This window comes from Cibotium barometz, chromosome 25 (genome assembly GCF_041138505.1).
Source record: "Cibotium barometz isolate CiBa-2024 chromosome 25, ASM4113850v1, whole genome shotgun sequence".
Classification (NCBI taxonomy): Eukaryota; Viridiplantae; Streptophyta; class Polypodiopsida; order Cyatheales; family Cibotiaceae; genus Cibotium; species Cibotium barometz.
Window position 1 is genome coordinate 55394938 of NC_141070.1, and position 72089 is coordinate 55467026.

General features: G+C 41.5%; 1 protein-coding gene across 4 annotated transcripts; it reads left to right on the top strand.

Annotated features, from left to right (window-relative positions):
• The first annotated feature begins 23537 nt into the window (after positions 1-23537).
• Positions 23538-39346, top strand: LOC147624758 (gamma-glutamylcyclotransferase 2-3-like). Of its 4 annotated transcripts, none has more exons than XM_086819794.1 (8): positions 23538-23755; positions 23845-23921; positions 24026-24079; positions 38074-38130; positions 38396-38436; positions 38528-38599; positions 38689-38813; positions 38920-39346. In XM_086819794.1, exons 1-7 carry the CDS (start codon positions 23647-23649, stop codon positions 38768-38770), a joined length of 492 nt encoding a protein of 163 aa, XP_086675920.1. In that variant the 5' UTR covers positions 23538-23646; the 3' UTR covers positions 38771-38813; positions 38920-39346. The 4 variants fall into 4 exon arrangements, with proteins under 4 accessions (XP_086675920.1, XP_086675919.1, XP_086675918.1 ...); XM_086819793.1 differs by having other exon boundaries at positions 23540-23755; positions 38689-38787; XM_086819792.1 differs by having other exon boundaries at positions 23543-23755; positions 38708-38813.
• The last annotated feature ends 32743 nt before the right edge of the window (positions 39347-72089 follow it).

Genomic DNA, 72089 nt, shown 5'->3' on the forward strand with positions numbered 1-72089 from the left:
TTGAGGAAGGTGTTTGAGAGATGTTGATTATATCGTATATCTTTAAACCCTTTAAAGTGCCAATTTTGGGTCAAGCATAGTGTAATCTTAGGTCACATTGTGTCTAAGAATGGTATTTCCACTGATGAGAGTAAAGTAAAATTGATTTTGGAATTACTGCCATCAACAAACTACAAAGGTGTACATCGGTTTATGGAACACGTTGGGTATTATCGATGCTTCATCATATTCTATGCTAAAATTGCCAAGCCATTGTATAGTCTACTCATTATCTCTTTGAATGGACTGAGGAATGCCAAAAGGCATTGATAAGTTGAAGAACACACTGGCTAGTGCACCAATCCTAAGACCACCCAACTGGGATCTTGTATTCCATGTGCACAACAATGCATCAAACTTTGCTATAGGATGCATATTGGTGCAACCTCTGGGGAATTCAACTTGGAATACCCAGTTTGCTTTGCCATCACAACTAATTGATGCAGAGATAAACTACACCACCACTGAGCGTGAAGGGTTGGCCATGGTTTATGCTGTAAAGAAATACTAACATTACCTGCTGGCCAACAAATTTGTATTCTTTGTGGACCATCAGGCCCTATTATATCTGGTGAACAAGCCTTGCACCACAAATTTGTATTCTTTGTGGACCATCATGCCCTATTATATCTGGTGAACAAGCCTTGCACCACAGGAAGGATTACATGCTAGTTGCTTCTACTCCTAGAATTTGACTTTACGGTCATGGAGAGAAAAGGAACACAACATGTTTTGGCGGACCATATGTCTAGAATTCCAAATGGAGAACCTGCAAAATCGGCATTAACGATGACCTCCCAGATGCTTGTTTGTTAAAACTTGACATGGTGCCTGACTGGAGTGAGGAAATATCCGACTATCTAGCTCATGGGTTCCCACAAGATCGACCTTTGAACAAAGATAAGATGCATCAGCTTATTAAGCAGGCCACACCTTATCAATTGATTGTTGGATAATTATATAAGTTATGCAAGGACGATATCCTCAGGAGATGTGTGCAAGAAGATGAGTTTGTCAATATTAGAAGAAGCACACTCAAGAATAGCCGGAGGACATTTTGCTAATGAATGACTCCTCACAAAGTGCTTCAAGCAGGACTGTGGTGGCCTATGTTATTCAAAGATGCCATTGAATTTGTAAAGAGATGTGAGGAATGTAAACGATTTGCTATTCCACAACAAAAGGATAGGATGCCACTCACCCCTTCATTATGAGACAACCCTTTGAGAAATTGGGTATTGATTTTGTTGGACCCATTAGTCCAGCAGCGCATCTGTTCACAAGACCATTATATGATCATGGCCACATATTATTTCACTAAGTGGGCAGAGGTGAGAGCCTCAAAGAAACCATTGTTGTTCCATTATGGAGTCCATTGAATAAGGGAAAATAGGCAATGACATGTAACATGGAACTGCTAATGCCAAAAGAAGCAAAGGACTTAACCGAACAAGCATCCACGTCAAAACCTCATCCCCATTCCAGAGAACCATAGAAAAGGCAGCAAAAGTACCCATGTAAAAAATAGTGGGTTCCAAAAGCCTAGCTTCAAGCACAAGGATACTATGATATAGACAAAACCTAATGGGTATCAAGGCAAAAAAGCCATGCTACAAACAAGAGACAAGGAAATCCAACCAAGGACAGGAAGCTGTATTATTCTAAGCAAGCCCGCACACACCTCAACATTCAATAGTAGTGAGTCCGAAAAGACTTACTAGTAGCACATGGCTATTATCAAGGAAATGAAATGGTATGGGTACCAAAAACCAATCCAAAACCAATTCCACATGTACCTCTAGAAGAACAGAAGAGAGCCATAAGCACAGACAAGACCAAGTCCTAGCTAGATCAAGTGCTAAGGAAGTACCAAAGTTGGTATGGAGAAAGAAACTAGTTCAACCAAGTAAACAAGGGAGTGCGACACCGCCAATCTCATCCACCAATGAGGAAAAGCTAAAGCAAGCCATGGACTAGGGTAAAGAAGACGTGCACTCACATGCACATGAAGCAAAACAGGTTCACCAAGATTCGCGGTGGATGTACTCCTCCACTCGATGGAAGGAAAAATCAAAAGTTCTCACTCAAAACTCGATCGGTTACAACACATACCCACAGGCTCCAAAGTACAACATTGGTTCCTGTGGCAATAAAAGGACGGAGGATGACGAGGGGAACCCAGCTCTAAGCACTGCGGTACTATACTGCACCCAAACTATCACAACCAGTGACCTTAATTTGCGTAGATACACCTGTTGAGATTCAAGCTCGATGTCAACTTGTGCTAGTTGCATTATGTGCTGGCATGTTAGGTAGCAACATGTGTGAGACATAAATGACTGCATCCAGCTGGTCATAACGTGTGGACATTAGCTAGGGTTAGTAGTGTGTGGACACAACACATAGTGTGAGTTGTGTATTATGGATTATGGCTTTATGCATTGTGTGAGAAGGGAGATGGCTTCCCTCTATGGTTAGGGTTTGTAATATACATTAGGGTTTGCTCCTGTGTGTGTGTCTCCTCTCCCTCTACCTGTTTTTCATCATGGTATCAGAGCCTGGTGCTCTCTATTAGGGTTTATGAGTGATTCAGAGAAGAGGGAGAAGAAGCTATGAAGAAAAGCTATGAAGCTTGCCATTGATGCTGTGAAGCTTGGAGCACACCGATTTCTATCAGATGTGAGAGCTTGGCCTACCGGGTAAGGTCTACTAAACACCCTTGAGCTTGGCCTACCGGGTAAGGTCTACTAAACACCCTTGAGCGGATTGCAGGTGATTCAGGCACAAACAAACCAAATTAGGGTTGCCCAAAGTAAAAGATAATTCTGGTTTTTTGGAAGCTTTCCATTGGAGCTTGGAAGCGGTGATGTATGGTGAAAATAGATGCAATCTGGCAAAGAAACATGTATGTGACAAGGATGAATGTATTGGCAACTCATGTGCAAGCCCTACACTGAATTTGGAGCAAATATGATGCATTTGAGAGATTGAAAATCACTGTTTTTGAAGCTCTCACAAAACAGAGAAAAAGAGGTCAACTTTTGATGAAATTAAACCTAGTTTTTTGCAAAAATCAGACATTTGATGGATTGTACACTTGCCTTGGAGTGTTAGGCAACATTATATGCTATCAATTGACACTTTAATTAGCCCAAAAATCCCTCAAGAGCAGGCGGCGCAGCTCCTATAGCAGAAACAGAGCATTTTCACATAATGTTGATGCGAGGAGGCCAAATACTACTTGTGTGGTTGATTAATTCCAAAATTGGCTTAGCAAATTTGTGATTCACACACCCAAGCAGGTTTCTACATGATTGGTTGGAGCAATTATGCCTTATGGAGCTGGAAATGAGCTGATTAAACAGGATGTTCTACTGTGTTCAATGAAACAGAGTGTGATTAATCGACTAATTACTTGTTGAGATTCAAGCTGGATGTCAGTGTGAGCCAGCTATGCTATGTGCTGGCATGTTAGGTAGGAACATGTGTGAGACATAAATGACCGCGTGTCTAGCTGGTCATAGTGTGTGGACATTAGCTAGGGTTAGATGTGTGTGGACACAACTCATAGTGTGTTGTGTGTATTATGGATTATGGCTTTATGCATTGTGTGAGAAGGGAGATGACTTCCCTCTATGGTTAGGGTTAGATGTGTGTGGACACAACTCATAGTGTGTTGTGTGTATTATGGATTATGGCTTTATGCATTGTGTGAGAAGGGAGATGACTTCCCTCTGTGTGTGTCTCCTCCCCCTCTACCATTCTTTCAACATGGTATCAGAGCCTTGTGCTGTCTATTAGGGTTTATGAGTGAGTGAGTGAGAGAAGAGGGAGAAGAAGCTGTGAAGAGAAGCTGTGAAGCTTGCCATTGAAGCTGTGAAGCTTGGAGCACACCGATTACTATCAGATCTGAGAGCTTGGCCTACCGGGTAAGGTCTTCTAAATATCCTTGAGCGGATTGCACGTGATTCAGGCAGAAACAAAGCAAATTAGAGCAACTCAAAGCAAAGAGAAATTCTGGTTTTTGGAAGCTTTCCATTAAAGCTTGGAAGCACTAATGTATGGTGGAAATACATGTAAATCTGGAAAAAACAAACATGTATCTGACAAGGAGGAATATATTGGCAACTCCTATGCAAGCCTTAAACTAATTTTGGAGCAATTTGGATGCATTTGAATGTGTGAAAAATTTTGGTTTTTGAGCTCTCACAAAACAGAGAAAAGCAACTCAAAATTTGATGCATTTGGAGCATGTTTTTGGCAAAAATCAAGGCATTGACTGGTTTCACACATACCTAAGTGTGTTGGGCACTTGTATACCTCTTCAATTAACACTTTAAACACTCCCAAACCCTCCTACAGCAGGCAGTGCAGAATCAACAGAGAAACAGGGTAGTTTTTTGAATATTTTGCAAAAGAGGAGATCGATTACAACTTCTGTGCTTGATATATTTCAAAATTGCTTTAGCAATTGGTTAATACACACATTTACTGGTTGCAGAGAAACAGAGTGATTTTAATCGGATAATTACTCTTTGGTCTTAAACAATTGGACAAATTCCTCTTACATGGAGTTAGTGGACATCATTGCTAAGCTAATGAGTGCCTGGTTGCTCAATTTGGACAAATATTGAAGAATTTAGAGCAAAATTACTACTGGTTTTTCTGGTTTTTCCCAAAACAGAGAAAGGGGTTTTCAAAAATTGATGTACACATGTCAAATGGTGTTGATATTCAACATTGAGGTTGTTTAGGTGTCAACGCAAGTTACCCATACTTGATTGAACCACTAAATTGTGATTTGGAGCCTTGGAAGGCGCATCAAAACAGGGTATCTCGGACTGCGTGAGCCAGTTTATTTTGGATGCATACAGGTTGATTTTCTACATCAAATTTGAAGATTGTTGGATACTTTGGAGTATCTGGAACACTCATTGGAGTGTGGTTGAGCTGAGGAAGGCTCGGTTACAAATTTGGACGAGTGCAAAAGGTGCACATTAAGCGAACATGTCGAATAATCCAGTACAGATTGTTGGTGAAAAGCTGGATAGGAAGAACTTCCAGGCATGGAAGTACAGGATCAAAAGTTTCTTGAAAGAAAAAGGTTTTTGGAATCTCATTAGCCTGAGCCTGAGCTACCCCAACAACCTACACAGCAGTAGGTTATAGCTCACAAGCAGTAGGTTATAGCTCACAAGCAATGGTCAGAAAGAGCATTCAAAGTGTTGCATTATCTGTCTATATGTATTTCGGATGCTATGCTCATACACATACAGGATGCTGAGAATCCCAAAGATGCATGGGATACTTTGGTAAAGATGTTTGATACAGACACGAGTGCTCGCAAGTCTCAATTACGACAATAGATACATAATGTGAAGCGGAATAAAAGGAGCATCCATGATTATGTGCAAGAAATAAAGAAGTTTGCAGATGCATTGGCAACAATAAATGCCCCCATGCTTGATGATGATTTGGTACCTTGCGTGGTCTTGGCAAGGAATATAAATCTTTTGATACATCTATCTCGGTTCGGAGTACAGGTTTACCAGACTTTGATGAGTTGGTTTCCCTCTTGCTTGTTGAGGAAATCAAACTCAGTGATTCATTTCTGGATGCATCTACTAGCCATGATGATAATGGCAGAAATCAGGCTTTCTATTCTCAGAGAGGTTTTAGAGGCAGGGGGAGATTCGCATCACGTGGCCGTGGTGGTAATGGTCCTGGATGGTAGGACAAGTCACCACAACAGAATTTTCAGCCTTCATATGGTGCTAGAGGTGGTCATGGATACACACCTCAAAGAGGCAGAGGTAATCCTCGTGGTAGAGGACGTTGGCAAGGTCAACAAACATCTATGCAAGATGTGGAATGCCATTACTGTGGGAAATTTGGTCATATGGCACGTGATTGTTTCCGCAAACAGAATGATTTGAGAGGGGGTAGAGCACAACGTGGTGGTCATTATGGTGGACATTATGCACAACATGGTGGAAATTATGCATCAAGCAGTAATGATGGCACTGCAAATCACTTGTTTACCATGAAACATGTTGTGGGATCTATGATGACAAATGCTGAGAATGATGATACATGGTATATGGACTCTAGAGCATCAAACCATATGACTTGTCATGGTGAATGGTTTGAGCATATGAAGCCTATGGATGTGAAAGGCTATGTGGAAACTGGAGATGATAGTCAGCATGCCATTACACATGTTGGAAGTGTATCATTGGTTATGCACAATGGTCAAACAAAGTCTATGTCAGATGTATTGTATGTGCCTTCTATCACAAAAAGCTTGGCCTCAGTTGGTCAAATGGTGGAACAGGGATTACAGGCTCATTTCAACGAGCATGGTTGCTTCGTTGAGGATTTCAAACATGGATGTAGAGTCATTTGCTAAAGGCAAGAAAGAAGGCAGGTTGTTTAAGCTGGATGCTGGAATTCCTGAGTTAAAATCAGCCATATTCTCTAAAAGCAGAAATGTGGTACAGGACATTGATATGTGGCATAAGAGGATTGGACATGTCAATATACAAAGGTTAAAGAACATGCAGACAAGAGGCATTGTCAGTGGGCTGCCAAGATTCAAGTATAATGGGAATATGCATGTTTGTGAAGCCTGTCAGTTTGGAAAGCAGGTAAGGTTGCGGTTTCCTAGAGAAGGCAACATGAGTAGCAGGCCACTTGAGATAGTACATAGCGATGTATGGGGTCCTGCACAAAACCCATCTATCAAAGGCAGTTTATACTATGTGACATTCATTGATGATTTCAGCAGGATGACATAGATATACTCTCTCAGAGAGAAAAGTGAAGTGTCGAAAAAGTTTATGGATTTCAAAGCTTTTGCAGAGAAGCAATATGGTTCATGGATTAAATGTTTGAGGACAGATGGAGGTGGCTTTTGAGCATTTCTTGAGAAAGCATGGTATAAGAAGACAATTGACTTGCAGGTATACACCTCAGTAAAATGGTGTGGCTGAGAGGAAGAATAGAGTCATATGTGAAGTGGCTAGGGCAATGCTCAATGAAAAGAGCATGCCAGATTATTATTGGGTAGAAGCAGGTGCTACTGCAGTGTATATACTGAATAAAACACCCACAGCAGCCATACATGGAAGCACGCCAGAGATGCGGCTTACAGGTTTTAGGCCAGACATTGGACACCGTGCACAAGATCGAAAGGCATACAAATGTTACAATCCACAAACTAGGCAAGTTGTTATCTCACGAGATGTGGTGTTTGATGAGCTTGCTAGTTGGTACAAAGCAAAGGATGAGGGTGTCATTGAGTCACTTGAGGCTGATGTGCCTATGAACTTGCCACAAGCAAGTTCTAGTTCTACTTCTATGTCTGGGCCAGCAGCAGCAGCAGAGGCTGAGAGTAGTACTGTACGTCCATGGTCAGGACGTTTGAGGCATGAGAGTGTGAGCACTGGGAGTAGTGCTATGGATAAAGGAAAGAAGAAGGTTAAAGGAATTGGAATTACAGGTTATGAGTCATCTAGTTCATAGAGTTTGGATGAAGAGCTTGGCATACCTGTTTTACGCACACCTGGTGCTAGGCAGGATATATATGTGCCACCACATGCTAGAGTGACAGGTGTTTAGAGTGACCCACATGCATTGCAGAGATCCCAGAGAGTCAGATATCCAGTTGACAGATCGACATATCGAGATTTTGCTATGCATTATGCATATATGACATCTATGGTGGTGAAACATGAGGAACCTACATGCTATACAGAAGCTATTGGAAAGCATATATGACATCTATGGTGGTGAAACATGAGGAACCTACATGCTATACAGAAGCTATTGGAAAGCATGTATGGGAGAAAGCAATGGATGTTGAGATGGACGCATTAGTTCATAATGGTACATGGGACTTGGTTGCATTACCACAGGACAAGAATGTCATTGGTTGTAAATGGGTTTACAAAGTGAAGTGCAAGTCTGATGGTTCCATTGAGAGACATAAAGCAAGATTGGTAGCTAAGGGTTATGCACAAGCCCAAGGTTTGGACTGTGATGAAACCTTTAGTCTAGTGGCAAAGATGGGAACAGTGAGAGTAGTCATTGCTATGGCTACAGCTAATGGTTGGAAAATGCATCAAATGGATGTCAAAAATACATTTCTAAATGGTGATCTACAAGAAGAAGTATATATGGCACAGCCAGAAGGTTATGTACACCCAAGGTATCCCACTCATGTATGCAAATTGAAAAAGGCATTATATGGTTTGAAGCAAGCACCTCGTGCTTGGAGTGATAAGATGAGCAGATATCTTATCTCTCTTGGATTTCAGGTTTCTACAGCAGATTCTTCACTCTATGTGAAGAAGACAGATCATGGGATTGTTTTACTTGTCATCTATGTGGATGACTTGATTATCACAGGTGATCATGGTACAGATGTGATGCATGTCAAGAAAGCTTTGAGTGGGCAATTTGACATGAAAGATTTGGGTGAGTTGAGATACTTTCTTGGAATTGAAGTGATCAAAGACCATGCAGGTACATGGTTAGTGCAACGCCAATATGCATTGGATATGTTGGCAAAATATAGCATGACAGGGTGTAAGCCTATGAGTACACCTTTGGAGCAGAATGTGAAGTTGCGGGCTGATTATGGTGAGGAGTTGGATGATCCATCTATGTACAGAAAGATGGTTGGTAGTCTCATTTACATGACTATCACACGCTCGAATTTGAGTTATGATGTGGTTCTAGTAAGCCAATTTATACAGAGCCCCAGAAAACCTCATTTGGATGCAGTGAGATGCATCATGCGATATGTAAAGACCACTGCACATTATGGTCTACTTTATGAGAGTGGTAAAGGCTTGGATATACATGGCTACACAGATGCTGATTGGGCAAGTAGCTCATATGATAGGAGGTCTACTAGTGGATATGCTTTTACACTTGGAAGTGCCGTGGTGAGTTGGAGTAGCAAGAAGCAACCTATAGTTGCTTTATCTAGTACAGAGGCTGAATACAGAGGTGCAGCCATTGCTACTTGTGAGGCAGTATGGTTAAAGAATCTCTTGGTAGATTTGGGTGAGCCTATTGATGGCAAAGTTATCATTCATTGTGACAACATGAGCAGTATACAGTTGGCCAAGAATCCAGTATTTCATGCGAGGACCAAACACATAGAGGTCCATTATCACTTTGTCAGAGAGAAGGTGCTGGATGGTACAGTTGATCTATAGTATGTGAAGACTGACGAGCAGGTGGCAGACATCTTTACAAAGCCACTTAGCAGGGAAAAGTTTGAGTACTTCCGTACTATGTTGGGAGTACATGGGATGAGCTTGAGGGGGAGTGTTGAGAGTCTTGATATCCCAAGCTCATCTACATCTTCATCGGCAGTACATCATGAGCTTGAGAGGGGCTGTTGAGATTCAAGCTCGATGTCAGTGTGAGCCAGCTATGCTATGTGCTGGCATGTTAGGTAGGAACATGTGTGAGACATAAATGGCCGCGTGTCCAGCTGGTCATAGTGTGTGGACATTAGTTAGGGTTAGATGTGTGTGGACACAACTCATAGTGTGTTGTGTGTATTATGGATTATGGCTTTATGCATTGTGTGAGAAGGGAGATGACTTCCCTCTATGGTTAGGGTTTGCAATATACATTAGGGTTTGCTCCTGTGTGTGTGTCTCCTCCCCCTTTACCGTTCTTTCAACATTACTCTCTCATCTTAAACAATTGGTCTAATTCCTTTCACATGGAGTTAGTGGACATCATTGCTAAGCTAATGAATGCGTGGTCTCTCAATTTGGACAAATATTGAAGAAATTAGAGCCATTTTACTACTGGTTTTTTTGGTTTTTCTCAAAACAGAGAAGGGAGTTTGACAAAATTGGTATGTACGCACCTTGGTTGGTGTTTATATGCAACATTGAGCTTGTTTAGGTGTCAATGCAAGTTATCCACACTTGATTGAACCAATACATTGCAATTTGAAGCCTTAGAAAGCACGCCAAAATAGGGTATCTTGGACTGCGTATGCCAGTTCATTTTGGATGCATACAGTTTGATTTTCTACATCAAAATTGAAGTTTGTTGACTACTTTGGAGTATCTGGAACACTCATTAGAGTGTGGTTAAGCTGAGGAAGGCTCGTTTATAGATTTGGACGTGTGCGGAAGGTGCATTTGCATTGAGCAAATATGTCGGATAATCAAGTACAATTGTGGGTGAAAAATTGGATAGGAAGAACTTCCAGGCATGGAAGTACAAGATTAAAAGTTTTCTGAAGGGAAAAGGTTTTTGGAACCTTATTACAGGTACAGAGCCAGAGCCGGAACTACCCCGACAACCTACAAAGCAGCAGGTTATAGCTCATAAGCAATGGTCAGAAAGAGCATACAAAGTTTTGCATTACCTGTCTATATGTATTTCGGATGCTATACTCATACATATACATGATGTTGAGAATCCCAAGGATGCATGAGATACATTGGTAAAGCTGTTTGATACAGACACTAGTGCTCGCAAGTCTCAGTTGTTGCGACAACAGATTCATAATGTGAAACGGAAAGGAAGAAGCATCTATGATTATGTACAAGAGATAAAGAAGTATGCAGATGCATTGGCAATAATCAATGCCCCCATGCCTGATGATGATTTGGTAGACATTACCTTGCGTGGTCTTGGCAAGGAGTATAAGTCTTTTGATACATCCATCTTGGTTCGGAGTACAGGTTTACTAGATTTTGATGAGTTGGTTTCACTCTTGCTTGTTGAGGAAATCAAAGTCAGTGACTCCTTTCATGATGCATCTACTAGCCATGATGATAATGGCAGAAATCAGGCTTTCTATTCACAAAGAGGATTTAGAGGCAGGGGGAGATTTGCATCATGTGGCCGTGGTAATGGTTGTGGATGGCAAGACAGGTCACCACAACAGAATTTTCAGCCTACATATGGTGCTAGAGGTGGTCGTGGATATACACCTCAGAGAGGCAAAGGTAATCCTCGTGGTAGAGGACGTTGGCAAGGCCAACAAACATCTATGAAAAATGTGGAATGCCGTTACTGTGGGAAATTTGGTCATATGGCACGTGATTATTTCCGCAAACAAAATGATTTGAGAGGGGGTAGAGCACAACATGGTGGAAATTATACACAACATGGTGGTGGAAATTATGCATCAAGCAGTAATGATGGCAATGCAAATCACTTGCCATGAAACATGTTGAGGGATCTATGATGACAAATGCTGAAAATGATGACACTTTGTATATGGACTCTGGAGCATCAAACCATATGACTTGTCATGGTGAATGGTTTGAGCATATGAAGCCTATGGATGTGAAAGGCTATGTGGAGATAGGAGATAATACCCAACATAATACCCAACATGCCATCACACATGTTGGAAGTGTACCATTGATTATGCACAATGGTGAAACAAAATCTATGGCAGATGTCTTGTATGTGCCTTCTATTACAAAAAGTTTGGCCTCAGTCAGTCAAATGGTGGAATAGGGATTACAGGTTCGTTTCAACAAGCATGGTTGCTTCGTTGAGGATTTCAAAAATGGATGTAGAGTCATTGCCAAAGGAAAGAAAGAAGGCAGGTTATTTAAGCTAGATGCTAGGATTCCTGAGTTGAAATCAGCCATGTTCTCTAAAAACCGAAATGTGGTACAAGACATTGATATATGGCATAAGGGGATTGGACATGTGAATATACAAAGGTTAAAGAACATGCAGGCAAGAGGCATTGTTAGTGGGCTGCCTAGATTCAAGTATGATGGGAATATGCATGTTTGTGAAGCCTGTCAGTTTGGAAAGCAGGCGAGGTTGCGGTTTCCTAGAGAAGGCAACATGAGTAGCAGGCCACTTGAAATAGTTCATAGCGATGTATGGGGTCCTGCACAAAATCCATCCATTAAAGGCAGTTTATATTATGTGACATTCATTGATGATTTCGGCAGAATGACTTGGATTTACTTTCTCAGAGAGAAAAGTGAAGTGTTGGGAAAGTTTATGATTTCAAAGCTTTTGTAGAGAAGCAATATGGTTCTTGGATTAAATGTTTGAGGACAGATGGAGGTGGTGAATACACCTCACATGCTTTTGAGCATTTCTTGAGAAAGCATGGCATAAGAAGGCAGTTAACTTGCAGGTATACACCTCAGCAAAATGGGGTTGCTGAGAGAAAGAATAGAGTCATTTGTGAAATGGCCAGGACAATGCTTAATGAAAAGAGCATGCCAGATTATTATTGGGCAGAAGCATGTGCCACTGCAGTATATATACTTAATAAGACACCCATATCAGCCATACATGGAAGTACGCCAAAGATGCGGCTTACAGGTTTTAGGCCAGACATTGGACACCTCAAAGTGTTTGGTTGCATAGCTTATGTACATGTGCTTGATGAGAGAAGGAGGAAGTTGGATCCTAAGGCAGAAAAGTGTGTATTTGTTGGTTATGCATAGGATCGTAAGGCATACAAATGTTACAATCCACAAACTAGGCAAATGGTTATCTCACGAGATGTGGTGTTTGATGTGTTGAAATATACAAGTGAATAGGGTGTGTGTGGGAACAAGCTCTTGGTTAGAGGCTGTAAAAGAGAAGATGTAATTGTGAAAGAACCTGTGAAAAGGTGAGAAGAATCTACTGGGAGAGAATAAAGGGTAGCATGAGAGAATTTAGGAGTGTGGAGTTATTCTGGGAGTGAATCATGGAGAAATCAATAGGATTTGATGCTGGATGTAAACTCTATAAATTGAGGCATAGCCCTAATGAGAATTTGCTGGTTTTTGAGTATCCATGCCTACATTAATCTATTTGCTAATTATTCACTAATTACATCTTAATCATTTACTAATCACTTTGTTAATGATATTGATTCTAGTGTTTGATACACCATAGCTCATCATTATGCTCAAATTTTAACATGGTATCAGAGCCATGCCTAAAATCCATCAGGTTTATGAGCCCATTAGTTAATTAATTAGGATTAGTAGATAATTAGCAAAAAATCAAATTTTTAGTTAGTTTTTCACTTCCCCCTTCACCCCCAGCCAGTGGAGGATCTCTAGCACCTTGCACACATAGAATTAGGGCACAAGCTTCTAGCATATGGTAGCTAACATCCTTGGCTACAAGCTCATCAAGACAGCGCAGCAAACCGCGAAGAAATTCAGGAGAAATTGACATTTTGGTCGGCGCGTTTTTTCTGAGTAAACTGCAGATTTCTCCTTCATCAAATCAAATGCTTCTAATTCCTCCTAGACCAAGGTGTATTCAAGCATGCTCTACAAGCTGGTGAAGACAGAATTCAATTTCATCAAGTCTACAGTGAGATCCAAGCTCTTCATCAAATCTGCAAGTGACTTTGGTAAAACAGAGATTAAGCTTTCAATATTTGGTCAAATCTTGTGTTTCTTGGCTTAATCCTCTACTAGACTCATTGCTATTGATGCCTTTGAAAGCATTTGAGCTCATTTGAAGTGTAAGGCACCAGATCTGGACTCCCTGCATACTCTGTTTTTTGCACACAAAATAGAGCATTAATTTGCTAATCAGTGATTAATCAATACTAATCACTATATTTTGGTGCAATTGAGGGTTCAAATTAACCATTAGGTATCTGATACAGATCCCTAAAGCTTCAGATTGCAAATCGGAGTTGGTTTGATACTCCAACCATCCCATACAAATTGGTTACCCTTAATTTAGTGTAATTTTTGGTGATTTTATGCTGATAAAATTGTTGTAATCATCTATTAAACAGATTGAGTTGTAAAAGGGTAGACACTGCCCTTGAATCTTGAAATTGGATCAAGAGGTAAGACCCCCTTCACATCACCATGAGTTCAGCACAGGAAATAGCCAAATTTAATGGGGAACAGTTTTATACATGGCAGACAAAAACCATGTATTTGCTGATGAGGAAAAATCTGTGGGGATTAGTTGAGGGAGAGATGAATGCCCAGAGAGAGGGAAAAATGAGTGGAAGAGCAGGAATGAAAAAGCATTGGGACTTATTGCACTCAGTTTAAATGATGAAATCATTCATCACATCACAGGGATACAGTGGGCAAAAGATGCATGGGATGAACTTAATAAATTATTTGGTACACAAGCAAAAAATTCCAAGATAAATCTGTTAATGCAATTCTACAAATTGGACATGAAGGAAAGTGAACCTTTAATCACACACTTGAACAAATATAAAAGCATTAAGCAACAGCTGGCAGCTATTGGCAAAAAGGTAGAAGATGATGAAGCATTAGCTGTACTTCTAAAGAGTGTGGACAAAGGAGATTATGAAAACATTGTAGCAACACTAAAGAATGTACCTGAATTGAAGATACACGAGATAGAAGCAGCTCTACTAGAGCAAGAGAGCAGAGGCAAAGAGAAGAAAGGGCTCGACTCAACAACAGGAGAGGAAAAAGCATTCTTCACCCGAGGAGGATTCTCTCGAGGACGAGGAAGAGGAAGAGGCAGAGTAGGAGGGAGGACCTTCACTTGCCACAAATGTGGAAAGCCAGGACACATGGCGAGAGACTGCTACAGCAAACCCAGTGAAGAAGGAACGACATCGGCAAACTTCATGGAGGCTCTAAAGGAAGTGGAGTCGGATCATCTTTTCTGAGAGAGAGAGAGAGACCCCACAACCCAATGTAACCTGCCCCAACAAAGTAAAACCACCTCTGAGCCACCGATGATGTAGGCCACGTGGTAGATGTATGTGTGAGCACTTTAGTCAAGGTCGCGGGCACTTATAGTAGCCTTGGACACATAGAGAGAGAGTGTGTCAAGGACTATGGAGTTTAGGGACTTGAGGCACTGGTCGTGGGCTATCAAGTAAGAGGGAAACTTGATACAGGGTCCAGGTGTGCTAGGATTATTCACTTGAGGGGAGGTGTTGAAATATACAAGTGAATAGGGTGTGTGTGGGAACAAGCTCTTGGTTAGAGGCTGTAAAAGAGAAGATGTAATTGTGAAAGAACCTGTGAAAAGGTGAGAAGAATCTACTGGGAGAGAATAAAGGGTAGCATGAGAGAATTTAGGAGTGTGGAGTTATTCTGGGAGATATTCAGGGAAAAGAGAAGAGGTGGAGAGAATCAGGCAAGAGGTGGAGATATTCTGGGAGTGAATCATGGAGAAATCAATGGGATTTGATGCTTGATGTAAACTCTATAAATTGAGGCATAGCCCTAATGAGAATTTGCTGGTTTTTGAGTATCCATGCCTACATTAATCTATTTGCTAATTATTCACTAATTACGTCTTAATCATTTGCTAATCACTTTGTAAATGATGTTGATTCTAGTGTTTGATCCACCATAGCTCATCATTATGCTCAAATTTCAACATGATGAACTTGCTAGTTGGTACAAAGCAAAGGATGAGGGTGTCATTGATTCACTTGATGCTAATGTGCATGTGAACTTGCCACAAGCAAGTTCTAGCTCTATCTCTATGTCTGGGCTAGCAGAGTCTGAGAGTAGCATTGTACATCCATGGTCAAGATGCTTCAGACATGAGAGTGTGAGCACTGGGAGTAGGGCTGTGGATAAAGGAAAGAAGAAGGTTGAAGGAATTGGAATTACATGTTATGAGTCGTCAAGTTCAGAGAGTTTGGATGAGGAACTTGGCATACCCATTTTACGCACACCTGGTGCAAGGCAGGATAGGTATGTGCCACCACATGCTAGAGTGACAGGTGTTCAAAAAGTGATCCGCATGCATTGCGGAGATCCCAAAGGGTCAGGTATCGAGTTGACAGATTGACATATCATGATTTTGCTATGCATTATGCATATATGACCTCTTTGGTGAAGCATGTGGAACCTTCATGCTATACAGAAGCTATTGGAAAGCATGTATGGGAGAAGGCAATGGATGTTGAGATGGACGCATTGGTAATGAAACATGGGATTTGGTTGCATTACCACAGGACAAAAATGTTATTGGTTGCAAATGGGTTTACAAAGTGAAATGCAAGTCAGATGGTTCCATTGAATGCCATAAAGCAAGATTGGTAGTTAAGGGTTATGCACAAACCCAAGGCTTGGACTATGATGAAACATTTAGTCCAGTTGCAAAAATGGGAATAGTGAGAGCACTCATTGCTATGGTTGCAGCAAATGGTTGGGAAATGCATCAAATGGATGTGAAAAATGCATTTCTAAATGGTGATCTACAAGAAGAAGTGTATATGGCACAGCCAGAAGGATATGTACACCCAAGATATCCCACTCATGTATGCAGATTAAAAAAGGCTTTATATGGTTTGAAGCAAGCACCTCGTGCTTGGAGTGATATCTTATCTCCCTTGGATTTCAGGTTTCTACAGCAGCATGTGTGAGACGTAAATGACCACGTCCAGGTGTGGACATTAGGTAGGGTTGCAAACCTATGCACTCTCTTAGGTGTTCTAAACCTCGACCAAACCCTAAACCCATCACTCAACCCTTTGGTGGATCCCAAAATCTCTCCTCCGCGCCCAACATTACTATGAAGGCAATCATACCCTATGGATCCCCAAACCTCTCCAACCTAAGCTCCTACCTTGTGTCACACCACAGTCACGTACCCTTCAATGTGTAACCAAGGCAACATCTATAGTCAAGATTACTCAAGACAAAGGGAAGCAGAAAGTCCTATGTGAGACACAGTCACCCCCAAGCTACTGCTGATGAACTTCCTTATAGATATACTTTCAACGTCAACAAGTCCTCCGCCTATCATTCAGAGGCTTGATAGGACCGCAAAACTCCCTTCAACTCCCTCTACCCTAGCTGCTCCCTTTGTTGCCACCCACATCGGAATCTCTTTAGGAAGTGCCACCCCCTACTTTGCCATTACCTAATTGGCATAAACTCCTTTCTTTGGTGAATTGGGCACGTCAGTACAAAACCTGCGATGGGGTGTTGGCGGCATAGCCTTTGTTTACAAAACCTATACAGGGTGCACACCCAAAAAAAAACTTTCCACAGCCGTTCCTTTCTCAGAATTCCAAGTGTCATGGATGTTCCTCCCTCAACCACAAAGCCAGCAGTCGTTCCAAGATTCGCATAACCGTTCCCTTCTCAAAGTCTGAATTGCCATGGATGTTCCCAGTTTGGAACGATCATTCCCTCTCCCGCACACTGTCATGGCCATGCTGACTCCCTATTCAAAAGCCCCCGGTTGTTCCAACCAGTCCCGCAAGCCCACAGCCATTCACTTAGCTTGCCATGGCCATTCGATCCTCTTAACATGCATGTTCACTCACAGTCTGAGTTGCCATGCCCGTACGCTTACAGTCACATGCTCGTTCCTTGAACTTACCATGGCCATGTCTTCTTCATAGGGTTTATAAATATGGGCCCCCTCCTTCCATTTCCTCACTTTTCACTCTCAGCCTAGCCAAACTCTTACAATTTTTTTCCCTAAGCCCTTACTCTCACAGCCAGCATTCAGGATGTCAGAAGCTTTTGACTCCTCCTCCCTGGAGGTGCTCCACCATACTTCCCTGAGGAGGAAGAGGCCTACCAGCGGCCGCTTCAAGGAGTACGCAAAGCACTCCACCCAGCTCTCCCACCTGGGTGAAGCTTTGATGAAGTAGGTCAATGGACACACTGTCGATTCCTTGATGAAGAATCATCGTAAAGTTGAGCACAGGCTCCTTTACTACACCGGTCCCTGCTATGGAGCTGTTTCAGCTAACCTAACAATGGTACAAAAATTGGAGCGGCTTGGATTGGGCCGACTACCCACCCTAGAGGCTTTGGGGCAGACTTGTATAATGCCTTATATGTCACTGAATCTTATGATGCAAGTCAGCACAAGGGGTGTTATCTTGGATATCAAGACCACAAGCATCCAGTCCAACTCAACGTAGGGCTTGTGCGAGAGGCACTTGCACTCCCACATATGGAGTAGCCATATGTACACCTAGTCAATGCCCTTAAGCTCCCTCGTGGCTTGTATAGGGGGAATGCTAACAAAGATGGAGTTGAGTGGGGAAATATTGCCCAGGACGACCTTGTGATGCTAGCACGTGCTCTACAGTTTCTCCTCACCACAAGGTGGACTAACAGGTTTAGTAGGTGCCCCATGCAAAGTATGCAATTGAAGCAATCTTTCATTAGCCTAGGCTACCATTTGTGCCTTCTCCCCTAACAGTGAATTGGTTGAATTCTTTTATATGCCATATAGCTTCAAACATTAACCAGTACACTTTACCAATGACAAACTTCTCACTGTCCACAATCCTAAGAAGTCCTACAAGAGGCTTAATAATGTTGTCAATTTTATCAACATTTTGCCAAAATGTTAGAGAGTGTATTAAATTTTAGCACCTAGTTGCAGAGCAGCAGCGTTTTTTGAGTTCTTGTGGCTATCCAAAGATCCCCTCTCTTATCTGCCACTGTCTCATTCAATGCTAGGTGAACTACTAACAACCTTTGTAATACATAATATGTTGTAGCAACTCTAGTGGCATAAAAGATTTGTAGCCCCTTATTAGGTGACTTTGAACAAAACAAAGCATGTGAAAATTGGTGCTCTCTAATAAACTTAACCACATAGTTTGCATCTAATAAAGTGGGTTGAATGAATGGCATTTTCCCAATATCCTTTAACAACAAGTTTATAGTATGAGCAGCACTGCGCTACACGTGGACTGAACAGAGAGTCGAATATCACGTTGTCGGGCTGTTTGCAGGTGGCGCACAGAAGCTGAACTGCACGTGGGGGTTCTCCCCTACTTGCTACTAGTTGGGCTGAGTGCTGAAGGGGTACACATGCTTATGGAGGGGCTGGCGGCCTATTTTTGGGTGTTTTTCTGTGTGCGCAAAAGTTGAGGGCTGAATAGTAGAAGGAGGACTGAAGCTGCGGCACATGCTCTTTCCAGCCAGGATCTATTCTACACCCACGATCCGTCCATGAGAACTCCATTGTCTGGCCGTCCCCATTCTCCTTTATCTGTGGGCGTTTGTTTTCTGCAGGGAAGTTCCCTCTGTGTCCCCAGGTTGTTGTCAGAATACGCAGTGGAGATGATGACCAGATCTGGGAACACAAGAGCAAAAAACACATGCAGAAAAATAGCACAAGAGAGAGAGAGATGTAGGCGTGTAACTCTGCTCTGATATACACAAGAAGATCCCGATATGATACACTGAGTGGTATGGGGCTGGGGGCCTATTTGGGCAGTCGGCATGCTGAAAAGGCCCTCCACGACTGTAGCAACAGTCGGCTAGCAGCACATGAGGCCCATGACTGCATACATCCAGTTGGCCAGCAGTGAGACACTCCACGACTGATGTCTGAGCAGTCGGACAGCTAATGGGTCTCACCAGGTGGTATACTTTGCTGCAGTTGTTTTCCCTATTTATTTCTTTATATAAATATCTTTTTCTTTTTCTTTCTTTGGCTGCTGTTGCTTTCCCTGGGATCTCTTGGAAGAGCTAGGGCCATTGCATTGTCAGTTGGGCGGTCCAGTGGGACATTGGACCAGTGGATGGCCAAGCCTGAGATATGCACTGAAATGTGACTACCAGTGAACAAGACATGGTCACTGGATGAAAGGATAGGCCAATGGATTTGGCTAGAAGCAACGGTTCACAGGCCGCCACCTGAAAGGTTACTGTATCTTGATTTCTAAGCAGATTCTGAAGTGACCATAGAGGTTAAAGATGGTCAAGAGACCATAAGGAATGCAGATGACATCATCCCTAAAATTTAGGGAAACTGCTATTTTTGGACAGTGATCAGATTTGAAATCTCTTCACGTCAATCTCTCCGAAATGTTGCAAGGATCAATAACCACCAAAGGACTGATGTCAAAATGTTAGCAGATTGGGAGATTTTTAGACCGGAAGGCTGGAACGGGAAATGAGTTGCATGACTACCATGTGGCAGCTTTTAGGCCAGTTTCTAAGTACAGGAGGCTGGGCGCTCGATTATCTTCCCCTTGGGCTCATTTTTGTGGTTTTTCAGGTGGATTGTTGCAGGTTAAGAGCTATTGGAGCTTCCCCTTCCCTGTTGACTATGCATTGAGGGTTGAGCTTGCTCCACACAGCCTCTCTTAACCTATATTCAGCTATGGTAATGCCCCTCTAGTGGGCTTCTCTCATGAATTATGTACAGCTGTGTGGGGAATATGCTTTTTAGCTGAGGCAAGAGCCTCCTTTGACAGGAACAGGAGCAGCTAACTGCTGCTCCAAAGTAGGAACAGGTGAGGGTAGTTACCTCACCACGCAGGTGTCCATTCAGCACTAAATCAGTGCTGTTTTTGGACTGTTCAGGGGCTGTTCCAAGGCCCAGTTGATGCCAGATTGCAGAGGGACCTTGCTAGGGTCTAGCAGGACAGTGTGGTGGTTGTACAGAGCTGAAAACAGAGCTAAAAACAGGTCTGTACAGAAAATACAGCAAGCTGAAATTCACTGTTTGGGACTCAAATGGGTAGGTTGAGACCTGTGGAAGTGAACTTAGTCAGTTGGGATTCATTCTGAGTTGTTTTGGGACAGTTTTAGTGCTGTTATGCTGGCAAAATTCTTCCAGAACTTGTAAACTTCAGCAAGAACAGGTAGAGTGCCCAATTGCACTCCCGCTTTCTATTTTCAATCTCTTAATGAAGAAATAAATACCGCAAGGGGCGCCGGACTTCGGGGCCAATCTGGTGTTGAGCGAGGGAGCGAGGATTCTGTTTGTGTGTGTGTCATAAAGTCCAGGTATTTAATTGAAAGAATTACTGCGTTATGTGTCCATAGCCCGGTTTCACCAGCCGCCTCAGGGTTGCCTCCCAAGCCTCAGGGTTTCACCGTGGGTAATCTTTTAGCCCTTCGCTCTCTTATGGTTAGCTGTCAATATGAGCCTTGGCCCGATTGAGCTCCTCTCCAACAATGTATTGTGCTCCTCTCTAACAATGTATTCAGCTCTTCTCTAATAATGTTCTCTAGTCTGACATATAGTTGTTTTAAATATATAGATACGATGAGTGACCCCACGGCCGTAAAGTGAAGTTGGCGATCATCAAGTCTTTGCTACGAGGCACTGGACTTTTTGGAGATACACTGTCAGAGGCCATGACAGATTATGTGGAGATGGATGATGCGGTATTGCCTTTATACTCGGCACGGAACCAATCCACCTTCAAAACCACCTGTCAAAATACACGAATCAAATCTACATGTTATTGTTGCATGAAGAGAGATCTCATTTACCTGCTTGAAGATACGATATGATACTTTTGCGTTGCGCGTCATCGCTTAAGCGATGTAATGTCGCTTAAGCGATTGAGCCTTGCTTAAGCGACATTAAATAACTTTTTAAAATTTCGTCGCTTATGCGACGCATATGCATGGCTACAGAAGTCGCTATTATCGTCGCTTAAGCGACGTACAAGAGCGACGCCTGTAGCGACGGCTCGAGACGTCGCGTAAGCGACGCTTTTGCGTCGCTTCTATCGTTGCTACGAGCCCATGGACTAGTAGTGACTGTCCATGATGACTCACATGTCTGTGATGATGTCATATTGCCTCATGATTTCGAGAGCATTGATGATGTAGTAGAGGATGGATGCCATGATGATATGGAGTACACTGCCCATGATGATGGTGTCATTTTTTATTTTTTGGAGTGGAGGATAATTTTATGGTTCCAAATTAGCCATATGTTCCAGATACAAAGTATTCTCCTGATGACACTGCGAATATGCAGATCTTTGATCCAATTTCTAGTAGTGATGTAGTCAATGATACTCTCTTACTGATTCTTGATAATGATCCAGAGGAGCTAGTTCTTTCTAGCCTTGATCTAGATATGATGAGTCTCTTTGGCTCTATTTATGGTGATTGAGTTCTTTATGCGGGTGTGGAGACTCACATTGAGTCTACTACACATTATCCATATTAGCCATATGTTCCAGATACAAAGTATTCTCCTGATGACACTGCGAATATGCAGATCTTTGATCCAATTTCCAGTAGTGATATAGTCAATGATACTCTCTTACTGATTCTTGATACTGATCCAGAGGAGCTGGTTCTTTCTAGCCTTGATCCAGATATGATGAGTCTCTTTGGCTCTATTTATGGTGATTGAGTTCTTTATGCGGGTGTGGAAACTCACATTGAGTCTATATATATATATGTATGTATGTATATATATATATATATATATATATATATATATGTATATATATATATATATGTATGTATGTATATATATATATATATACATATATATATATGTATATATGTATATATATATGTATATATATATGTATGTATGTATTTATGTATATATATATATGTATGTATGTATATATATATGTATGTATGTATTTATGTATATATATATATATTTATGTATATATATATATGTATATATATATATATATATGTATTTTTATATATATATATATGTATGTATGTATTTATATTTATGTATATATATATATATGTATGTATGTATGTATGTATGTATGTATGTATATATATTTATATATGTATGTATGTATTTATGTATATATATATATATGTATGTATGTATTTATGTATATATATATATGTATGTATGTATGTATGTATTTATGTATATATGTATATGTATGTATGTATTTATGTATATATATGTATGTATGTATACATGTATGTATGTATGTATATATATGTATGTATGTATACATGTATGTATGTATGTATATATATGTATGTATGTATATATATATATATATATATATATATATAAAGTATATGTATATGTAACACATATATAAATATATGTGTTATATGTATACATACATATATACACACATACATACATACACACACACATGTATAAATGTATGTAGATATATGCATATACATACATACATATATATATGAATGTGTGTGTGTGTGTATGTATGTATGTATACACACACATACACATTATTAGTGTGTGAAACAAGACGGGTATGAAGTTCCAATTCCAAAAAATAAATAAACACTCCACATTGCAAAAGACAAACTTAAATGCAAGTATGTTTTGCAAAGTTTTAGAGAACCATATTTTTGTTATCAAACTTTGCATTTCAAATGGAGATATCTTGTCTATTTGAATGCTTAACAATGTAACATATTTAAGGAGGAAACAGAGTTCCAATTAATTAAGCATCATTAAAGTCTCATTATGAAACTACATTCTTGTACGTGCTATGGTGCAAATGTGTTTTATAATGGTGGCTTGAACAATTCCAACCCATTTCAGGGTGTTTACACATCGCAGTGAGAGTGGGTGATGGGCACTCAGCTTTTACACACTGCCTGAAGTTAGTTTTTAAAGGCTGCCACATCAGTTTCCACTTCTATCCAAGTGGAAAGGACCCAGTCTCTGATTGAGTTCAAAGTGTGGGTTTTGGACGGGGGACCTTGCCCGCCCAGGTTTTCGTCCGCCCCTTTTTTGTGGCTCAAATCAACGACAGCCCCGTCGTCCACACGTCACACGCCCGTGTCGGACGAGTATGTCCGCTTGGTCTGTAAAGACCCTCAAAGCAAGCAAGCACACCTGACGGAGCAGCTTTATGTTTGAATGTCTTAATTACGGAAAGCCCGCCTTAAGAGTGAGCGTGTGCCTGCACACACGATGGTGCTGTGGGTGTTCGGCTACGGGTCTCTTTTATGGAGGGCTGGCTTTGAGTACGATGACAAGCTTGTGGGCTACGTCAAGGGCTACAAACGAGTCTTCCACCAAGGCATAACGATTGTTCAGCTAGCAGAAGATAGGGATCGGTCTATGTGATAAAAGAGGTTGTGTTGATTTATGGGATCGTGCGTTTTGCAGGCAATACGGATCACCGAGGGACCCCTGAACTTCCTGGAAGGACTGTGACTCTGGAGCAAGACCCAGGATCAACTTGCGTATGCTCCCCTCTCTCTCCCTCTCTCTTTCTCTCTCTCTCAAGGCGCGCACGCGCACACACATCAAGGCTTGTCTGATCCATGTTGTTTCTCCTACTTTCCAGTGGGGAGTTGCGTATTGCGTTTCAGGACAAGAGAAGGAAAACATAGCCTTGTCTGTAAGTTTCCCTACTCTTCACACAATCTAGACCACAATGCAATTCCCCCTTTTTCCATACCTCTGATCTGGGAGGCTTGCAGTCAATTTCCGTTCAGCTTTAGATTCTCTCCTCTCTCTCTCTCTCTCTCTCTCTCTCTCTCTCTCGTTTTGATATGAATAATCAAGTTATCTAAAGTCTCTCTTATGCCCTCCTTCAGGAAAGGTCTTCCTTTAACACTTCAGCACTGGTATTGTCAAACTTTTTTCTGAGTTTGAATACCATTTATTGATATATATCTCCATGATTTGGTAAAACATTGCTTGATGCATAGAATAACTTGGTGGCAACTCCAATTCCATATTCACCTCATTGATGACCCGAGTGATGGGAAAAGGGCCAAGTTTTTTGAATTGCAGACCTGCAACTTCACGAATTACCATTGCCGATATGCTTAGTTCAAAGATTCAAACTCGATGGATGCGTCAAAGTCTCCAATGCATCTGTAGCGGATCATTGTGTCCAAGTGTCTTTGTGGATGCGGCATCCAATGAGCTCTTGAATACAAATTCTTTGAGCATTCATCTCCCTTCCCTTAGGTATGAAGAGATTAGCCCTTCCATTTGAAACATCCATGAGGCATAACCACATAATTTCCTTGCACTTGAACCATCTTCATGTAATGTTTCCTTTCATCAGCCTTGCATAGTGATGCATAAGATCACCCCTTTCACGTGAACCATTTGTGAGAGGGCATTCAGGTGTTGTCTAGAGAAATTATCAGTTTGGATATCATCCATATAAGGCATCACCAGATTAAAAAGCAGCCAGCCATGTATAATAATCAGACAACATCAATCTGGTTCTTACTAGAGGTCAGCTCCTCAATCGAAAGATTAGTTTTTTGCCAATTCTTTCAAGCTTTGCTTAGTGATCCTCAGGTAAATCCAGGCAGCTACCTTGAACTTAAAAAATCCAGTCAGCTACCTTGTTCTTCATATGTTGGACCACGTGGTGTTCAGAATTGGCCCGGTAGTCACGAATTCTTTGCTTTATTGACTCTATAACTTTTACCTAGCTTGATAGTCACGTGCATCCTGCACTTGGATGCCTTGGACATGAGTGTTTAGGATAAGTGCAAGCCTTATGGTCGGACCTAGCTGCTTGTGAGCCCTTGTCCAGGGACGTGTTAGCCAGTGTGCCTCAAGAGTTTTGCCAGAGTCAATCGTGCACGTCTTGCACTCATTAAAGTTGTCGTGCTAGTCCTGCACAAGGATGTAACCCTCTTGAATGATGTAAATTGTAACGGTGCCCGGGAACCTTGAGGCTTATTCATTGGTCAGGTGGATAGGTACTGTTGGTGTCAAATGTCTAGGTTTAGATGAGTTTCTTTTGTGTGTGAACCCATAGGACATGGTAATTAGCAACAACAAGTTGGGGAGCATGGACGGTGGAAGCGCAAATATATTCCTTCAAGAGCTAATGGAGAAAAACATGTTACTCAGGCTACAACTACAACATGCAAAAGAAGCAGAAGAAAAGAAAGAGAGGTCTAAGGAGCAACTATGTCCCATACTTTGTCTTGTGGATCTGTAATTTTAGCTAATGGAAAATGTGCTTCAAATTGATGAATGAACCGAGTAACAACATAATGATCACACTTACCATCATACTTTCTAAAATTTTGAGAGGTTCGTATGACGGTGGTGGTAGGGGCGGGTGAGGACGAGGTATTCTAAGCCATCTTGGGGAGGGATGCCAGAATCTGTGCCATTGTCTGTTGTCGCTGGATTTGCATAGCCTTCTAGCTGAGTCTTTGTTGAAACTCTCGGTCGGCGGCTTCTCGACGGCGCTGGTCTTCCTCGTTTGCGTGTGGCTTCCCCATCTCTTTGTTCCTCTGCACGTCTCTGTGATGCCCTATTTTTTTTTGTCTTCTGCTTTTCGTCTTGCTTCTTCAGGTCTTTCGTCGTCTTTTCTTCTTTGTTCCTCCAAACCAAAGAACATTTGTGCCAGATCTGAGAGGCCTTGTTAGATAGCTCATAGCGGCTACGGGGAGCTTGACCGGCCTGCGAGACCGTCCACCGGAGGGTGGGCGGTAAGTGAGCTGGGGTTTAGGGGAGAGGGTGATCGGGCGTAGTTCTGCGGGCTGCCGGACATGTGTGGGCAGGCAAGCCACTATATATGTCTGATGGTGAGGATCCCATCCTCATTCCCTCTATGTTTGAGTGGTGATCTAGGGGGGTTGGCCCGTTTCGGCCCAAGTGGTGGTGTCATTGTGCACACATTTACTTTCAGCATTGGCATTATCTTGTGTTGTTTCTAGTTCACTAAGTTGTCTACTCACGAAACGGTGCCGAAGAAGCGTTCACATCTAGTCAGGTGCATTACACTTTGGGGCACCATGGGCACCCTTGGTGGGGACCAAAAAGGGGCAAAGGTGGACCAATTATTGGGCTGATGGAGGGCGCCTATGTAAAGAGACTTTAAGGGAACATCTTTTGAGTGCAACTGTAGCTCTTGATGCCTATATGAGAGCAGCCAGCCAAGGGCATAAATCATCTTGCAACCGCTAATCAAGAAGCCCATAAACGCACAGCACATAAGCAGCCTACAACAGCCAGAAAATGCAGCATACAGGCTGGCCAGAGAGCTGCAGCTATAGGGTATATGAGAAAGCCCTGTAGGTGACCTGAATCAGCCCCAAAACAGAGGTCCATTCAGCCCAAAACAGTCCCCAAGGTATCACTGTTCATTGTTTAATGGACAGCTAGTAAGTCAATCTCTTGTACTTCATTGCATTTTGCAATACATAAGCAAATACACCTGGCAATAGGTGGGGCCCTTAAGAGGGTGGTTGGGACCCAATTGGGTGTTCTGTGTGCTCTCTCTCTCTCTCTCTCTATTTCTCCTTTTATCATTTCTGCAAGTTTCAGCAAGCACTTTAGGCAATCTCTTCTCTATTTCATTGAAAGAATACTTCTGTGGCGTTTTCCCCCGTGTTGTTGTGTGAAGCTTCACCAGGCCTCCGCCTTGCCCCAGCCTAGCCCCCACTCCGCCCCCTCCTTGCCTTTCCCTCTTGTGCCTTTCCTTCTTGGGCAAAGGTGGACCAATTATTGGGCTGATGGAGGGCGCCTATGTAAAGAAACTTTAAGGGCACATCTTTTGAGAGCAACCCTAGCTCTTGATGCCTATATGAGAGCAGCCAAGCAAGGGCATAAATCATCTTGCAACCAGTGACCTCAAGGGTCAGCCCAAGCATGAAGAGGCAATTGACCCTTGAATAACTTGCATAAGGGGAGCAAGAGATCAACCATATCTTCAATATATGAAGGAGAGCATAGAAGGTTGTCCAGCCAGCCTGTGGCCCTAAAACACAGCTCATCAAGAAGCCCATTTTTGGAGCAGAACGCACAGCACATAAGCAGTGTACAACAGCCATAAATCGCAGCATACAGGCTGGCCAGAGATCTGCAGCAATAGGGTATATGAGAAAGCCCTATAGGTGACCCGAATCAGCCCCAAAACAGAGGTCCATTCAGCCCAAAACAGTCCCCAAGGTGTCTTTGTTCGTTGTTTAGTGGACAGCTAGTAAGTTCATTGCATTTTGCAATACATAAGCAATTACACCTGGCAATAGGTTGGGGGCCCTTAAGAGGGTGGTTGGGACCCAATCGGGCGTGCTGTGTGCTCTCTCTCTCTCTCTCTCGTTTATCATTTCTGCAAGTTTCAGCAAGCACTTTAAGCAATCTCTTCTCTATTTCATTGAAAGAATACTTCTGTGGCATTTCCCCCCTGTGCTGCTGCGTGAAGCTTCGCCAGGCCTCTGCCTTGCCCCCCCCCCTCCCTCCGCTCTCTTCTGCCCCCCAGGTTGTCAGGCCGCAGCAGACTTTCCTCCACTGCCGTGTCCTCGCTGTCGACTTTTCAGCATCATCAAGGGTTCTGCTTTTTTTGGGCTCAGTGGCCTCTGTTTCTAGCTTCTCACTTCGACTGTTGCCTCTTTGGAGGCTTCCACCTGGTGCGCAAGATTGTGGGTAGCCGCCCTGGACGCAGCCAGCTTCGGGACCTGTTCCAGGCCAGCCTCTTTGGCGCCCGGAAACTTGCTCGGGGGTTCCGAGCCTGGGAGGAGGTCAATCCTGTGATCCTCCGACGGGGGAGTGAAAAGATGCAGGGGAGAAGAGAGCTTGAGCTCTTGCAAGCACACACACACACTCACAAAACCCTAATAAAGAACACACAATGTGAGAGGTTGAAAATCTTCTTCTTCTTCACTCAACACTCAACACACATATACAAGATAAGAGTACACGTAATATGAAAGGTACTCAACCAATACATACACGGGTTCTCTATAGTGTGAACCCAACTAAATGAGCTGGCGTTATAACTATGCCAGTCTCTAGAATGGCTGTCACACAGCCTGTCATCCCACTGGCCGCATATCACCCATGATCTCACCAACCATGCCAGTGGTGTAAGTGTGGGGCCTATCCCCCAGGCAGGTCATCAGTGTCCACCGCCTCACTAGACGAGCTCGATATCTCAACACTCCCCCTCGAGCTCAACTCCATCTCATGTACACCAAGCCAAGCCCTGAATTTGCGGAGCTTCTTTGTACCCAATGCTTTGGTGAAGATGTCAGCTACCTGATCCTCTGTGCTGACATAAACAAGGTCAAGGTCTCCTGCCAAGACCTTCTCTCTGACGAAATGGTAGTGGACCTCTATATGCTTCGTGCGAGCATGAAAAACTGGGTTCCTGGCCAACTGTATACTGCTAATGTTGTCACAAAAAATGACAACTTATCTATCCACTGATAGACCCAAATCTGCAAGTAGCTTTCTTAACCAAGCTACCTCACATGCTGCCATAGCAGCTCCTCTGTACTCGGCCTCTGTACTGGATAGAGCAACCGTAGGTTGCTTTTTGCTGCTCCAAGTCATAGCAGCACTCCCCAAAGAAAACATGAATCCACTGGTAGATCTTCTATCTGAGATACTACCAGCCCAATCAGCATCTGTGTATCCATGTACACATATCTCTGTCCTAGTCTCATAGAATAGTCCACAATGCAAAGTAGACCTCACATACCTCAGTATCCGTGCGCCTCTACATAGTAGGATCCTCCAAAATCTCACCTGAATCTACACTCAACTTTCCATTCTGATCCAATGGCACTGAGATAGGCTTACAGCCTGTCATACCATACTTGGACAACATGTCCAAGCCATACTGTCTCTGCAGTAATCCAATACCATGTGGTGACCTGATCACCTCAATGCCCAAGAAATATCTGAGCTCCCCCAGATCCTTCATCTCAAACTTCTGTCTAAGCAAGATCTTTACATTAAAGATCTCTGCATCATGGTTCCCCGTAATGATCAAGTCATCTACATAGATGACAACAAGCACAATCCCTCTATCACCATGTCTCACATACAGCGAGAAATCTGCATTGGCTACATGAAAGCCAATAGTGACAAGATATTCAGAAATCTTGTCAGACCATGCTCTTGGTGCTTGCTTTAAGCCATACAAGGCTTTCTTCAACCTGCAAACATGCTGGGGGTGACTCACATCCTCATAACCAGGTGGCTGTAACATATACACCTCTTCTTGCAAATCCCCATGCAAGAATGCATTCTTTACATCCATCTGATGTAAATTGCTTTGACGCAGCCAATTCTATCACAACTCTCACTGTTGCCATCTTGGCAACTGGGCTGAAAGTTTCCTCATAATCAATGCCATATGTCTGCGCATATCCTTTGGCTACCAACCTAGCCTTATACCTGTTTATGCTTCCATCACTGTTATGTTTTACTTTGTACACCCACTTGCATCCAATGGCTTTCTTGCCTTCAGGCAATTGCACTAAGTCCCAAGTTTCATTTCCATATAGTGCATTCATCTCCTCATCCATAGCTTTCTCCCAACACACATTTCCAACAGTCTCATCAATGCATGTGGGCTCAACAACCTGCACAACTTTTGCCATATATGCATAGTGATGTGCCACATAACCATCATAGGTAAATCTCTGCACAGGATTTTTCACTCTCCCAGATCTTCGCAGCTTTTCATTCATGGCTTCCATAGCCTTCTTTACACCAGGTGTTCTCATAGCTGGGATCCCAAGCTCCTTATCAAGGCTCATCTCTGAACCACTAGACTCTCCATCAACATGAGAATGCCCTGCAGAAATGTCAGGCATACCAAGGGGCTCAACCACTTTCTCTTTTCCTTTACGTGCTGTACTAATCACATTTGCAGGACTGGTATTATGACGCAGCCTGCCACTCCATGGTCTATCAACAAATCCACTAGATGAGGACTCTCCTGGTCTACTCAAAGACTGTGATTGCTGACTTGCATTCTGTGCAACCACACTTCCACTCACATCAGCCCCAACAGCTTCTTTTTCAGCAGCATACCAGCTGCTCATCTCATCAAAGACAACATCCTTGCTTACCCTCAACTCACGTGTAGCAGGGTTATAACACCTGTATCCCTTTTGCTCAAGGGAATATCCAATAAACACACATTTTTCAGCTTTCGGATCCAGCTTAGTTCTCAGCTCATCTGGCACATGCACATATGCAATGCATCCAAAGACTTTCAGATGAGACAAATCTGGTTTTCTGCTAGTAAACCTCTCCTCTGGAGTTACATCATGTATGGCTGCAGTTGGAGTCCTGTTCATGATGTATACTACTGTAGAAACAGCCTCAGCCCAATAGCTATGCGGCATATTCTTCTCTTCTATCAATGCTCGCGTAATCTCAGCAATGTGCCTGTTTTTCCGCTCAGCAACTCCATTTTGCTGCGGAGTGTATCTGTATGTAAACTGTCTCCGAATACCATTCTTCTTCAAAAATTCAGAGAACTCATTGGAGAAGTACTCTCCCCCTCCATCTGACCTTAGGCACTTTACATATTTCCCTGTTTGCTTTTCAACCAAAACTCTGAAATTCTGAAAGTGAGTAAACATCTCACTCTTCTCCTTCATGAAATATACCCACACTTTCCTTGTGTGGTCATCAATAAATGTCACATAATATCTGCAGCCTTCCATAGACATGGTCTTTGTAGGACCCCATACATCTGAGTGCACAACATCTAGTGCATTTCTGCTCACATATTTATTACGTGGAAATACATGCTTTGTTTGCTTTCCAAATTGGCATGCTTCACATATTCTCTGCATACCTTTCACTTTAAACTTTGGCAGCCCTGTCACAATTCCTTTAGTCTGCATAGACTTCATTCGCTGCACATTCACATGTCCAATTCTTTTATGCCAAATGTCTGTGTCTGCAACAATCTTGAACCATTTGCAAATATCGCAGCACTCATTTCAGGCATGTCTACATTCAATGTAAACATTCTGCCCACTCTGTTGCCTTTTGCAACCAACGTGCACTTGTCTTTAAAGTCTTCAACATAACAACCATCAGGGTTAAACCTAACCTGCAAACCTTGCTCAATCATCTGGCCAACTGAAACCAGATTCTTTGTTATGTTCGGAACGTGAAGTACATCTGCAAGGTACTTCACTTTGCCATCCTGCATAGACAATGGCACATCTCCAACATGGGCAATTGGATGAGCAGTGTCATTCCCTGTTTCCACAAAACCTGGTCTTTCCGGGTTTTTCATCTCCTTGAACCACTCCCCATGACTTGTCATGTGGTTCGAAGCAACTGAATCCACATACCACACATCATCTTTTTGTGCTGCTTCAACATTTTCAGACATGGCATTCACGACATGCTGCATAACAAACAACCTTTCATTATCCTCATTATTTTTGCTTGAGGATGCATAGTTGTTTTGCTGCACTTTCCCATTTTGCATGTCAGCGTGCTTCTTATAACATTCTGCCTGCACATGTCCAGGCTTACCACAATAATAGCATTCACGTGAATCATTATACTGCCTTTGCCAATTTCCACGGCCTCTTTGACTCCCCTTGCCTCTGAATTTGCCTCTTCCACCTGCGTGTTGTTGTTGTTGTTGTTGTGTATTCTGGGACTGTTGTTGTTGCTGCTGCTGGCCATAATTCTGATTACCTGTTCGGCCACCTCCTTGACCGCGTCCACGACCTCCTCTACCTCGTCCTCTTCCTGAACTTGTGTAGAAGGCCTGTTGCTCTGAACTGTTTTTGTTTTGTGAAGACTGTTGGTCTTCACTCAAGCTCTTCTCTTCTATAATCAGCATAGACACCAAATCTGTAAAGTTGGGAATGTTTTCCCGAGTTTGAATAGACGTCTTGAACGCCTTGTATTGTAGCCCGAGACCACGTAGACAGACTTCCACCTTATCATCATCATCTATTGACACACCAATAGATGCAAGGGATTCCACAATACCCTTTATCTTCAATGCATAGACATTCACAGACATGCTCTTTTTCTCCACAGTATGAAGTTCGTTCTTCAACTGTATCTTGCGTGCCTTGGTATTTGTTTCATAGAGTTTAACCAAGGTGTCCGACGCCTCCTTGGGAGACTTGGCATCCTGAATATGCCCAATCATGGTGTCTTGTATACTAATGGAGAGCCAATACATAACTTTCCTGGCTCCTTGGTTCCAATCTTTAAACTCTTTCACATCTGCAGTAGTCGGATTTATGTCCGGTATCTCCGGTGCCTCTTTATGCTCACCTTCTATGTAGTCCCAATAGCCCTTTTCCATCAGGAAATTCGTCAACCTAAACCTCCAAGCATGGAAATTATTCTTATCAAGCTTCTCAGCCACAATCTGGGTTATCCCATCATTTGACATCTTGCCAAACACACAATTTTACCAGAAACAGCACTCTGGTTTGTCCTGCACAAACTGCTGTATTTTCTGCAGCGGTACTGTAGTACTCTCAAATGTCACAACCAGTGACTTCAATATGCATACATACACACAATGGCAACTGTTGACCTCTTTGCAGCACCCATAGTGTCTGCACAGCCAATCTGTCTTCCTGCAGTTCTTAAAACAGAGTTCTGCAGAGAATCGATGACTTACCCGCAGTGCTCGAAATCGCCCGCTTTCTGAAAAACAGAGGTCCAGACGCGTCCGAAACGCGTTTTCGGCCCGGAAAATTCTGTCATATAGCTTTACTCTCGCGAAGAAAGCTCCTCAATCAGAGATCGTTTGCCGGTGCCTCCCGTAGAGCTCCCGACAAGGGTGTAGTCACCAACACAAATAGGGAAGAGTAGTTGAAGCTCTTACCCTCGTACCGCTTCCTGTGGTTCTCTTGCTTGCAGCTCAGCCCTTAGCACGAACCAGGCTCTGATACCATGAAAAGATGCAGGGGGGGAAGAGAGCTTGAGCTCTTGCAAGCACACACACACACTCACAAAACCCTAATAGAGAACACACAAGGTGAGAGGCTGAAAATCTTCTTCTTCTTCACTCAACACTCAACACACATATACAAGATAAGAGTACACGTAATATGAAAGGTACTCAACCAATACATACACGGGTTCTCTATAGTGTGAACCCAACTAAATGAGCTGGCGCTATAACTATGCCAGTCTCTAGAATGGCTGTCACACAGCCTGTCATCCCACTGGCTGCATATCACCCATGATCTCACCAACCATGCCAGTGGTGTAAGTATGGGGCCTATCCCCCAGGCGGGTCATCAGTGTCCACTGCCTCACTAGACGAGCTTGATATCTCAACAGGGAGCTGGGGAGGGAGGCTGTCCCGAAGAAAAATCTTCTGGAACTTTTCATGGAGAACCGAGTACTTCTTGGAAGCACTGGCCATCGTCTGGGCTGTCTGGATGTAAATCATCGCACACTGTGCGCCTTTCCGGACTGCTCGCTTAGCCTGCAAGTGGCTTATGAGCGGAAAGTTCGGAATACCTGGCTCACACTTAATGGTCACCGTGGTGTTTGACACATTCCGATTGATCTGGAATGTGTGCTTGTCCCACTTGACATCAGGAAGAAACTTGTGAAACCACTGGATACCCAAAATTATGTCTGCTCCTACAAGAGGGGCAACCATAAAGTCACGCACAAACTCTATGCCCTGAATCACTAACTTAGCACCTAGAGCTTCATACTTGACGCTCGTAGTCATACCTGTGCTAAAACCCTCAACTTGTTTGTCCACCGAAGTCAGCTCGAAACGGGCACGCCTAACGGCTTGTTCCGTGACCACATCCTCCGTGCTGCCGCTGTCAAACAAGACAACAACTCTCTGGCCACCTATGTAGCCGAAGGACTTGAGCAATTCGTTGTGCTCATACTCCTGGTCATGGGCGCCCTTCTGCTTATCTTCGAGCTCCCGGCTAATAATTGCTCCAACTGAAGCACCGGGGTTTGAAGAACTAGGGTTTGCCGCTGGGGTCTGTGTGGGAGCTGAGCTCACCACGGAAGCTGTGGAGGCGGCGGCGGCCTTTGGAGGCTTCTTCGGACAATCCCGAGAAGTATGTCCTTTTGTATGACAAAAGAAACATCTACCCTCCTCCTTGTACGACGAAAGCTCCTCAGCACTCAACTTGCCACCTGTCTTGCCTGCCTCCGCTTTCTGGTCTGGAGTAAGCTTTGACGCATTGTTCGAGTTCTTGGAGCTAGAGGCTCCCGGGCTTTGTCCTGGGGAAGACCCCGTCTGGTTCTGGCTTTTGTCCCCCGAGGCGTTAGCCTTGGGAGAAGCCGGCTGGGAAGTCTTGGGCTTGCCACCATTATGTTTCATTTCTGCACTCTGCGCAAGCGAGAGTGCGTCTTCAAAGGTGGCTGGCCTAAACATACGCACCTCCCATTGGATTTGCGTGTCCAGGCCAAACAAAAGTTGCCCTTTTTTGTCCGTATCAGATAAGCCTAATTGCAGACATAAAGTCGAAATTTTATTGGCAAAGTGAAGGACTGGTTGCGCGTTCTGACGCGCTTCCTTGAACTCGTCTTCGAGTTGCTCAAGGTAGTGGGGCGGTAGAAACCGCTGCTTAAGGTCACGGACGAACTCGTCCCGCACATAAGCTGCCATACCTGCTCTGGTGTGGGCATGAGCCCACTGAGTCCACCTAAGATCACTCTGTCAGTATCTGTTTTCCTCACTGCGGCAAAGTAAGCTTCAAATTGATGTAACCATGAATAAAGAGTTGTGGGATCGAGTTTATCATTATACTTACTGAAATTCATTTTCTCCGGAAAATGATTCGAGGGCGCCGCCGGTGTCAATCTGGGGTCCAAAGCTCTGAGGTAACGCTCGTGTTCCACGCGTCGCATGGCATCGTCTTCTCGTTGTCGGATCTCCAATGCATGCATCTGCAACTCAAGCAAGGAGCTTGGCTGCGGCTGTGACGCAAGAGGGTCCCTGTGACGAGGATCTGGTATCTGGGATACGGAAGGAGAGGGAGGAGGAGATGGAAAACGCGACGCTGGATAGGGGGTACGCTCCTCCAGAGACAAGATCTGTGCCTTCTGCTCATCCAACTTGGCGGTCTGTTCTGCGATTGCTTGCATCATTTGCTGGAACATGTCTGTGACACTCAAGCCTGGTGCCCTAGCTGGGTTGCCTGGTGCACTTTGGTCCCATGGTTCTTGGTCTCTCTCATCGTCGAAGCTTGCCATAGCAGGAAAATGCAATTCCTTTCCGAAACGCAATCTGACCATCCACTATCTGTGTGGGAGACTTCCAGAGGCTTCCGGAGGCTAAAAACCAACCGTCCTTCGAGGGACAGGAGTCACTCTGAAAGGGGTAGTCCACCGGCGTCTAAAAACCAACCACACGAGCGAGAAAAAATTCTGGTTTCTTTGCTGAATCTTTGTACTTGAAGTAGGCTCTGATACCACTGTAATATGCGGAAGCTTTGGAGAAAGATCGGTAACTTCAAAACTCAGAATTCAGCACTCTTTTCGCGACGGAAATTAACGCACAAACTTGAAAGGAGAAGTGCAGAAAATAGAGAGAGAGAGGGAGAGATGGAGAGGACACAGTATTAGGTCCCAATTACCCTCTGTAGGGCCCCCACCATGAATGGTGTATTTGCTTTATTAGAATGATGAGAAATCGAGCATTTATTTCAGCCAGACCTCGTTGGAGAGAGGGCACCCTGCCCCCCCCCCCTCCTCCCCCGCAGGGTTCAGTTCCAGCCACCCCCTTCTAGAGGCAGGTTCACATGCACAACACTGTGCCGGGAGCCTCTCTTCCCCCGCTGGATCAGCAGCAGGCTTTTCTCTTGGTCCCTCCTGCTCCCCCTCCTCCCCAGCCTCCCTCTATTCCCCCTGTTCCCCTCTCCCCTCCCTCCGTGTTTCCTCCGGATGATACCCCCTCAAGCGGCGCCCTGCCCCCGTGCGTCTCCTGAGCTTTCTCGCTGCCCCCTGTACTGAGAGGCCTTCTTCGGGTTCGGTGCATCATTTGATTCACCATTTTTTAGAGCCCGTGTGGATGCCTATTGCTGCCTCCCCGGTGCGAGCCCCTCCCCCGGAGGACCTTGGAGGACCCCCCCCCCCCCCCCCCCGGCGGCGGCGGGCGCACAGAGCAGAGGGCGGGGCCCTGCGGATCTTGGGACAGTCAGTTGATTACAGCTTTTTCAGATACCTCTCTGAGGAGACGAGTGAGTTTGCTGAGACCTCAGCACCTCTTCGCGTCTGTGTTATTTTCCACCACTCCCGGCCGGCCACTCCAACGAGCGGCACAATGATCTTTTCCTTTCCCATGAGCGTGGCTAGGAGTGGAGTGAGGAGTCCGTTTCATCCACCATTCATGGCCAGGTGGTTGAGTTCTCTCACCATCTGAACAACCTGCGCCTCACCGACATTGTCACACATTTTTGCCCCTTGGTGCGTACAGAGTTTGGCTAGTCCTGTCAGAAGGATCAGGATGGAGAGATTGACGCCTCCAGCGTGGAGGTACTCCTCTGCATTTACGTCCATGTTTCCTTGGTGATCCATTGCGACAGCTGGACCCTTGAGTATGCCTACAGCAGAGTGAGGAGGGAGTGGTCCTTCATGGCCCATGGGGGATAGGATTGAAGCCTCCCTTGGAAGGCTGCGTACCAGGACGGACTGCAAGTACTCGCCATCCAAGCAGTGCCCAACACTTTTCGAGTGGAGGGCAGTTCTGTCAGGCCCAATCATCGACAGACTTAGACATGTGGACACCACTTCGGAGTCTACCAGAGGTACCTCTGGGAGACTTGGCACTCAGTGTCCGTCCCCCCACAGCATCGTCACGGATCTTCTTCTTTGGATCTGGTGGCCTTGTGTGTTTTGTGGCAACCCCCATCCCCACTGTTGTATGAGGTAGCCTTCCTTTGAGAGCGGCCAGACAGAGAGGAAGAGCACCTCCCTCCCTGTTTTCTCTGTTCTACTCCCACCATGGGACTGGGCTCGTTTGTAGCCATCTTTGGCATTTTCAGTAGCTAATAGAAGGATCATTTTCCAGAAGAAAGAAAGAAAGAATACTCCCGCATAGGTCACATATCACACTATGTATATGAGACATGCTTGAGGGAAAGCAAACTTCCACCAAAGGGTGTCGATATTTGGTGAGAAGCCACACTTGCAACAATCACGATAGAGCCTGCAAGCTTAATGGCAAATAGGACTACAATGCAGCACATCTTGAAAGAGTCTATTGTTATCTCAAAACACCATCTGTGGATAATTGCATGAGCTTGCAAGTTGAGGTTGTAGCCAAGCCCGGATGAGCTCTAGATTTCTTCCAACTCGTGACTGCTTGGAGGGTGGTTTGCATGTTCAAGTTAGAGAACTGGATTATTTTGAAAACACAAACTGTCCTGCATCACCATATACTTAATGACAAGGGTTGCCATATCTTATATATAGTCCATAGATTTTAAGTAACGTCTTGCATTCAAATGGTTATGTACATGTTAAGCCTGGCAAATAACACCAAGTAGGCAATATATTTGTCTTGCTTTTGGCACAATCTACTATCTAGGCTTGCAACTTTCAAATTTCTTGTAGATTGCTCTTAGTTGATGAAGTTGATTAATTTTTTTTATTTCAATGAAAATATTATTTGCTGTATGTTATTTGCAGTACTTGGAGCTTAGAGAAAAAGAGTATGATCTTCGAGCTCATGTAGATCTTTACACGGTAAGTATGCTTCTAGAAACTCCTTTAACTTGTGATGTAGCTAGGTTTGTTTTCTTGCCAAAAGATGTCCATCTCTAGTGATTCTCTTGAGATGGTGATTTGAATGTTTGATTGAGTCCATAGGTTCAAGCTCATGTTTTGGGTGGGTTCCAGTCTTCTAAGTGAGGTCATGTGATTTGAATTTTGGACTAAAGAAAATTGCAAGATATCTGTTGGTAATGCATAACATGTATCTGTACCTTAATAATCTCAAAAAGTTTTGCAGGATCCTCATTCAAGTGAGCCAGCTATATCTGGAGTATTAGTGTACGTTTTCAATGTGTTTGCACCGAAACCATGTGACAGCCTAAATGTGAGATTTGCAATGTCTAACGGTACAATTTATCCATTACAACAGATATCTTGCATCGACTGACAAGAATAGAAACAAGTACTACCTGGGTGTAGCACCCTTGAAAGATATGGCCTGGTAGGAGCTCTGTGACTTAAGTAGCACATGTTTTGCCACCTCATCCATCTTTCTAACTTGTTTTCTGATAGTATATTTCTTTCGTTAAGGCTACTTTTTGTGTGCCAGGCAAATAGCAAGGGCTTCTGGTCCGTCAGGGCCAAATGCAGAATATCTTTTCATGCTCCATAAATGCCTTCGTGAGCTAGGCAAGTGTTATGGGCCATAGTATGAAGTGAGAAACTCATATAACTGCATACACATGTAATCAAATCATTTGAAAAGTGTGGGTAGGCTCTGGATGTTAGAGATGTGATGCAGGCTTATTGTGTGTTCAGCAGGTTGTGAAGAAGAGGAGCTTGATAATCTGGTTAATGAAGTTCAAAAACTGCTGACATGACAGTGATATATGTTTGAAACTGAGATATACCCAGTAACTAGATATTTACAAATAGTTCATGATAAAGAGCCACATGGGCAATGGGCTTGTAGCATAGTGGTGAAGTCCACAGGCACGTAGCCTAGCGGTGTAGGTGTTTGACACTGCCAGGGGAGGACCTGGGTTTAAACTCTGCTAGCTACACCCACTGGACGTGCTAGCATTATATATTAAATTTAATTGCAACGTTTGCACTGCTACTCAGTTTGAAAATTGGAGTGGTGCATATCCATTAGTACTACGATTTTTGGTCTTGCTAAGCAGGACCCTGGACTTTGTATTCTTGCTGACAATTGATGATCAAGTTGCTCATGAGTTCATTCTGATAAGAATTTAAGGTTCGTTTGTGCTTGCCTTAACATGAACATTCATGCAATGTTGTGTGATTCTCTCTAGTGAATGTTTGGCACAATGCTTGGTTCTCATAATGTATCAGTTTGTGATTATGCTGCATAATTTCAAACCCCAGCTTTAACCCTTATGATACTGCAACGTAAAATGAATGCTCTGTTGAGGAGTCCTTACGTATCTATGCCTTCAATCACAGGTTAGCGGTTTACAAAATCACTTCCCAGCCAGATGGTGGGAGAAGACTCAAGCTATAAACTAGCATTCACAATGCTTTGGCTCATGCTGTAAGCCTTTAATTATTTGACTAGTTTCTTTCTTGTGTTTTACTTGTGAGCCATTCTCACCCATTGTGGGTGAGAATGCTGCAAAGGAGTGAACATAGGTCTACTCTTATGGGTGTTGCTCTTATGCCATGAGGACAGACAAGGTGGCAGTGCCATCCTAATGTGGAGCTGAGAAAAGACAGCGGGCTGACCTAGTCACAAGAAAGAGAGTTGGTAGATGGTTGGAAACTTGGGGATTGGTGGAGCATACTGATTTCAGCAGCCTGCAATTCACTAATAGCTCCTCTATATTGAATAAGAGTGTCTACTTCAGTAGCCGGGCAAATTGAGTCCCTTATACTATCACGGTTTGGGTGGACACTAGTAGCTCCCCTAGATTGGATTAAGTGTACTGTAACCAAGAATTTTGGTCATAAACGGATCCTAAACCTACCTTTAATCATGCTAAACCCCAAAAAGATAGCTCATTGATATCTATCACCAATTAAAAGATTGTAATGAGCTATCGTGAATAGATATTAATGAGCTATCTTTAATATCTATCACCAATTAAAGATAGCTCATTAATATCTATCACCAATTAAAAGGTATGGACTTTCAAAAAAATGGACCACTAGTTAGCTATTCTTAATGGTTTGGGCCTTATTCCCGCCTACCCTTAGGAAAATTTTGGTTATTCCCATAGCTGAAAATAAATCTCGATTATTCTAGCTTAATTATGTGTCTTTCATCACAAAAAAGCACACTGAAATCTACTATCATTGTGCAAGAAAATCTTCTAAAAAAGGTCCTGGAGAAAATGCCACATGAACATATCAGTTGATGCTATTTTTCTCTCTCTATTCAAACAAATTGTTTATAGCTAGTCCATGGAGTTGTAAACTTATTGAGGGGGCCGTTCATCATATTGAAGGTCTACACGTACAAACCTGGTTTAATGCTGGCATTTTTTGGTGTAGTTCCCTTTTGACTCACAGAGGGGGGCTTTTTCATGGAACTCCCACAGGTAGGTTAGAGTACCCTTTGACTTAGAGAGATGGGTGGCCTTACCATCACTAGATGCACTATGCTTCCATATAGGGTCTGATTCAATTGTGAGCCTAGTTGAGGAATCTCTTTCGGGTCCCTCCCCTCATTTGATTTGGCAGGTTTTTCACATGTACTTTTCTGGAACATTTCTATGAGTTAACTTGCAGCATCTGCTAATATGCAGTGTGTCCCTTTCTTTTATTTCAATATATATCTACAGATTCCTGAAAAAAAGGAAAAAGAACGGATATAGACCTTTGGTGTAAGCAAGTATAAATAGTCACATGGATGATGTAGTTGAAGGGATACAGACTTCTGATGTAAGCAATGATGCAAGTATAAATAGTCACATGGACGGTGTGGTTGAAGTTGATGAGAAAAGGTAAAAAGGGATACATATGAGTTTGCATTAGTCACATGGATGCTCCACGCATGCATGGTTCTATGGCGCATGCATGGTTCTATGAATGCATAGAGAGCATGGGTAGATCATACATGGCTCTATGTATGCATACATAGAACTATGCGTGCTCTATGCTTGCATACATAGAGCATGCATAGCTCAATGTTTGCATGCATAGAGCTGTGCATGATCTATATGCGTAGCTCTATGCATGCAAACAAAGAGCTATGCATGATCTACATGCATACATAGTTCTATGCACACATACATAGAGCATGCTAGCTCTATGTATGTATACATAGACTATATTTGCTCTATTTATGCATACATACATAGAGCTATGCATATTACCCTATGTTTACATAAATGGAGCATAAATAGCTCTATGTTTTCTCATTAGACCATAGATAGAGCATGCATAGCTCTATGTATGCTCATTAGAGCTTAGATAGGGTGTACATAGAGCATACATAGCCCTATGTAAGAATGGGAAACTCAGAGTGTGCGTTGATCTCAAAAAGGTTAATACAACCACCAGAAGAGATCATTACCCCTTGTCGTATTCGAAACATATGTTTGAAAGAGTTGCAGGCAAGGAGGCTTATAGTTTTTTAGATGGGTACTCTGGTTATAATAAGATCACAATTGCAGTAGAGGACCAAGCTAAAACAGCTTTTATAATGGAGTTTGGAGTGTTTGCCTTTCACGTCATGGCCTTTGGCTTAACCAATGCACCTGCAACATTCTAACGATTGATAAACACAGCCTTTAAGGAATATCTAAGGGACTTTTGTGAAGCCTTCTTAGATGATCTTTGTGTTCATTCCTCTTGGGAGGACGAGCACTTGATGTGTTTATGAAAAGTATTTGAATGGTGTAGATTATATCGCATCTCATTGAATCCTTTCAAATGCCCTAAACAAGGAGTTATTGTAGGGCATATAGTGTCAAAAAATGGGATTTCCACCGACGAAAGTAAAATCAAGGTCATTTTGGAATTGCCCCCACCCACCAACTATAAGGGAGTCCAGCGCTTTATGGGCCATGTTGGTTATTATCGAAGGTTTATTTTATTCTTTGCTGAGATAGCTCGACCATTGTACAAGCTTCTCAGCAACATCGAGTTTATTTGGACCGAAGATTGTGACCGTGCATATGCATCAAACTTTGCTATTGGGTGTGTACTAACTCAACCTGGAGAACATAAACTAGACTACCCCATCAGCTTTGCCAGTCTCGCCAGTTGAACGATGCTGAAATAAACTACATCACTACGGACCGAGAAGGGTTGGCAATGATATATGCAGTAAAGAAATTTCTTTATAACCTTCTTGCCACCAAGTTTGTTTTCTATGTGGATCATCAAGCATTGTTGTATCTGGTGAACAAACCATACTTCACAGGAAGAATCACACGATGGTTGTTGATTCTTCTGGAGTTTGATTTCACTGTTGTTGTGAGATGTAGCAAAAAATATGTCATGGCTATTCATTTGTCTTGTATACCTAATGGTGAAGCTCCTACGAGAGTTGATGATGACTTACCTGACACTTCCTTGTTCATGGTGGAGACAATGCCTGAATGGAGTGAGAAGATTGTTAACTTCTTGGTTAATGGTTTTCCACCCAAAGAGCTTCGTAAAGATCTAGCTCAAAAGCTGATCAAAGAATGCGAACCCTATTGCCTAATGGCCGGGACTCTTTATAAAAGAGGAAAGGATGACGTTCTTAGGCGTTGTGCCCGGAAGGATGAGTATCTATATATTTTGCAAGAGGCACATATGGACGTAGCCGGTGGTCACTTTTCAGGAAACTTAACTGCGCGAAAGATATTGCAATTAGAGTATTGGTGGCCCACTATGTTCCAAGATGCATCACTTTTTGTGAAGGGTTGTGATGAATGCCAACGCTACAAGAAACCCTAGCGGAAAGATCAGGTGCCCCTACATCCAATTAAAGTAAACCAACCGTTTGAAAAGTGGGGTTCAGACTTTATAGGTCCAATTAGCCCAGCAGCCCGTAACACACAATCTCGCTATATTATTGTGGCCACTAACTATGTGACCAAATGGGCTGAAGCGAAAGCGACACGTAAGACATATGCGAGGACAATAGCCAAGTTCCTCTTTGAAAATATAATCACATGCTTCGGTTGTCCTTTTGAACTTGTGAGCGACAATGGTACGAATTTTATAGATGAAGTGATTAAGGAGCTCACAACAAATTTCATGATATCCCATTACAAACCTACTCCTTATTATCCGCAAAGCGAATGGCCAAGTCGAGAGTACCAACAAGACCTTAATCTCTATTCTGACAAAGACAGTTGAGGCTCATCGCATGGATTGGGATCTAAAGCTTACATCAGCTTTATGGGCCTATCGTACTGCGTACAAAGTGGCTATTAATTGCACACCATTCAAGATGGTATATGGCCAAGAAGCAGTCATGCCGTGGGATTTGTCATTCCTAGTCTTCGTGTGTTGCTACTCAAGAGGGCTAGGATGGTAATCCCTTAGTAGAGCGTTTATATATCCTTGAGCGGTTAGACGAAGAAAGACAATTGGCGGTGTACAATGCCCTTGTAGAGAGAAGGATAGAAGGAAGAAATGGTTTGATCGCCACACCTGAAAAACAAGGACATCAAAGTTGGGGATAAAGTCCTAATGTATGGAGTGCGTAACGAAAAGAAGAAGCTAAAATATGCTAGTAAGGGACCGTACAGAGTATATAAAATTACCCCGCAAGGTACCATCCGAGTGGAGACTCTCGAGACGGAGTTGAAACTGTTGGATTCCTCAATGGGAGTAAATTCAAAAGATACTATGACCCCCTAAGCCAAGAGGAATTACATGCAATCCATCAGAAGAAGGCAGCTAAAGAACAGGCTGAGATTAAGAAGATACAAGTGAGAGTTGAAGCTAAAGAACGCCAGCAGCGTGTTAGGTGCCAAACGAGAGGCCAACTTGGGGTTTACGCAAGCATTTTTCGAGGAGGCAGAGGAGGATTCACTAGAATCTGACCCGCCTCTACCCCGCCTCTACGATACCCAATTGAGCTACAGACTCCTTACGGGAAGGTGCTATATAATGCATTATTGGATACGGGAGCTTAACACAATTTGCTGTCATATGGAGTGTGGTGTCAACTTGGAAAACCACCCTTATCCAAGAGTACCATCCAAGTTAAGGGTATCAATAAGAAGAAAACCACTGTCTCGGGAATTTTGCACACTCTTGTTGTCTATGACAAGGGGACTGTAGTGTAATGCTTTTTGGTTATGCTGCCTGGTGGTACCATGGAGAGAACTGTAAACTTAGGGTGCAAATGGATGTTAGCTTCCAAGTGCAATATTGATTGGGCAACCAGGCGAGTTACAACTCAGGGTCCCGCACCTAAGCCATCAACTCTGGACAAAACGCTAGATAAGGAAAATCACAAAGTCAAGTGGCTACACCATCTTTGATTGTTTGCCACCCCTCTAATGCTTCAACACCAAGAGTGGAGACAGGCAGTGTGGTCCCCAAGGCTCCCTTACTTTACCGAAGAGTACATACAAATGGGTCCCAAAAGCTTCGTTAACGGCTACCTGTACTGCCCAATATCGTTCAGACAAGAAACCTCGTAGTAGGAAAGCAACTACTCGCCCTAGAACAGGCAAGGTAACATCACGTTGGATTCCTAAAATATTTTTAGCAACCCAAGGGTACTACGAAGGGAATGACCAGATTTGGGTCCCTAAACATAAGCTGAATTCCTCTACATCACTTGTAAAATCTTGTAAGCTATTCAAGACCGTGGTAAGGGAAAGGTAACGGAGTACTCCACACCACTTCTTCCAGAGCTAGTTTGGATTCCTAAACAATATCGATCGATACCACCTAGCTCAAGAAGGGGAGACTCACACGAAGCTTCTAGCTCCTCATGCCATTCACATGTTGATATAGAAGTTTCTGCACGCTCTACACCTACCCTTGTCAATACCCACCAAGAAACCAATGAGTCTACGTCTCCCCTTGTAAATGTATTGTTGGAAACCATATCCTCCGTTTGTTCATGCGAGCATACACTACCATCTCTGCAACTTGATGTGGCCACAAGGGTCATAAAAAGCTATCTGCCCACATCACCACCTATAACCCACTGGACAAATTGGTTCCAAGGGGCTACAACATCATTGCAAAAAAAAAAGATCTACCCAAGGAAGGGTGGAGCATGTACTCACGTTCGACATTCTATTGCTTCCTCCCTAAACCTTCTCCCCTAACCATGTAACTTTCAAATTCGAGGGAATGTATATATATAGCTTCATACACAAAAAAGAAAAGAAAAGAAAAGAAAAAATAATAGAGTAAAAAGAGCAAGAGCACATTAAGAGGAGAGTTATCCGCACACAATTAGAAACAAGATTGACCTGTCTTCATGAACCTACTGATGCTATATCTGTGTTTGCAGATATGGCAGATGCACGAGCATCACACACTTCATCCACTCCCACCTTTGGTGAGAGGTATCAGCTGTACCTTTCTCAGATATTTCACATGTGCTATCTTGTAATTAAAACCAAATTGGGTCATATAGATGTACTAGCCACCAGCGAAAGAAATGTTGAGGAATTAGAATGGCTAATTCGCCTATTGACCATGACTGACCCCTACTCCGTAGAGGACGTATCCCCGATAGCCCAAGTCCTTACTTTTCCACAGGATGAATATCCTTGCATAGTTACATTCTTAACGAGTCTATGTGGATGGGAGGACGAAGAAGATATATCTGACGATGAATGGACAGATGAGACTCATGGCACTATCGAGGCTGAATTTGTTTATTTGGATGATGCGGATAGAGGCTTAGCCTCAGGTCTACAACCAAGACTCTACAACATCCTCTTACCTTGATCCTCAGTATTAGTGTGGTGACTGGTAGGTTAGTGTTTTCAAGTTGTTTCTAGTTTTGTGTCCTTAAACGAGTCCTTATTTTTTCCCACTGATGTGCCTCTAGAGATATAGTGCTTGTTAGTTAATTGTACAGGTTAAAAAGTTTGAGGTGGGTTTGCTTTCATAGTCCTGGGGCTGCCGCAATGTTCATACATGGATATCTACATCAAATTACGGGCGTTTCTCATTGAATCAAGAAGATCTCCAAAATACAGGTGTAATTCTTTCATGCCCACTCTCTTTCATTTTTATTGTTCAATTAATTGCATGAACTATAATGCATGACCACCTGGAATTTATCAAGCACTACTTACGTTTTGAAGTTGCCTAAGGTGTTAGTGTAAATCATTAATTGAGTTTAACCTTATTTTAAAAATTCTTGGGAATGCATGATGTCTTTAGTTAACCTTGGAATATGGTTGTCTTAGGTCTAGGGTTAAAACCATCTTAATGCTTGAACAACCTGGCCGTGTGTGTTGACCTCTAAGACATAGCTTCTACCCCTTTGTCGAAAGGATGTAAGAACGCATGATAATTTGGGAGCAAAAATCCAAAGAGAAATAAAAAATAAAACCATCTTAATGCTTGAACAACCTGGCCGTGTGTGTTGACCTCTAAGACATAGCTTCTACCCCTTTGTCGAAAGGATGTAAGAACGCATGATAATTTGGGAGCAAAAATCCAAAGAGATAAATAAAAAATAAAAAGAAAGGCCTACAAAAAATGGCAATGTATGTCTATTATGTGCTTTCATGTCAGCCTATCGCCCTATTGACACTTGGTAGGCGAGGAGTATTCCACTCCACACCGATGCCCTGGGTTGGTAGGGACTAGCCTTGCCTAAGGTGAGCTAGTAGATTCCTAGAGAAGGCCTTGTGGTAAACATGGCACTAGGATCGATGCTAATTTTGCTTTAGGGAGGTCGCCATTGTTTGTAAAAATTTTCATGTGCATAAAAGAAATTAAGGCAAAAGACTCCTATGACTCTGATATTTCTTGTGTCCTTAGGCTCTTGGGATTAGCTTGCTCTTAGAATAGACACATTGTGGTCATCTGTTTATTTATTAAGCTTGGTAATTTTCCTTGACTTAGGCCAGTTGTAGACCTTGATTAACCTTGCTAACTCTTGAATTACTTTCAATAGTTTTAAACTCCTATTAATTTGCTACGCTAGCTCCTTAATGTGACCTCTTAAACTAGGTTCTCATGGCATACTTCCATTGTGGTCTAACATGCTTGATTTTATTTTTGATACACTCTATATCTTTTGAAGACCAAGCATGCTTTCACTCTACTTCCCTGTTTTGCAGATTTGCAGATACAGCCTACCACAACAAACCCTATCGAGCTTACCATACCATAGCTTCCGAGGACGGAATCTACATCAGGAAGGGGGGCATGTTAACCTATGGTGGACATTGAGACGTATTACTTTTTACGTCTGGAAGATCCCTGTCTCCCACTGCGTAACGAATTCGGGGTACTAGCAGCGGAAGTAGTACATCTAGCGCGGGGCAGGGTCCTACACTCGGGGCCTCACCCACGGATATCCGGACCTCTGACTAATTCCTCGGTTCTTCCAAAACCGAACTCGGAAAAACTTCTCTTGCTCGGAAAGCACAGGCGATTCCTCCAGGATAAAATTTTACTCTAACGTAGTCAAGATCATTACTGACCAAACTGATCCGACCGCACCTATAAAGATACTCGGCCATATCAAGGAAGAAACTTGCACTTGGATCATAGAGATCAACGCTTTTTTCTCCATCAAGAGACACAGCCGTTTGATTCCTATCCATAGAACAATTACTATCCGGGATTTACTTCATCTATCATAATAACAGAAAAGAGTCTCATTTTATGGATCCATCAGTCTAGCCTAACCCCATCCAGTCCCATGGGTTAGCCAACCGCCCAACCACTGTAGTGATGGGATCCAATTTAGAATTTGGTTAGGTTTTGTCCCGGGTACCAGGGAAAAGAGTTCTCGGGTCCCCTAGCCGGATATTAATGCAAATTTAACACCAATCATGCTACTTACACACCCAATATGAAATTGCCTTTTTCACAGATTCAGTCATCTTTAAAACAATCATTTAATGAACCATAGTATCCCTGATCACAATCCTCCAAAATATCCGGTTGAATCTTAATTTCCAATCATTTCTTCATCGAAGTATCTATGGCATCATTGGCAACCAGAACGCTCACCACCTGTCCACTCAGGGGCCTTCTCAATAGTTCCTAGCTCATAGTACCCGGCAATATAATCACTTATAAAAATCAAGATGGAATCTTCGTTGAAGATCAGCAAGATCAACCAACAGATCCATATAAAAGAGCCATGGACTCATCCGTTGAGGACCAGCAAGATCAGTCAATCAGATCCATGCTCGGTTCCAGAAAACAACTCTTACTCCTTGTTCCAATATCTTCCACGACGCACGTGGGTATATTCGACGACCCAGAGCCCGAGCACCGTATGGTCAACACCCTCTAGGATCCTTCGCAGGTCACCTAGCACTTCACTCATAGGCTGCTTCCTTGGTCCCTCATCCACCGTGCCGGAAGCTCACCATTTAAATCGAATCGAGGTTGGTCAAGACCTCGGCCGACCTTGCTACGCGAGAAGTCCTTCGTTGACTCTCCGTTAGCTGTTGCAACTTTATCAGTTAGGTCTCCACGACCTTATTCACAAGATGGTCAAAAATGCTTCCCCAGCATTCTTCACATAAAACAGTCATTTACAAACAGGTCACAAATACAGTTTCTATAATGAAGTCTCGTCTTTCCACATTATCCTTCATCATCAGTCCACATTTCTTATTCCACATTCCATTCATATGTGAACTCATTCTCATCCAATCACATCATTTTCCATCTCATCACATCAGATTCATCACATATCATTTATTCACATCCCAATTCACATGTCATCACATCTCATCCATTCACTCATATCGACGTCACATCATTTCACATACACATTCGCATTCATTATTCCACCTACACCTCCACATTTGTACATCCACATCCATATCCACATCTATACTTCCACATCCACATCCACATTTGTACATCCATATCCACATCTATACATCCATATCCGCATCCGCATCCGCATCCATACATCCACATCCACATCCACATCCACATCCACATCCACATCCAAATTCATACATCCATATCAACATCCACATCCATACATCCACATCCACATCCACATTCATACATCCATACATCCACATTCACATCCACATTCATACATCCATATCCACATCCACATTCACATCCATACATCCACATCCACATCCACATCCATATCCACATCCACATTTATACATCCATATCCACATCTACATTCATATCCATACATCGATATCCATACATCCACATCCACATCCACATCCACATCCACATCCACATCCACATCCGTACATCCATATCCACATCCACATCCATACATCCACATCCACATCCATATTCATACATCCATATCCACATCCACATTCACATCCATACATCCACATCCATACATCCACATCCACATCCACATCCACATTCATACATCCATATCCACATCCATACATCCACATTCATACATCCATATCCACATCCACATTCACATCCATACATCCACATTCACATTCATACATCCACATCCACATCTCATTCGCACATCCACATCCACATTCACATTCATACGTCCACATCCACATCCTCATTCGCACATCCAATTCCACATCCACATCCACACATCCACATCCACATCCACATCCACATCCACATTCATACATCCATATCCACCTCTACATTCATATATTCAAAGAGAGAGAAGTTACATAAAAACCATTAAAATTAAGCATAAATGAAAATTTATGTATTCCTTTACTACCATTCATCAATTAACTTCAATAGCATTCAAAAGCCATTCCAATTAAGCTTCTCAAGCTTGAGAGGGGTTGAGAAGAGAGAAACATTGATAAATTATGAAAAAAGATCAAAATTCACACTTTACCTTACAAATTGCTTGATTCTTTGATCACGGTAGAGGTCCCCAAACCAATCAATTGGTTTGGTATGTTGATGGAGCCACCAATGGAGATTGAAGAAAGAGGGAAGCTCCAATTTCTTCAATTTGGAGAGAATTTTAAAGAATAGTAAAATTTACCATTATTTGAGTATAATTCTGGTATAGTAAAATTCTTCTATTTTTTTACAAGGGCTCAGGTTCTATTTATAGGAGAGGGAGGCTCTAACCAAGACCAACTGTTTTCCTATTTTTTTACAAGGGCTCAGGTTCTATTTATAGGAGAGGGAGGCTCTAACCAAGACCAATTGTTTTCTAGAATTTTTCAGATTTTAGTTTGGTTGAATTTGGACCACATTTGGACCTAGTTTGGTTCCTTTTTGATTCGATTTGAGCCAAGAGAGAGGAGAGATAAAAATACCACATTATTTTTGAGTTTAAAACTCATTCAAGCATGTGAAGTAGGCGCCTCCTTGAAGGAATCTCCTTTCCTTACACACGTGTCAAAATGGAATCATTATACCCAAAATATCTCATTTTTAAAGTAATACTCATAGTTTTTTACTAATAAACCTTGTACATAGTCAACTCTTCATCTTATGTGGACATTTACTCATTTTTGGGTATTTTTCTTTTACAAATTGGATTTATCTCCTCCTCCCCACACATGGATTGATCTTATTGGCCCACAGGAACCTTAATTGGACCATAATCCAAAAATTTCTGAAAATCTAGACCCTTAAGCTAAGGTCCTTTATACCCATTTCCAATTAATTCCCATTGCACATTGGAAACTTCTTTTTGAATTTCTGTTTCAGGGGAATTCAGTTTAGACACTAGGAGGATTTTTCTATCCAAAATTATCTCAATTTTGGACTATCTCTCTCTAGATATGTTCTCTCTCTAGGTCAAAATAGGGTAAAACAGAATCTTTCTTTTATTTCAGAGAGGGGAATAATTATAAGATTAATAGGGAAGGTTCTTACACTTGCACACCTCAAAAAGCTGGAGGGAGGAATCTTACATCCTACCCCACTTAAAAAACGCGAAATGTCCTCATCTCGCAACTAGAGGCCCAACCCTTCCCCTTAAGATCCAATTGATTCTGGGGTTCCTTATATTCTGGTCAACCCAATAGAATCTTGGGATAAAGATCCCTTATATAGAACTCATCATTGGATAATGATTCATTCAGATCATAACATTCATACTTTTAACACAATAATTAGATCGAAAAAAAAAGATTTCCTTTTGACCATTCCTCCATGGGAATTTTAGTCAAACGAGTCCTAAATTTGTCATCCAATTATCTTGATCCACCCGGTCAAGTGTTAACAGTAGCAATCTGACAGCACAATCCACTAATCTCATAGTGATTTGCTGAAGTCACTATCATCATTCTAGTTTACGAATATTAGCACAGGGACTTGTCTCGTTCATCCTCATTGTGGTATTACATTTCAACCAATTTTCAGGAATCATCATTTTTCAATCAGAATCCAAATCAACTCATCACAGTACACAACCAGAATTTAAAAATCATATCAACCACATTCGAATTCATCATCTAGATAGCACTTTAGCTTATAATTTCAAGGTCTTAGATTTACTCGTATATACTACTAGTAAAGAGCTGCAGTTATACCCTCGGTATATACGGGTAGTCACGGTCCTTGGAATTATAAGGTAAATACCATCATGTCTAGGTCTCAAGCAAGTCAGGGATTCCATACAATTGCCATACTTCCATCTGAAGACCCAATTACTAACTTATGAATTTCAGTTTGAATATCAATTTGTATGAATTTCATCACACAATTCCAACCTTTTATTGTTACTTCATAAATTTTTGACATTTTTGGCTTCTCAGTTGATCCTCATTAGCCAATTCGCTCTGATACCAACTGGAAGATCCCTGTTCCCCACCGCGCAACGGATTCGGGGTGCTAGCAGCGGAAGTAGTACATCTAGCGCGGGGCAGGGTCCTACACTCGGGGCCTTGCCAACGGATATCCGGACAGGTGACTAATTCCTCGGTTCTTCCAAAACCGAACTCGAAAAAACTTCTCTTTCCCGGAAAGCACAGGTGATTCCTTCAAGATAAAATTTTACTCTAACGTAGTCAAGATCATTTACTGACCAAATTGATCCGACCGCACCTATAAAGATACTCGGCCAGATCAAGGAAGAAACTTGCACTTGGATCATAGAGATCAACGCTTTTTTCCCCATCAAGAGGCACAGCCGTTGATTCCTATCCATAGAACAATTACTATCCGAGATTTACTTCATCTATCGCAATAACAGAAAGGAGTCTCATTTTACGGATCCATCAGTCCAGCCTAACCCCATCCAGTCCCATGGGTTAGCCAACCGCCCAACCACTATAGTGATGGGATCCAATTTAGAATTTGGTTAGGTTTTATCCCGGGTACCAGCAGGGAAAAGAGTTCCCGGGTACCAGGGAAAAGAGTTCTCGGGCCCCCTAGCCGGATATTCATGCAAATTTAACACCAATCATGCCACTTACACACCCAATATGAAATTGCCTTTTTCACAGATTCAGTCATCTTTAAAACAATCATTTAATGAACCATAGTATCCCTGATCACAATCCTCCAAAATATCCGCTTGAATCTTAATTTCCAATCATTTCTTCATCGGAGTATCTATGGCATCATTGGCAACCAGAACACTCACCACCTGTCCACTCAGGGGCCTTTTCAATAGTTCCTAGCTCATAGTACCCGGCAATATAATCACTTATAAAAATCAAGATGGAATCTTCGTTGAAGATCAGCAAGATCAACCAACAGATCCATATAAAAGAGCCATGGACTCATCCGTTGAGGACCAACAAGGTCAGTCAATCAGATCCATGCCCGGTTTCAGAAAACAACTCTTACTCCTTGTTCCAATATCTTCCACGACGCACGTGTGGGTATCTTCGACGGCCCAGAGCCCGAGCACCGTATGGTCAACACTCTCTAGGATCCTTCGTAGGTCACCTAGCACTTCACTCATAGGCTGCTTCCTTGGTCCCTCATCCACCGTGCCGAAAGCTCACCATTTAAATCGAATCGAGGTTGGTCAAGACCTCGACCGACCTTGCTACGCGAGAAGTCCTCCGTTGACTCTCCGTTAGCTGTTGCAACTTTATCAGTTAAGTCTCCACGACCTTATTCACAAGATGGTCAAAAATGCTTCCCCAGCATTCTTCACATAAAACAGTCATTTACAAATAGGTCACAAATATAGTTTCTATAACGAAGTCTCGTCTTTCCACATTATCCTTCATCAGTCCACATTACTTATTCCACATTCCATTCATATGTGAACTCATTCTCATCCAATCACATCATTTTCCATCTCATCACATCAGATTCATCACATATCATATATTCACATCCTAATTCACATGTCATCACATCTCATCCATTCACTCATATCGACGTCACATCATTTCACATACACATTTGCATTCATTATTCCACCTACACCTCCACATTTGTACATCCACATCCACATCCATATCCACATCTATACTTCCACATCCACATCCGCATCCATACATCCACATCCACATCCACATCCACATCCATATTCATACATCCATATCAACATCCACATCCATATATTCACATCCACATCCACATTCATACATCCATATCCATATCCACATTCACATCCATACATCCACATCCATACATCCACATCCACATTCATACATCCATATCCACATCCACATTCACATCCATACATCCACATCCACATCCACATCCACATTTATACATCCATATCCACATCTACATTCATATCCATACATCCACATCCATACTTCCACATCCACATCCACATCCACATCTGTACATCCATATCCACATCCACATTCACATCCATACATCCACATCCACATCCATATTCATACATCCATATCCACATCCACATTCACATCCATACATCCACATCCACATCCACATCCACGTCCACATCCACATTCATACATCCATACCCACATCCACATCCACATTCACATCCATACATCCACATTCACATTCATACATCCACATCCACATCTCATTTGCACATCCACATCCACATTCACATTCATACGTCCACATCCACATCCTCATTCGCACATCCAATTCCACATCATCCACATCCACACATCCACATCCACATCCACATCCACATTCATACATCTCTACATTCATACATTCAAAGAGAGAGAAGTTACATAAAAACCATTAAAATTAAGCATAAATGAAAATTTATATATTCCTTTACTACCATTCATCAATTAACTTCAATAGCATTCAAAAGCCATTCCAATTAAGCTTCTCAAGCTTGAGAGGGGTCGAGAAGAGAGAAACATTGATAAATTATGGAAAAAGATCAAAATTCACACTTTACCTTACATTTATGTATTCCTTTACTACCATTCATCAATTAACTTCAATAGCATTCAAAAGCCATTCCAATTAAACTTCTCAAGCTTGAGAGGGGTCGAGAAGAGAGAAACATTGATAAATTATGAAAAAAGATCAAAATTCACACTTTACCTTACAAATTGCTTGATTCTTTGATCACAGTAGAGGTCCCCAACCAATCAATTGGTTGGGGACCTCTACAAAGATCAAAATTCACACTTTACCTTACAAATTGCTTGATTCTTTGATCACAGTAGAGGTCCCCAACCAATCAATTGGTTTGGTATGTTGATGGAGCCACCAATGGAGATTGAAGAAAGAGGGAAGCTCCAATTTCTTCAATTTGGAGAGAATTTTAAAGAATAGTAAAATTTACCATTATTTGAGCATAATTCTAGTATAGTAAAATTCTCCTATATTTTTACAAGGGCTCAGGTTCTATTTATAGGAGAGGGAGGCTCTAACCAAGACCAACTATTTTCTAGAATTTTCTAGATTTTAGTTTGGTTCAATTTGGACCACATTTGGACCTAGTTTGGTTCCTTTTTGATTCGGTTTGAGCCAAGAGAGAGGAGAGATAAAAATACCACATTATTTTTGAGTTTAAAACTCATTCAAGCATGTGAAGTAGGCGCCTCCTTGAAGGGATCCCCTTTCCTTACACACGTGTCAAAATAGAATCATTATACCCAAAATATCTCATTTCTAAAGTAATACTCATATTTTTCTTTTACAAATTGGTTTTATCTCCTCCCCACACATAGATTGATCTTATTGGCCCATAGGAACCTTAATTAGACCATAATCCAAAAATTTCTGAAAATCTAGACCCTTAGGCTAAGGTCCTTTATACCCATTTCCAATTAATTCCAATTGCACATTGGAAACTTCTTTTTGAATTTCCCATGCCCGGTTCCAGAAAACAACTCTTACTCCTTGTTCCAATATCTTACACGACGCACGTGTGGGTATCTTTGGTGACCCAGAGCTCGAGCACCGTATGGTCAGCATCCTCTAGGATCCTTCGCAGGTCACCTAGCGCTTCACTCATAGGCCGCTTCCTTGGTCCCTCATCCACCGTGCTGGAAGCTCACCATTTAAATCGAATCGAGGCTGGTCAAGACCTCGGTCGACCTTGCTACGCGAGACGTCCTCCGTTGACTCTCCGTTAGCTGTTGCAACTTTATCAGTTAGGTCTCCACGACCTTATCCACAAGATGGTAAAAAATGCTTCCCCAGCATTCTTCACATAAAACAGTCATTTACGAAAACAGGTCACAAATACAGTTTCTATAATGAAGTCTCGTCTTTCCACATTATCCTTCATCAGTCCACATTACTTATTCCACATTCAATTCATTCTCATCCAATCACATCATTTTCCATCTCATCACATCAGATTCATCACATATCATTTATTCACATCCCAATTCACATGTCATCACATCTCATCCATTCACTCATATCGACGTCACATCATTTCACATACACATACACATTCGCATTCATTATTCCACCTACACCTCCACATTTGTACATCCACATCCATATCCACATCTATACTTCCACATCCACATCCGCATCCATACATCCACATCCACATCCACATCCACATTCATACATCCGTATCAACATCCACATCCATACATCCACATCCACATTCATACATCCATATCAACATCCACATCCATACATCCACATCCACATCCACATTCATACATCCATATCCACATCCACATTCACATCCATACATCCACATCCACATCATAAATTTATCTAAAAATTTCATCATTGAAATTAAATGAATTATCCCATAATTCCAATATGATAAGAAATTGTCTTTTCTCATCTATTCATGGAATTCCAAATATAATGGGAATTCCTCTTTTAACATTTAATTATTTCTCATAGATAAATAAATTTATCTAAAAAAATTTATCATTGAAATTAAATGAATTATCTCATAATTTCAAAATGATAAGAAATTCTCTTTTCTCATCTAATCATGGAATTCCAAATGTAATGGGAATTCCTCTTTTAACATTAAAAATTTATCTATACAAAAAGATAAATTTAACTAAAATCTTTCTTTAATTTTTTTACATAAATTATACATAATCTTAGCCTTCTAATTCTTTTCTCTAAATCAATGGAATACATGGATTCCCAAGGTCATGGGGATTACTCTTTTAATATAAAATTTAATTACTAGAAATTTCTCTTTTTCTTAATTCAATAATTATGCATAAACATAAAAATCAATTTCTCCATGATTACTATGAAAATCTTTCAATTAATCTAGGATGATAATTCCTAGAATTTGGTAGAAAGTCCTCTTTCCATACTTTGAATGAAAATGTTTTATTTGTAAATTTTATAAAAATTTCGCCATAGCTCCGCTGCTATTACTGATAAATCTCAGTTTATTTTAAAAGAATTAAATTTAACATTATAGATATGATTAGAATGATCCCTAATTGGATCATTAACCCATTATGGATTGAATCATAAATTCTCATGAAATAACTAACTTAAAAGCATAAAAAAGCCATTAATTTGGCCTCCAATTAAACAAGCATAGAATTTATTCTTGGATTAGGGAAAAGCTTCATGAGAAGCTTCATTTGGATTGAGAATCGGTCATGGGAATGACCATTCTTTGAGTGTGAGAGAGAAATTACATAAAAACCATTAAAATTAAGCATAAATGGAAATTTATGTATTCCTTTACTACCATTCATCAAGTAACTTCAATAGCATTCAAAAGCCATTCCAATTAAGCTTCTCAAGCTTGAGAGGGGTTGAGAAGAGAGAAACATTAATAAATTATGAAAAAAGATCAAAATTCATATTTTACCTTACAAATTGCTTGATTCTTTGATCACGATAGAGGCCCCCAACCAATCAATTGGTTTGGTATGTTGATGGAGCCACCAATGGAGATTGAAGAAAGAGGGAAGCTCCAATTTCTTCAATTTGGAGAGAATTTTAAAGAATAGTAAAATTTATCAGCATAATTCTGGTATAGTAAAATTCTCCTATTTTTTTACAAGGGCTCAGGTTCTATTTATAGGAGAGGGAGGCTCTAACCAAGACCAAATGTTTTCTAGAATTTTCTAGATTTTAGTTTGGTTGAATTTGGACCAGATTATATGGACCTAGTTTGGTTCCTTTTTGATTCGGTTTGAGCTAAGAGAGAGGAGAGATAAAAATACCACATTATTTTTGAGTTTAAAACTCATTCAAGCATGTGAAGTAGGCATCTCCTTGAAAGGATCCCCTTTCCTTACACATGTGTCAAAATAGAATCATTATACCCAAAATATCTCTTTTTTTTAGTAATACTCATAGTTTTTTACTAATAAACCTTGTACATAGTCAACTCTTCATCTTGTGTGGGCATTTACTCATTTTTGGATATGTTTCTTTTACAAATTGGATTTATCTCCTCCCCACACATGGATTGATCTTATTGGCCCATAGGAACCTTAATTGGACCATAATCCAAAAATTTATGAAAATCTAGATCCTTAGGCTAAGGTCCTTTATACCCATTTCCAATTAATTCCAATTGCACATTGGAAAGTAATTTTTGAATTTTTGTTTCATGGAAATTTATTTTAGACACTAGGAGGATTTTTCTATCCAAAATTATCTTAATTTTGGACTACCTCTCTCTAGATATTTTCTCTCTCTAGATCAAAACAGGATAAAACAGAATCTTTCTTTTATTTCAGAGAGGGGAATTATTATAAGATCAGAAGGGGAGGTTCTTACACCTTGCACATCTCAAAAAGTTGGAGGGAGGAATCTTACAATGTCATATAATTATTTTACATATTCTGAGTCATGGGCCGGGCTTGTCGGCACCACATGTAAAGGGTAAGGGGATTGGGTGATTGCCGATGAGAGGCGCACCTCGAATTTCATCAGGATAAGGGTTAGGATCGTCCGACCATGTGTGGGCACCCATGTGTGAACGGCCAGGTCACATAGAAAAGTCAAATGTAACCTAAAACCTCTCATTCTCTAAGTCTTGAATACAAGGAGTGCTCTTGCTTCATCTTCTCTAAGTGTTGAATACAAGGAGTGCTCTTGCTTCATCTTCTCCATCTCCTCCAGCGTGTGTGTGTGTGTGTGTGTGTGTGTGTGAGAGAGAGAGAGAGAGAGAGAGAGAGAGAGAGAGAGAGAGAGAGAGAGAGTAGCGATCGAGCATTGCGTGGCGGCAGAGCGGCGACGACGGCTCCTTCTTCATCCCGGCGTGAGAATCCTTCACGATGGTGGTCTGAGCGGTGAGTGACATACCATTGCTCCTTGTTTTGAGCTTATTGGTTTCCTGGTTATATGCTTGCAGCCATTCGTGGCTCGCACACAGTGCCTGGCAAGTCCCTAGCTCCGACACATCACATATCATTTATTCACATCCCAATTCACATGTCATTACATCTCATCCATTCACTCATATCGACGTCACATCATTTCACATACACATTTGCATTCATTATTCCACCTACACCTCCACATTTGTACATCCACATCCATATCCACATCTATACTTCCACATCCACATCCGCATCCATACATCCACATCCACATCCACATTCACACATCCATATCAACATCCACATCCATACATCCACATCCACATCCACATTCATACATCCACATCCATACATCCATATCCACATCCACATTCATACATCCATATCCACATCCACATTAATATATCTATATCCATTCATACATCCATATCCACATCCACATTCAGATCCATACATCCACATCCACATCCACATCCACATTTATACATCCATATCCACATCTACGTTCATATCCATACATCCAAATCCATACTTCCACATCCACATCCGTACATCCATATCCACATCCATATTCACATCCATACATCCACATCCATACATCCACATCCACATCCACATTCATACATCCATATCCATATCCACATCCACATTCACATCCATACATCCACATTCATATTCATACATCCACATCCACATCTCATTCGCATATCCACATCCACATCTACATTCATACGTCCACATCCACATCCTCATTCGCACATCTAATTCCACATCCACATCCACATCCACATCCACATCCACATCCACATTCATACATCCATATCCACCTCTACATTCTTACATTCAAAGAGAGAGAAATTACATAAAAACCATTAAAATTAAGCATAAATGAAAATTTATGTATTCCTTTACTACCATTCATCAATTAACTTCAATAGCATTCAAAAGCCATTCCAGTTAAGCTTCTCAAGCTTGAGAGGGGTCGAGAAGAGAGAAACATTGATAAATTATGAAAAAAGATCAAAATTCACACTTTACCTTACAAATTGCTTGATTTTTTGATCACGGTAGAGGTCCCCAACCAATCAATTGGTTTGGTATGTTGATGGAGCCACCAATGGAGATTGAAGAAAGAGGGAAGCTCCAATTTCTTCAATTTGGAGAGAATTTTAAAGAATAGTAAAATTTACCATTATTTGAGCATAATTCTGGTATAGTAAAATTGTCCTATTTTTTTACAAGGGCTCAAGTTCTATTTATAGGAGAGGGAGGCTCTAACCAAGACCAACTGTTTTCTAGAATTTTCCAAATTTTAGTTTGGTTGAATTTGGACCACATTTGGACCTAGTTTGGTTCCTTTTTGATTCGGTTTGAGCCAAGAGAGAGGAGAGATAAAAATACCACATTATTTTTGAGTTTAAAACTCATTCAAGCATGTGAAGTAGGCGCCTCTTTGAAGGGATCCCCTTTCCTTACACACGTGTCAAAATGGAATCATTATACCCAAAATATCTCATTTTTAAAGTAATACTTATAGTTTTTTACTAATAAACCTTGTACATAGTCAACTCTTCATCTTATGTGGACATTTACTCATTTTTGGGTATTTTTCTTTTACAAATTGGATTTATCTCCTCCCCACATATGGATTGATTTTATTGGCCCATAGGAACCTTAATTGGACCATAATCCAAAAATTTCTGAAAATCTAGACCCTTAGGCTAAGGTCCTTTATACCCATTTCCAATTAATTCTAATTACACATTGGAAAGTTCTTTTTGAATTTCTATTTCAGGGGAATTCATTTTAGACACTAGGAGGATTTTTCTATCCAAAATTATCTCAATTTTGGACTACCTCTCTCTAGATATTTTCTCTCTCTAGGTCAAAACAGGGTAAAACAGAATCTCTTTTATTTCAGAGAGGGGAATAATTATAAGATTAAAAGGGAAGGTTCTTACACCTACATACCTCAAAAAGCTGGAGGGAGGAATCTTACATCCTACCCCACTTAAAAAACGCGAAATGTCCTCATCTCGTAATAACTAGAGGCCCAACCCTTCCCCTTATTAAGATCCAATTGATTCTCGGGTTCCTTATATTCTGGTCAACCCAACAGAATCTTGGGATAAAGATCCCTTATATAGAACTCATCATCAGATAACGATTCATTCAGATCATAACATTCATACTTTTAACACAATAATTAGATCGAAAAAAAAAAGATTTCCTTCTGACCATTCCTCCACGGGAATTTTAGTCAAACGAGTCCTAAATTTGTCATCCAATTATCTTGATCCACCTGATCAAGTGTTAACAGTAGCAATGTGAAAGCACAATCCACTAATCTCATAGTGATTTGCTGAAGTCACTATCATCATTCTAGTTTACGAATATTAGCACAGGGACTTGTCTCGTTCATCCTCATTGTGTTATTACATTTCAACCAATTTTCAGGAATCATCAATTTTCAATCAGAATCCAAATCAACTCATCAGTACATAACCAGAATTTAAAAATCATATCAACCACATTCGAATTCATCATCTAGATAGCATTTTAGCTTATAATTTCAAGGTCTTAGATTTACTCGTATATACTGCCAGTAAAGAGCTGCAGTTATAACCTCGGTATATACGGGTAGTCACGGTCCTTGGAATTATAAGGTAAATACCATCATGTCTAGGTCTCAAGAAAGTCAGGGATTCCATACACTTGCCGTACTTCCATCTGAAGACCCAATTACTAACTTATGAATTTCAGTTTGAATATCAATTTGTATGAATTTCATCACACAATTCCAACCTTTTACTGTTACTTCATAAATTTTTGACATTTTTGGCTTCTCAGTTGATCCTCATTAGCCAATTCGCTCTGATACTAACTGTAGGATCCCTGTCCCCCATCGCGCAACGGATTCGGGGTACTAGCAGCGGAAGTAGTACATCTAGCGTGGGGCAGGGTCCTACACTCGGGGCCTTGCCAACGGATATCCGGACAGGTGACTAATTCCTCGGTTCTTCCAAAACCGAACTCGGAAAAACTTCTCTTTCCCGGAAAGCACAGGTGATTCCTTTAGGATAAAATTTTACTCTAACATAGTCAAGATCATTTACTGATCAATCTGATACGATCGCACCTACAAAGATACTTGGCCAGATCAAGAATCTATAGAATAATTACTATCCGAGATTTACTTCATCTATCCTAATAACAGAAAGGAGTCTTATTTTACGGATCCATCAGTCCAGCCTAACCCCATCCCCAGTCCCATGGGTTAGCCAACTGCCCAACTACTATAGTGATGGGAACCAATTTAGAATTTGGTTAGGTTTTATCCCGGGTACCAGGGAAAAGAGTTCCCGGGCCCCCTAGCCGGATATTCATGCAAATTTAACACCAGTCATGCCACTTACACACCCAATATGAAATTGCCTTTTTCACAGATTCAGTCATCTTTAAAACAATCATTTAATGAACCATAGTATCACTGATCACAATCCTCCAAAATATCCGGTTGAATCTTAATTTCCAATCATTCCTTCATCGGAGTATCTATGGCATCATTGGCAACCAGAACGCTCACCACCTGTCCACTAAGGCCTTTTCAATAGTTCCTAGCTCTTAGTACCCGGCAATATAATCACTTATAAAAATCAAGATGGAATCTCCATTGAAGATCAGCAAGATCAACCAACAGATCCATATAAAAGAGCCATGGACTCATCCGTTGAGGACTAGCAAGGTCAGTCAACCAGATCCATGCCCGGTTCCAGAAAACAACTCTTACTCCTTGTTCCAATATCTTCCACGACGCACGTGTGGGTATCTTCGGCGACCCAGAGCCCAAGCACCGTATGGTCAGCACCCTCTAGGATCCTTCGCAGGTCACCTAGCGCTTCACTCATAGCTGCTTCCTTGGTCCCTCATCCACCGTGCTGGAAGCTCACCATTTAAATCGAACCGAGGCTGGTCAAGACCGTCGACTTTGCTATGCGAGACGTCCTCCGTTGACTCTCCATTAGCTGTTGCAACTTTATCAGTTAGGTCTCCACGACCTTATTCACAAGATGGTCAAAAATGCTTCCCCAACATTCTTCACATAAAACAGTCATTTACAAACAGGTCACAAATACAGTTTCTATAATGAAGTCTCGTCTTTCCACATTATTCTTCATCAGTCCACATTACTTATTCCACATTCCATTCATATGTGAACTCATTCTCATCCAATCACATCATTTTCCATCTCATCACATCAGATTCATCACATATCATTTATTCACATCCCAATTCACATGTCATCACATCTCATCCATTCACTCATATCGACGTCACATCATTTCACATACACATTTGCATTCATTATTCCACCTACACCTCCACATTCGTACATCCACATCCATATCCACATCTATACTTCCACATCCACATCCGCATCCGCATCCATACATCCACATCCACATCCGCATCCATACATCCACATCCACGTCCACATCCACATCCACATTCACACATCCGTATCCACATCCACATCCATACATCCACATCCACATCCACATTCATACATCCATATTCACATCCACATTCACATCCATACATCCACATCCACATCCACATCCACATCCACATCCACATTTATACATCCATATCCACATCTACATTCATATCCATATATCCACATCCATACTTCCACATCCACATCCACATCCTTACATCCATATCCACATCCACATTCACATCCATACATCCACATCCACATTCATATTCATACAACCATATCCACATCCACATTCACATCCATACATCCACATCCATACATCCACATCCACATCCACATCCACATTCATACATCCACATCCACATCCACATTCACATCCTTACATCCACATTCACATTCATACATCCAGTTCCACATCTCATTCGCGCACATCCACATCCATATTCACATTCATACGTCCACGTCCACATCCACATCCAATTCCACATTCACATTCACACATCCACATCCACACATCCACATCCACATTCATACATCCATATCCACCTGTACATTCATACATTCACATCCACATCCTCATTCGCACATCCAATTTCACAATTTCATTCATACATCCACACTGACATCCATATATCCAGATCTATACATCCATATTCACATTCACATTTACATTCACATTCATAAACATCCTCATCCACATTCCATACATCCATTTCTACATTCACATTCATACATATATATACACCTTCACGTCTATTCTTTTATAACACAACCATTCTCATCCTATTACAGCCCATACACATCTTATCACATCAGATACACTTCTTACCTCATCTCATACACATCTTATCACATCCTATCACATCACATACGCATCTTATCACATCCTATCACATCCCATAGGCATCTTATCACATCGTCTCATCTAATCACATCCCGTACACATCTTATCACATCAGATACACATCTTATCACATCAGATACACATCTTATCACATCCGTTACACATCTTATCACATCCGATACACATCTTATCCCATCACATACACATCTTATCACATCCCGTACACATCTTATCACCTATTACATGTTATTACTATTTAATAGCTTTTTTCTAGATTGATACCGATAATCAGACTTTTTTTCTAATCTTCAGTCACTTACTTGGTTTAAATTAAAGATTCTTTTCTGATGACTATTTCCATATTGCTTCTCAATTCTTCAATTGAATTTTATTTCATAATGTTCTTTTGAATAAAGAAATTCATGGGATTTATAGAAACCAATTCTACCCATATTTCTTCATTTGGTAAAAATAACCATAAATCGAATTTATACTAAAATTTTCTCTTCTTCCCATTTAATTTCTAGGTTTTTAATTTCCATGGGAATTCCTCTTTTTGCGTTTAATTAATTACATTTCAATGTTCTGGGAATTCCTCTTTTCCCATCAAGTATTTCTCATATAATAAATTCATCTAAATTAAAATATCCATTATTTCAATATGTTAGAAATTTCTTTTTGCCCAACTAAATGAGGGAATTCCAATTGTCATAAGAATTCCTCTTTTGATACTTAAATATTTCACATAGATAAATAAATTTATCTAAAAATTTCATCTTTGAAATTAAATAGATTATCCCATAATTCCAATATGATAAGAATTTCTCTTTTCTCATCCAATCATGGAATTCCAAATGTAATGGGAATTCCTCTTTTAACATTTAATTATTTCTCATAGATAAATAAATTTATCTAAAAATTTCATCATTGAAATTAAATAAATTATCCCATAATTCCAATATGATAAGAAATTCTCTTTTCTCATCTATTCATGGAATTCCAAATGTAATGGGAATTCCTCTTTTAACATTTAATTATTTCTCATAGATAAATAAATTTATCTAAAAATTTCATCATTGAAATTAAATAAATTATCCCATAATTCCAATATGATAAGAAATTCTCTTTTCTCATCTATTCATGGAATGGAAATTCCTCTTTTAACATTTAATGACCATGGACGTACAGTACTACTCTCAGCTTCTGCTGGCCCAGACATAGAAGTAGAACTAGAACTTGCTTGTGGCAAGTTCACAGGCACATCAGCCTCAAGTGACTCAATGACACCCTCATCCTTTGCTTTGTACCAACTAGCAAGCTCTGAGAAAGTATATCCATGTCATCCTGCTGAAATCATCTATGAATGTCACATAATATAAACTCCCTTTGATAGATGGGTTTTGTGCAGGACCCCATACATCACTATGTGCTATCCAAGTGGCCTGCTACTCATGTTGCCTTCTCTAGGAAACCGCAACCTTGCCTGCTTTCCAAACTGACAGGCTTCACAAACATGCATATTCCCATCATACTTGAATCTAGGCAGCCCACTAACAATGCCTCTTGCTTGCATGTTCTTTAACCTTGCCTGCTTTCCAAACTGACAGGCTTCACAAACATGCATATTCCCATCATACTTGAATCTAGGCAGCCCACTAACAATGCCTCTTGCTTGCATGTTATTTAACCTTTGTATATTGACATGTCCAATCCTCTCATGCCACATATCAATGTCCTGTACCACATTCCTGCTTTTAGAGAACATGGCTGATTTTAACTCAGGAATTCCAGCATCTAGCTTAAACAACCTGCCTTCTTTCTTTCCTTTAGCAATGACTCTACATCCATGTTTGAAATCCTCAACGAAGCAACCATGCTCGTTGAAACGAACCTGTAATCCCTGTTCCACCATTTGACCAACTGAGGCCAAGCTTTTTGTGATAGAAGGCACATACAATACATCCAACATAGACTTTGTTTGACCATTGTGCATAACTAATGATACACTTCCAACATGTGTAATGGCATGCTGAGTATCATCTCCTGTCTCCACATAGCCTTTCATATCCATAGGCTTCATATGCTCAAACCATTCACCATGACAAGTCATATGGTTTGATGCTCTAGAGTCCATATACCAAGTGTCATCATTTTTAGCATTTGTCATCATAGATCCCACAACATGTTTCATGGCAAACAAGTGATTTGCAGTGCCATCATTACTGCTTGATGCATAATTTCCACCACCATGTTGTGCATAATTTCCACCATAATGTCCACCATGTTGTGCTCTACCCCCTCTCAAATCATTCTGTTTGCGGAAACAATCTCTTGCCATATGACCAAATTTCCCACAGTAATGGCATTCCACATCTTGCTTAGATGTCTGTTGTCCTTGCCAACATCCTCTACCATGAGGATTACCTCTGCCTCTCTGAGGTGTATATCCACGACCACCTCTAGCACCATATGAAGGCTGAAAATGCTGTTGTGATGACCTATCCTGCCATCCACGACCATTACCACCACGGCCATGTGATGGTAATCTCCCCCTACCTCTAAAACCTCTTTGGGAATAGAAAGCCTAATTTCTGCCATTATCATCATGGCTAGTAGATGCATCCAGAAAGGAATCACTGAGTTTGATTTCCTCAACAAGCAAGAGTGAAACCAACTCATCAAAGTCTGGTAAACCTGTACTCCGAACCGAGATGGATGTATCAAATGATTTATATTCTTTGCTAAGACCACGCAAGGTAATGTCCACCAAATCATCATCAGGCATGGGGGAATTAATTGTTGCCAATGATCTGCAAACTTCTTTATTTCTTGCACATAGTCATGGATGCTTCTTCTATTCCGCTTCACATTATGTATCTGTTGTCGTAATTGAGACTTGTGAGCACTCGTGTCTGTATCAAACAACTTCACCGATGTATCCCATGCATCCTTGGGATTCTCAGCATCATGTATGTGTATGAGCATAGCATCCGAAATACATATAGACAGATAATGCAACACTTTGAATGCTCTTTCTGACCATTGCTTATGAGCGATAACCTGCTACTACTGTGTAAGTTGTCGGGTAGTTCCGGCTCTGGCTCAGCCCCTGTAATGAGATTCCAAAAACCTTTTCCCTTCAAGAAACTTTTGATCCTGTACTTTCATGCTTGGAAGTTCTTCCTATCCAGCTTTTCACCAACAATTTGTACTGGCTTATCCGACATATTTGCTCAATGCAATACACCTTCCGCACAATTCCAAATCTGTAAATGAGCCTTCCTCAGCTCAACCACTCTCCAATGAGTGTTCCACGTACTCCAAAATAGCCAACAATCTTCAAATTTGATGTAGAAAATCAACCTGTATGCATCCAAAATGAACTGACTCACACAGTCCAAGATACCCTGATTTGATGCGTCTTCCAAGGCTCCAAATTACAATGTAGTGGTGCAATCAAGTATGGGTAACTTGCATTGACACCTAAACAACCTCAATGTTGAGTATCAACACCATCCAACATGTGTACATATCAATTTTGTAAGACCCCTTTCTCTGTTTTGGGAAAAACCAAAAAAACCAGTAGTAATTTTGCTCTAATTTCTTCAATCCTTGTCCAAATTGAGCAACCAGGCATTCATTAGCTTAGTAATAGTGTCCACTAACTCCATGTAAGAGGAATCAGTCCAAATGTTTAAGACCAATGAGTAATTGTTCGATTAAACTCACTCTGTTTCTCTGCAACCAGTGGTGGACAGCCTGTTTAATCAGCTCATTCCCAGCTCAATTGATGATAATTGATCAATCCAATCATATAGCTCTCTTCTCTAGTGTGTGTAGCAACCAATTACTAAGTCAATTGTGGAAGTAACCAAGCACCCAAGTCTTGATCTGACATTATTGAAGTTTTTCACGGCGGCTGGTACTCCTTTTGAAACTCATACTGCTACACAATCTGCTCAACATCCACCTCAAAAACAGGCACCACTGATGGATTACTCTTAAAAAATTCTTCTTCCTCATCCTCCTGTAGTTTTGTTATCATATTGATTGTTTCCACAAACAATGGTCTGAAATCCCTAGGTATGGTCTTCTTGGAAACCATGTCCAATTTGGCCTTCTTCTTGCCTCTCCTTAATCACAATCTGATCAGCTCCCCAATCCTGCTTCACTTTGGTAGCTCTCAACCAGGGTCTTCCCAGAATCATGGGATAATGATTCTCCGATTCCTCAAGTTTCAGGACAATAAAATTTACTACAAAATTCAGTCCAACAACCTGCAAATTCTGCCCTCTGATAATTCCCAGAGGTTGTACCCTCCTCTAATCTGCCATTTTCACATGAAAGGGTGCTTCATCAAATTCAGATTCCTCCAATTTCTTAAAAATTAATTCTTGAAGGATATTGAGACCTGAACCTCCATCCAATAAGGCTTCCTTAATGTTAAAGTCTCCAAGTTTAACATCCAGCACATGGGCTCTATAATCAACATCCTCCTCTTGGGATGATTTTGGTGGAACCCCTGCATCATCTTTCTAAACTGTTAACACATTGCCAACATTCCACTTTGCCATAAGCTTTTCCTTAAATGCTGCCACCAAGCTCAAAAATTGTTCTAGAGTTAAATGCAATTGAGATTTCATTAAAGCTTGAAATAATCCTTCTTCATTTGGGGTAGATTCTTGCTTCAATTCCAACCCACTTTTTTGATATACTGGCAATGTAGCCACATCCTGAGAGGGTAACACTGGTATAACAGGCTGCTCCTCCTATCTTCCCTGAACTTTGTTCAACTCCTTTATGAATCCTATTATAATTCTCTTCTAAGCTTCCCATTCAATGGGATCCTCCTCCTTAGCTGAAACTTCAAGGGACTTTTTGCTACCCTGATTTTTTGACCTATTGCCATCGAATCCACATCCCAAACATCCTGCACAACTTCAATTTTCATGCATTGTGTATAATCACACTTCCAATGTATTTTCAGGTCACTTTCCCCATGCTTTGCTTGTCCTTCTGTTTCTTCATTAATCTCTTCCAACATTACTGCATTCAATTGAGCAGGGGGGCTAATTCTGTTGATTCTGATTCCTTTCTTGCCTTTCATTGTATCTGACAATTGGAATTCCCCTTTCATTTATGTGCTTACACCAAATCTCACAGCTTGGACATTGCCTATGCCTTGGCAAGCCACAATAATTACAGTCCATATTTCTGTTCTGATTGTTGTTGTTATTGAAATTCCTTTGCTGATCTCCCTACTAAGGATTTTGATTACCCCATTGAGGGTTTTGATTCTGATTCATAGGTTGACACTGATTTGGGCTTTGATTTCTCCTTGGAGGACCAACATCCCTCCTATTCTGCTCAACTCCAACCTGATTGGCTTGAGGATTTGCTTGCTGATTCATCTGAACAATGTGTGGTGGAACTCTCCCCTTGTACTGTGGATTATATCAACAATTGGCTCATGGTAATATGACCTAGATTTTGGTAGATCTCACAATATAGCCTGGATGCCTCTGGTTCTATTCCCAAGACTTTAATCTTGTGAAGAATCTTCTTCTCCAAATTATCCTCCTTAAATTGTTTTGATTTTTTGTTGTCTTTCTTCTTGATTTCTTGCTTCCTCTTGTTCTTCTTTGTTTTCTTTTTCTCACTCCAATCCTCATCATCCGAGGTGTCAGAGTTATCTTCCTCATCCTCTAAATCACTATTTTTCTTCATTTGAATCTTCATCATCTTCTCCATCAGAGTCTTCTGACTGCTTCTTCTTTTTTGAAGATAGTCCTAATCTCCTTTCTACCATGAGTGATGTATTCACCAGAGGTCATTAAAGTTATTTGCATTCTGAATGTCTCTTCCTGCCACATAACTCTGAAGTCTTGTTCTTAGGCCCTTGCAAAAATAGTCTCCCAACTATTCAGGAGTTGGCCTCTGATTTGCCAATAACCTGTTCAGAATTTTTGGGCGTAATCTTTCACCCCTAACTTACCCTGTTTCAGCCCCCCAAGCTTCTTGAGGATACCTTTAGGGGTTTTCTCCTTCTCAAACCTCACAAGAAAAGCTTCTTTGAGAGCGTTATAGTTTGGGAAATGTTGTAATCCATATTGAGTAAACCATCCCACTGCATGACCTTTCAATGTAGCAGCAAAATGTTTCTTCTTCACTTTATCTAGGTACATCCCAAAACCACTAACCTGTCATCTGGTTTCAAACTGACCAACATGGCTATTAGCATTAGCTTTCTTTGAGCGGTTGAGTTTGGTTGGGCTAACCTTGGGGTTTTTTGGGGCACCAAGGGGTGGAGGATTTGCTTGCATGATTGGTGGTGGTCTTCTTCTTTTGGGAGGTAATTGTGGTAATGGATTGAAATCTAAAAATCTCTTTGCCCTTAGCAATTTAGCACTACGTGCTCTTGTGCCAAGAAGCCTTGCCACTCTCCTAGTAATTTCAGCATTTGGTGATGCTATTTCCTCCCCTCCTGCTGTAGATTTAGGGGGGGAGGAATGACATCTTCATCCAAGTCCTCTGTTATACTGGTGAATTAGGTGGATTGATTCCTTCATTTAGATCCTCTGCCAGAGATGATAATCTTTTACCCAACTTAATTCTGAACCGTGTGCCATACCCATGAACAAGTCATCTGAAATGTTGTTCTTCCTCACTCATGTACATTTGGACCCGCAATATCGACACTTGTGATGAAACTGATGGTAATAACAGTTCTCTAGAAACCTTCAGGCCTCACTTGAACCATTCACTATTCCAAATGGAAGAAAGTTTTTCCTTTGAGTTTTCCAAACGATTGCCTGTATATGCCAAATCACATCCACAGGCAAATGAGGAAACTACTCCCTTAGAAATACTTCTGCTTAGGCTATATATTCCTCTTCCTCTCTCAGTAACCCAATTGCTAAATTCCTAGAGCCATTCATCCATCTTTTCAGCCTTGCATAGAATTGCTATAGCCATGTCTCCCTCCTATAGAAAAGCTACTAAGCATGTGAAACAATAGGATCACCAAAAGTGTTGAGGCTAAACTTAGCCCCAAATAATCATCACACACAGACATCTCACATTACAGGAAACAAGCTTCAAACACTTCCCACACATCACTATCATCATTTCAGGTCACAAAGATAAACATAAACCAACTCTCTTCATCACAAGATACATAATTCAGCATTACAGTATATCATGGAACAGACTCTTGAAACATCAGACAAACCTACAGAACAAGAAAATTACAGAGATGCCAAGAATTCAGTTATACTAATTGCACATAATGCACGATTCAAGATGGTTACATCTATAAATAAGTTCCAAAATGCTGTCACCTGAAATCTCAAGTGAAAGACTAAGGTTCAAAGTATTTAAAGGAAACTATGTAAAACTCCAGGTTTTACAACCAGTATTGGCATGATATTCTATAAGACATAATACTCTGGTGTGATCTCCGTGGGCTCCTCGTAGTAGTCGTTATTGACTTCTACCTTGCGCATGATTTCTCTCTCATCCAAGGACCCCTCAGTCTCAACACTTGGTTGATTTTGGCCCGTGGTGGCCGTGGTAGTACAGGCGACGGCAAAGGTGACATGTTCTACATTCGGAACATCCCTCTTGGTAGGTAGGTATTTGGTTACCCTATAGTCACACTGGTTTGCACTGGTGGTGCTAGTAAGTCTAGCAGCACTTTGGGTGCTGGCAGTTGTGCTAAGGGCTAGACCCTTGGATATTTGCATATGGAAGTTTCATAGTTACCCAATCTCTGACAGTGAGCACAATAGAGTAATTGCCTTGGTCTTAAGTGAGCACAATAGAGTAATTGCCTTGGTCTTAAGTGAGGGCATTCGGTGCTCATGTGATTTTGTTTGCAAATTGAGCACCAAATCAATTCTCTTCAGGGTAGAGATGAGCATTCCCTGATGCTTCTCTCCCA

Coding starts and splice junctions, on each gene's coding strand:
- LOC147624758 (XM_086819791.1), top strand. CDS start 23,647: ATGGTGCTGTGGGTGTTCGGCTACGGGTCTCTTTTATGGAGGGCTGGC. Junction 38,131..38,395: donor CTCATGTAGATCTTTACACG/GTAAGTATGCTT, acceptor AAAGTTTTGCAG/GATCCTCATTCAAGTGAGCC. Junction 38,437..38,527: donor GCTATATCTGGAGTATTAGT/GTACGTTTTCAA, acceptor CCATTACAACAG/ATATCTTGCATCGACTGACA.